Source organism: Danio aesculapii, chromosome 6, assembly GCF_903798145.1.
Source record: "Danio aesculapii chromosome 6, fDanAes4.1, whole genome shotgun sequence".
NCBI classification, from domain to species: Eukaryota; Metazoa; Chordata; class Actinopteri; order Cypriniformes; family Danionidae; genus Danio; species Danio aesculapii.
Window position 1 is genome coordinate 33,587,027 of NC_079440.1, and position 68,859 is coordinate 33,655,885.

General features: G+C 35.0%; 1 protein-coding gene across 2 annotated transcripts; it reads right to left on the bottom strand.

Moving 5' to 3' along the window:
- Positions 1-10,759: 10,759 nt before the first annotated feature.
- Positions 10,760-59,850, bottom strand: dnajc6 (DnaJ (Hsp40) homolog, subfamily C, member 6). Of its 2 annotated transcripts, none has more exons than XM_056460034.1 (18): positions 59,532-59,850; positions 48,348-48,483; positions 40,368-40,417; positions 39,321-39,469; positions 36,459-36,581; positions 34,861-34,994; positions 34,090-34,284; positions 33,028-33,136; positions 32,836-32,915; positions 29,431-29,624; positions 25,583-25,975; positions 23,715-23,864; positions 20,888-20,983; positions 19,738-19,878; positions 17,469-17,789; positions 15,879-16,027; positions 14,887-15,063; positions 10,760-12,633 (listed from the first exon to the last, which is right to left on the bottom strand). In XM_056460034.1, the coding sequence occupies exons 1-18, from the start codon at positions 59,728-59,730 to the stop codon at positions 12,532-12,534; spliced, it is 2,898 nt and encodes a 965-aa protein (XP_056316009.1). In that variant the 5' UTR covers positions 59,731-59,850; the 3' UTR covers positions 10,760-12,531. The 2 variants fall into 2 exon arrangements, with proteins under 2 accessions (XP_056316009.1, XP_056316008.1); XM_056460033.1 differs by having other exon boundaries at positions 48,348-48,498.
- Between the last annotated feature and the right edge of the window lie 9,009 nt (positions 59,851-68,859).

Sequence of the window (68,859 nt, forward strand, 5' to 3'; positions counted from 1 at the left end):
AATAATTAAAAATCAAGGCAGGATCATATTTTATTTTGATAAAATAAGCGCAATATATAGGCCTTTGCCTTTCATATAAGCCACTTCTGATACCAAATGATCAACTAGAAGTCAAGTTATTACCTGTTATTCCTAAAACTTGGATAGGTGACAATCCCTTTGTCAGGTAGTGTATATAGTACAGCATAAGGTCTTATCTCACAGTGTCTGAAACGGTTTGTTCTATCCCTTTTGGTCAGATGACACAGTCTGTTGTGAAAGGTTGTAGCTACAGTGTGTGTCAGAAAAAAACAGCCATTACTGCATCAGAACTTCAGCTCTGGAGGCTTTCTTTGTGCTGGTATTTGATACAAACAGCGTTACATTCATTCATTCATTTCCTTTTCGGCTTAGTCTCTTTATTAATCCGGGGTCGCTACAGCAGAATGAACCGCCAACTTATCCAGCATATGTTTTACACAGCGGATGCCCTTTCAGCTGCAACCCGTCACTGGGAAACACAGTGTTACAGTCTCTATTTAAATATAACTTTAAGAAAACAAAAAAATAAATAAACAATGGTCAAAGATCTCCAGTTGAATTATGTAATAACTACTCAGCAAAACAATCCAAACAACAAGGGAGCCCTACAACATATGAAATAAGTAACCAAACCAACATAAAGCAGGTTGGGACTCCCCAATCCAAACTAAAGTCCAATAAGAAAGTACAACAGAGAACACATCAACATTGCCGATGGAGACTGTAGTTGGGGTGGAGGATTGAGCGAGAGACAGAGAGACCAACTTCCTTCACTCCTTAAAGCCTGACATCATTAGCCAATAGAAAGCAGCAAAGGTAAAACAGGCCAAAACAATATCAGAATTGAAAGTAATGATTCTGGGCAGGAGCGAATGCCACACGTAACAAACTAAAACAATGGTGTTGGATTGACTGAATTCTCATCCCGGGAGTACATATAATTTGATTTGCTTTCGGTGTCCAGAAAACAGCATCTTCTCGACGTGCACAAAACAAAACAAACCGGGCCTCAGATACAAGTACAGTGTCAAAGTAGACATTGTCAGTGTGCAGCCACTGAAAAACATTGCACAATTGTGTGACAAACTTATTTAGAGAAGAAGAGAGGACTTACTGATGATCATGGTAATATCTGCATAAAAACATGAGGGTTTAAGAGCAGAATAAAAGAGATAATGCTTGAGGTAGCTCAAAGTTTTACTGGAATGTCCTTGGAAAAAAAACTATGGTATTTTATTGGGAAAAGTATCAACAGTATCATCATCAACAACAACAAAAATACTGAGAAGACCAAAGAAAAGTAGCACTCCATAAAGCTTAACAAAGTTAACAGAGTAGAATTTCACCTCATTATGGTGACTTACATGAGGATGAGTCAGAGTTCCCTTGTTTTAAGGACCGGCGCTCACACATGAGCCTCTTTGTTATGGACCCTCAGAGGAGGAATGACTGAACTTCTAAACATAATGATGCGCTCCATTCACCATTATGATCTGGGTCTACAGGATATCTGTAGGACACCCTTGTTTTATGACTGGAATTGAAAGATAACAATCAATGACTGAGATAACTGACATAGTGGGGACTGTATTAATGCTATTCATAGGTTTATCCACAACACCCAGGAGAGGCTTAAATAAAGGGATTTTTTACATCACACAAACAAATCGAATACCCACCAGTAACAGTATTTGATCCGTTTAACCACTGAGGCGAAACATGAAATCACAACTGGAAAAATACTTTTTTATTTTTAGCATATTCAAGGCTAAAAATGCTTTTAAGCGATACATTATTGAAGTTACAATGATTGTTGACTGACATCTAGATTTTATAAAAATACTGGTGGATATTTACAAATAAAATCAGCTAAAATTTGAACATTTTAAGCTAAAGTTACAGGAAGTCTAAGGAAAAAGGCCAATGAAGGTCTGTCAAATAAAGAATTAAATATTTTTTTGAAGTGTTCATTTTAGAATACTCAAATTACTGTAATTGAGTAGGTTTTCTCAGCACTTTTCCTTTCACTTGAATACATTTTAGTGCTGTATCAGTACTTTTACTACACTATTTCTGTATTTCTGTATTTTTTTCTTTTCTATTGTGATTGGCTAAAGTAGAATAATCCTTCCTGTAAATCCCGTCCAATCAAAACATATATAGAAAAATCCCATCATACAGAACAAACTCAAAACACAGAAGATATCATATTACAAGCAATGACAGAGAGACTGTTTAGACTGCCTGTCACTGATGAGAAGATGATGGATGACCACTGTATCTAACTGAAATCGCCAAACGGCCTTAAACAATTACTAACTGCACTACAGAATGTTACGTTTTCACACACAAATTACATGTAAACGCATCAACCTTTCACAGTTTAATACTCATTACTCACTACTCCTGAGTACTTTTAAAAAGGGACTAATGTTTACTCATACTTTGAGTAATAATATTTACAACACATACTTTTACTCTACTTGCACTACATTTGTGGGTAAGTAATTGTATTTTTAATTGAGTTGGGTGGACACTGAACTTCACCATATCAGATAGAAACGATTGAATAACTAAAACTACACAATTAACAATACAGAGGCTTGCATACATTTTTCCCTTTATATAATATTAGCGTAGACAGTAATTTGAGGGACAAATATTCAGAACGATTACTTCTCAAATAAAATTAGACCTAATACTTCTATTGCTTTATAAAACAAATTGGTCCACCGCATTCTTCAACACATGCTGCCTGTTTACTGAAAATGGCAAGAAAAAGAAACGAACTGAGATGTAAAAACACTTCTATTCTATTTGCCTCCACTTATTTTCTAACTCACCGTTTGTCACGAAATTTTCCATGTTTCTTTGTTGCCAAAAATGTTAAGCACATGACAATTTGCACGACACATTTGATGAAAAATTACATTTCGTTGATTAAAATTCTAACAACTTTATCAGTGCGATTTTCTTTTTAGAAACTTCGTTTCGTTTATAACTTGCATTGAAAATTTAGCCTAAGTAGATGTATGTGGAAAAAACAAAAGTATTGCCGCCATCTTGTGGCCACAATCTCTAAGGGTATTTTCCAGGAGTTAAAGGTCAGTCTGGCATGGGTTCAGATGGCACGGTGTTTTCATATTAGGTTTCAACTAATGGGGTCATGCAAAGATTAATTTGAACTCACTCTCTTCTTAGAAAGGCTGTTGTCTATTGCTGTAGATCAGAATCCTGCCAAAGCCACATATTTTCCACATCTCACTTTTCTGATGACCATTTTTTTATAGTTCATACTCAAATGGGCGGGGCTAGTCAAATGAATCAGCCACTGAAGGAGTGTGATGACTCAGCAGCATTACTCATCCTTTCCTTTACATTCATGTGCTGCTAATGTATTGCATAGTAAACTTTTATGTGATCACTAACATGCATCATGCCCCCTAGGCTTTTAAAATGATGACATACAGCGATTTTTTTGTTTCCAACTTTGCTTGACAGTAACTAAATTTAAGAACTCCATTAACTGTAATTGTGTCACTGTAACCCAGTTTTACTGGGCTTATAGCTTTTATAAAACAGGTCATTCACAATACAATTTTTGAAGGCAAAACAAAATTAAATTGAATACAGATACAGTGAAAGCTACCATTTTAAAAATGGGACAAAATGGCTTTATGACATGGCTTCAAAATGGCAATAATGCTAGAAATGTTAAAAGGAAACTATACACAGAATTTATCATGGCTATTTTTATGCAATGCATAAAACATGCAAATATGATATTTATAGTACATTTACTATACACTAATACATTCATTCCTTCATTTTCTTTTCAGCTTAGTCACTTTATTCATCTGGGGTCGCCACATTGGAATGAACCGGCAACTTATACAGCATGATTTACACAGCGGATGTCCTTCCAGCTGCAACCCATCACTGGGAAACACCCATACACTCTCATTGACACACAAACACTACAGACAATTCAGCTTACGCCATTCACCAATAGCACATGTCTTTTGGACTTGTTGGGGAAACCGGAGCACCCAGAGGAAACCCACACCACAGAGGGAGAACATGCAAACTCCACACAGAAATACCAACTATTCCAGCTGAGGCTCGAACCAGCGACCTTCTTGCTGTGACAGCGCTACCCACTGCGCCACCGTGTTGCCCACACCAACCACAAGAAATAAGGGCAGATTAGTGGCTGGACGCTCTAGAAACTTCCTCTGAGTCTGGACCATGTGCTACTTACAGTCAAACATGCAGTACATTTATGAGAAGACAGAGATATGCTAAAAGAGCTGCATTGTACGTTGATCATTGTCATGTTGAAATGTTAATGGTCCACTCTGAATGATATGTTCAGTTCGTTTAAAAGACACCTGTGGCAACAAAACAACCATTTACTTCCATCACATTCCTCTGTAAAAGGCTTCGTTAGCATTAGCATTAGTGAGCATGAATGTGTTCAAACTGCATAATGGCAAAACAAAGCAAATTTAAATTATCCTGATAACAGTTTAGGGCTTCAAGAAAGTACTATGAAGTTTGACTAGTTCTTTAGGGCACTATTAACTAGGGTTGGGTAGCGAAACCCGGTGCCATTATAGCACCGGCACCTTTGTAACCGGTATGTACTGGATCAAATCAGCATATGAATTTCGGTGCCACTGGTGCTGCTGCGACAAGGACATAAGAACAGGCCCAAAGCCAGCCTGGTGAGAGGGGTGGTTCTTTTTTTTTTTTCAAAGTGGACCTTTTTGCAGTTGTACGCCTCAGTTTCTATTTAACTATGAGATTTAAATACTGTATTTTAGTGACATTTTAGGCAGTACTTTTTTTTTTGCTGGATTAACTAGACAGATGTCATCATAACCACACTTTTGATGTACTAAAAAATATTTTATCAAAATTTGCAATAAAGAAACATTAAAACAAATTTATTACATCATATCATTAGGAAAAAATAGGAATCTGTTAAAGTTTTAAAGTAAAAAAAACTGTAGCCTACTGTCATTTATTAGACAAAAAACAAACTGGCCAGCACATGCAACTGCCCTCAGTCACAATTTGGCCATTTCAATAAAAAATAATAATTAAAACATAATAATTAAAACATCATCATAATAATAATAATAATAATAATAATAATAATAATAATAATAATAATAATAATAATAATAATAATCATCATCATCATCATCATCATCATAGTTCTGTCGAATTTTTCTAGCCTCTTTGGTTTAAAAAAAAAGTAAATTTTTAAATTCCTGGATATCAACAATAGCCTAAATATATTCATATTGATTTAATATGTCCACTTCTGGTGCTTCACACCTTTTTATTGCTCATTTTTATTTCAGAAATAAGGTCCAAGATTTAGAATAAAGTTACCTGTAAAATGTTTTCTGTTTAAAAACAAAACAGTAGTGAAAGAAGACTTCTCTTACATCAGATTATAGTCCCACCGAAGCAACAGCCGGCAAATGATTCCGTTTTGGTCTTATAGCCTTTTTCGATGGATTATTTTCATTATGTATGATAGCACAGCAGTCAAAATAGGACAAATGAGCTCATTGTATGGGACAAATTCTGGTCCTTTGTCAGTGAGGGGTGGGTCTTCCGAACCCCCCTGGCTACAGGCCTGATAAGTTAGAACATGTTTTATGCTTATAGTAAACATGTTTTCATAGAATTTTGGCCGTAAAAGCGCACCTACAGGTGTTTAAGGCGCAGGTCAGATTTTCTCCAGATCATAATTTATTTTATTTATATTTATTTATGAATGATTATACATGTTCAGTTTCATCTGAAATGCATCCCACATCACCTTCTGAAGCGGTTTAAGCGGTCGGATATCTGATCAGAATAAAACGAATGAAGTGACTAAACAGCCTCATAAACACAGACGTGACGGGAATATATATTGAATACAAATATATTATACTAATTATATAATAAATATGTTATATAATATTAAATTACATAAAAATAATTAAAAGGACAAATGCTGGACCTTTTGGCCGTGGGGGGTGGTTAGTAGCAAGTAACATGCTATTAGGTTATGTGACCGCTAGATGGCGTTCTTGGATAATAAGAAGCTTACCACCACTAGGAGTTTGTCAGAGTCCTAGCCGGGTTCACTTTCTGTTTTAATGTCCCGCATCTGTCTTTAATTATATTCACCTGTCTCCATATTCTACAGCATCCCAGAATATTAAACAGCACCAAAAATGTAAAATAATATATTTAATATGTTTTTGTCCACAGCCGACCGCAACTCGCCGTGACGAAGATTCCCGAGCCTGTGTGCTCCAATGAGATGTGCTCTCTTCAGCGCTCACCATGACAACGAGACTCACAGCAGTGACGTCGCATTGTAAACATTTGCATCTGCATTCCTATAAAGCTTGTCGGTTCTCTCTCAGTGTTGTCAGTTCGCTCGGTGTTGCTGTTTGTACTTGACCAAGGTGAGTTCAATACCTGACGGTACGAGTGGAGCCACGCCAATCTCACGAAGTCCGCTTCGTGAAGCTTCACTCGGGCCCGTCTGTGCTGTAGTTCCTTGCGGTTTGCGTACATAAACGCAATATCGCGAAGAATATTACGTGTTTGTTGCTCGAAATGTGCCGCCGAGCAACATTCCAGTGAATGCTGGCACGGACTGGCGCCCGGTCAGCTCGTGCACTCCCTGGGGCGAGGCGGCTTGTGAACCCTAGGCAGGGAGCAATACAAGCCCTGAGGACCCTCAGGGAAACACGGGAGGCCGGTAGTGGGACCCCGCTGCGAGGGTTATGGTGGGTGGGAGCAGCGAGGCTCACTCATCGTCTATTTTAAACTATAGTTTCAAACTTTAGTTTACTATAGTTTAAAATAGAAACCATGGTAACTGTAATGTTTTAACTGTGTCTGGCTGTTGTAATGTTTTGCTTTGTTTTTCAGCAGAGTTGTTGAGCAAAGAAGGACTACTGAAGACAACCGCGGGTTATATTCATGAGCGCGCGCATTATAATGTTTCCGTGCTGTTTTCTGAAACATTATCTTGTTTATTAGATAAGTTTGCAGGTCAAACAAAATAAACTATACTCTTTCTAAACACCTGTCTTGTGTTTTATTGGTCCTCTACAGCAATACACTGTCATATAAGTCTGTTGAATGCATTTGTATGCAACATGGTTTGACAATAAAGTAGTCTAACAAATAAATAGTTGTTATAAATGTACCTTCATTAGTCAACATTTGGTGTAGGTAATAAAAAGTTAATCAAACATTTCTTAACACATAATAGTAATGTTATGGTTGTTACATACCTGTATTTATTATTATTCTGTATGTTTTAAACCAGCAGAATATACTATATATTTAACATGTCATAAATTTACTGTTATTTAAAAATTTGCTTAATAAAAATGTCCTAAGACAAGAATGGGTATTGTTTTGGTTTTATGTCAAACTACTGTAGGTTTTAGGTTGACTACAGCAGGTATAGGCTACCTATATCATAATATTGGTAGTCAGAGTTATTTTAATGACCCAAATAAAGTAAAATGTCTCTTACTCAAGTACTTTTAGCATGGTGGGCCAAATCAAAGGTTACTCTGCTGAAAAAAAAAACAGCTTAAACAAGCCTAAGCTGGTTGGCTGGTTTTAGCTGGTTGACTAGTCGGTTTTAGGGGGATTTTGGCCATTTCCAGCCTGGTCCTAAGCAGTCAGCCTAGAAAATGACCAGCTAAAACCTACAAAAACCAGCTTGACCAGCCTGGTTTAAGCTGGACATAGCTGGTTTTGGCTGGGCTCCCAGCCTGACTAGGTTGGTCAAGCTGGTTTTAGCCGGTCATCTCCCAGCCTGACAAGCTAAGACCAGGCAAGAAATAGCTGGAAATCAGCCTGGAAATGGCCAAACCCCTCTAAAACCAGGCTGGTCAACCAGCTAAAACCAGCCAACTAGCCTAGGCTGGTTTAAGCAGTTTTTTTTTCAGCAGGGTACCATGGGCCAGCTTACGCATCTCTGCTCAAAAGGCAACACAAATCAACTATTTGTATCATTCCACTGAAAACAACATCAGACAAACAGCACTGAAAACACATAATTTGGAGAGACATTTTTGGGTAAACAATAACTTTAAGTTTTCCAAGTACTTTCAACAAAAGAAAATTTATCTTACGAATAACACACGCACACACACAAATTAATCTCATTCTGTTTCCATTTATTTGTGCAATGCACTTTATCATATGTACAGCTCCATAAGGAGAACAGGAACAGAAAAAAAGACACAGAAAACAAATTCATGTCACAATAATACTGATACAGCAAACAAACACAGAGCTGTATCCAAACCGTACCACTTCCTTACAGAGAACAGCGTTATTGAACACCACACATCCACTACTGTATACAGAGGTTAGCTTCCGAACATTATGATATCCTAAAATCGAAGATAAACGGCTCAGTCCACAAGAAGAGGGTGGAAAAGTTTCCTTTTTTTAGTCAGTTCTCACTAATTCAAGTCTTTGTGTCAAAGGGAGGAACTGGCAGCAAAACATAAGAGAGAAGACTGCTTTGATAACGGTTAAAGCTTTAGTATTTCAGCACATGATTCTGAAAAGAGGAAGGCAAAGCATGAATGAAATGTACAGCAAGTACTGCAAGTTACAAGTGTGTTCTGGATTTACCTAATGCCATTCAAGTGCAAATATACTGAAAAGAGAAAGGGCAGATTAGTGGCTGGACGCTCTAGAAACTTCCTCTGAGTCTGGACCATGTGCTACTTACAGTCAAACATGCAGTACATTTATGAGAAGACAGAGATATGCTAAAAGAGCTGCATTGTACGTTGATTAAACGTCTTCATGATTTCATGTTGAAATGTTAATGGTCCAATCTGAATGATATGTTCAGTTAGTTTAAAAGACACCTGTGGCAACAAAACAACCCTTTCCTTCCATCACATCCCTCAGTAAAAGGCTTTGTTAGCATTAGCATTAGCATTAGTGAGCATGAATGTGTTCGAACTGCATGGTAGGCAAAACAAAGCAAATTTAGGCCATCTTGATAATAGTTTACGGCTTCAAGAAAGTACTAAGACGTTTGACTAGTTCTTTAGGGCACTAATTAGTTAAGAGATCATATTAACATAAACTGTATTTAAAGACAACCAGGGGCGCTGCTGGCCGGTACAGGCCCTATGACAACATTTCGTGGGTGTCGCAAAAAGTTAAGTACATGGTGGTTCTAGTACGCCTTTATTAGTATCTCTGAGAGCCCCAAAACGGCATTATGGGCCTTTAGAATCATTCTATATTTCCCCCACCCAACAGCACCCCTGAAGACAACTTTTAAGGGATTCACCCAAAAATAAAGATTTGCTCACCATTTACTCACTTAAGCAAGTTTCTTTTTTTCTGATGATCAAAAAAGGACATTTTGAATGTTGTAAACTGGCAGCCATTGACATCCATAGTATGAAACAAATGGAGGATGAGTAAATGATGACTGAATTTAGATTTATTTTGGTGAACTATCCATTTACCTTCAACATATAGCTTGAAACAAGCCAAGATTACTTTGAGGTACCAGCAAAACCACTCAGTTATTTCTTTCCTGTGGAATAACTACATGAATAAATTGTATTTGAGTTTATATGTTGTAAACAGTATGTTATTATAGTGCAACATATACAGACAGATCAGTAGAAAACAACGTCGGAGAAAACTGCAAGTTAAATCTACTGCATTTCTCAGATCAAGTTTAAGGAAACTACACATTTCCTGAACAGTCTCTCATACTTTTTGTGCTTTTGCCCCTCAGCACCACATCACTTCACCTTTGAAAGAAGACAAGTGTTAACTGATACAGTAATTTTCAGTGGTTGAATGTTTTTTGTTCAAAGTGTTCTTTCATTTGTGCATATCTTTCTAAACCTCTAGCCTATAGACTTGGAAACCTAGTCTTGATTCGACAGAGACACACTTTTATTTTCACAAATTTCATAATTGCAAAGCCAACAAATAAATATACACCCGAGCCGTCATATGTTAATTGTGAGCTGGAGCTTTGAACACAATCAATACAACGGAAGAAGCAGAAAAAATCCAGCGCATTGCTCTAACATGCAAAAATCTTAAGGGTTAATTCACAAAAAATAAAAATGTACTGTTAGTTTAATCATTCTCAGGAATATTAAAGAAGATATTCTGAAACCATGGCTCTTAATTAAAAAAAAATAATAAATAAGGTAAAACAAAGTTAATATCCGTGGTTCCAGATGATGCATCAAGGTCTTATGAAGTGAAATGTTCAATCTGTGCAATGAATTGTTTACAACATTTGTAATCCATAGGGTTGACAAATGCGTGCATTCATAACAGTCTGAAACACAACCTTCTTGTCAAACAATGACATATATTAAACATTGGGCATCTCAGGGCACATTTCAGTCAAAAGTGAGCATCTAAATGCCACTTGTTATTGTATTAAAGCCTTTTGGAAGCCATTTCCTCATAAGAGCAATAAAGACAATGTATTTTCCTCATTATCTTCATTGTTACATTTAATAACCAGTTCATTATCATAATAAAAATAAGTTTCAAAATGAAGTTTTAAAAATATACTTTGTTCTTTCTCTTCTTTAAAACCAACAAGGTAAAGTATCTACTATTACTTTTTTAACCGATGAAGCTAAATCAAACTGCATCTGATTTGCATTATGTGTAATATATATATAAAAAAAGGTCTAAACCAGGGGTCACCAATCACGGTCCTGGAGGGCCGGTGTCCCTGCAGGGTTTAGCTCCAACTTGCCTCAACACACCTGCTTAATTGTTTCAAGAATACCTAGTTAGACCTTGATTAGCTTATTCAGGTGTGTTTGATTAGGGTTGGAGCTAAAATCTGCAGGACACCGGTCCTCCAGGAACAAGTTTGGTGACCCCTGGTCTAAACTATATAGATTAATATGTTATATATACATTAACTCAAACTCTCCTGCCATATCTAGCTTCAAAATTAACTGTGATGACTCATCAACCTGGGTCACATGACCATAAATGTTACTTCCTCAAAGTGACTATCGCATATACCATTTACTTTAATTCATTATGTGGTTCGTTTGGCTCAACAAATGGTGTTCCATTTGGCCTTCAAATTCGCGAAACTTGCGAAACTGAAATTTGTCCTTGAACTTAAATGTAGACTGAGAATGTGATCATAATTCAGGATAAGCCAAGAAAAATCAGTTTTGATGGACATTAGGTGTCTTCCCTCTCCATTGTAAACTAACAAAATCAGCTCACATATGAGTCCACAGTGACACAGGCTGTACGTCATTATGAGTCAGTAATTTTTGCTATAGACTGCTGCACTGCAAAAATGTTTCTTACTTCCAGTGTTGTCTTCTTTCTAGTCCAAATATCTAGAAATTGTTAATAAGCATTTTCTAGACAAGCAAAACAAGTCTTGTTTTCAAAAATACTGTCAAAATGAAGTGAGTTTTTTCTTAAAATAAGCTAAATAATCTGCCAATACAGTAGGCATTTTAAGGCGAAAACAGGACTATTTTACTTACCCCATTAGCAGATTATTTTGCTTGTTTTTAGAAAAAACTTTTCCATTCGATTCTAGTTGGATTAATATTTCTAAAAACAAGACAATATTTTTTTGTTGTCTAGAAAATGTTTCTTTTTAGAAATTTGGACTAGAAACTAAAACTCTAAGTAAGAGTTTTTCATTATTTGCAGTGTGTAATCTTAAAATGTAAAGGGTAAAAATGACCACTTTAGTTCGTAAGACCTTAATATATCATCAAGACCCATGTGGATTAATTTAGTTTTGTTTGTATCTGTTTTATTTTTCCTCTCAAAGTGCTAGTCTACATTGATTTGTATTTTACGGGTCACAAAGAATCGCAGTTTCAGCTAAACAGCACATTTTCATTTTTGGGGGAACTATCCCTTTAATCATTAACACCCATAACAGGTATTGACTGAAATGCTGTATGATTGAATCCAGATTATATGGGTTGTTTTGCAGAATCCTGGAGTGTCTACACACATTTTTTTTTCTTGGAAGATGTTTCCTCAGCACTAAATCAAAAACTCATCTGAAAGCTCCTACCAGACATTGTTTGACGACTTTCTTGACTGATATTGTTCAAAGAAAAAAACTCACAGATGAGTAACGACAAATTCTGAACTTTGTTATGCTGGCGAGTCCTGGGAAAACACAAATAAAGACTTTAAGACAAACCTGAATGCTACTTTCCCCAACAGCAGTCTTCTGGTACAGTAGATATGTTGGCCTAGGGCATGATCCAACCTGATACATGGATGGATGGAGAGATACACACAACTATACTGTAGATGTAAGCTCTGACGTCTCTATGAAGCAAGGGGTCCTGGAGGTGGGAGAGATAACAAAGGAGCATTTCAAGGACTGCTGGGTTGCAGGGTGTCTAAAGTGGGCAGGAACTGCTGACTGGTTGTGATCATTTACAGCAAGTCTTAGTACAGAGCTTTCAGTCCTTGGCTCTCAAATTCCGACCAGGCATCATTTAGTTCCATAAAAATCATCTTGGCATATTGTTCGTAGGGCTGTCCAGTAGCCTGTGGATGGGAAGATAGAAAACACAGACACATTGGGTTTTTAAAAGTTGCCTATTATGTTTTTTAGACTCCTTAGTGCTCCTTTGGTGTGTAATGTTGCTGTTTGAGCCTTAAAAAGATCAGTAAGCAGTGTTTCTTTCAGGAACACACATCCCAATATTCATTTTCAACTCTTTAACAATAATTTATTTAGTTTTTTTGTTTGTTTACTGCAACATCAACAGCTTATGCCTATTTCATGGCAAGATTATTACAAATTAAAATGTATTATAATAATTATATAATATAATTTTATTATTTTATTATTATTATTACTCATACGCAGTGTCTTTATGCAGTGTCTATATTAGAAATATAAATAATTCTACAAAATTAAAAGTCTGAATCCGCACCTGAAACCTGGTTTATGAGCCTAAGTTATGTGTTGCTTATGGAAGAACTGAAATATGGGTTGACAAACAGACGAAAGATATTTTATTAGTAATGCTGATTTTCATGGGTTGGATTGGTTTGCCGAGTTGTAAATCATACTCACTTCTCTATAACTTTTTTATTTTTGTTTATTTTTTTTTTCTCATGCTTTCTTGTCATGTCTGATATTCTGTATATTCTGTGTTGTTGTTAATTTTCTTCTGCTTTTCATCCGCATATAAAAGCAATACAAATCTTTTTAAAATACATATAAAATGATTTTCATTCATTTTCTTTTTGGCTTAGTCCCTTAATAATCTGGGTTCGCCACAGCAGAATGAACCGCCGACTTATCCAGCACATCTTTTACCCTTCCAGATGACCTTCCAGCTGCAACCCATCACTGAGAAAACTCATACGTTCTCATTCCCACACACACATACACTACAGACAATTTTATCATTATAATTATGATAATAACTGCATAATTCAACAACAGATACAGAAATAAATACAACTAAATATATACAAATTAAATAAATTTAAATTAAAAACATTAGATAAGATGTTTTCGGATGTTTTCAATTTATAATAAATAGCTTCAAATTCTTCCCGGGGATACATTTCTAAAAAAAAAACATCCATTACTCAGTATAAAATCTTGTCTAATAGTCTTTAAAATTTCACATTGTAATAAAAGATGTCACCAATTCTATTCTAGTATAGTATAGAAGTTCCAATTCTAGTACTAGCATCTAGTATAAACATTTTGGTCATGTCCGGTTTAAAAAATAAAATGTTCATTTGCAATTTCATGTATGCTTGGGTTGATCTCTTGCAGTTTATTATTTGTACAGCTGTCCCAGTCCATTGTCCATTTTTTGTATATATACAAATCAGATCGGCAGGAGGACATAATAATTCCAGAGAATGCTTTATTGCTGCTTGGTTTGCCAATGTGGTATATGCCGAAGCATGCTAATAGGACTTTTCATTTGCCAGTAACCTGGGTTAACCGTTTCCGGTGAATTGTATGTCAATGCAAAATCGGCACGTTTAAGGTCTGTTTTCTTTAAAAATCAGCGATCTCCACTGGCTGAGTGATATCCGATATAAAGTGGGTCTCAGATTGTACAAGAAACACTGCATTAAATAACATTTTCCCCCGCCATGTCTTTATAATATGAGCATTTATTTTACCCCAGTATATTCAATGGAGCTTCTGCGCTAGCCTGCCGATTTTGACAGGCGCATGCGAGCAAACGGCTTTTTGTCTCGTTTATGCTTCAACATCTAAATGAATGCCAAAGTTTGTTTAACTGAATGTATTTTAATTACATTACAACATCGATGCTGTAAAAGGAACCGTATAAAATGAAAAAAAAACTAACAAAAACAGGTCACCTATAGTTTATCAGTATGGGAAACACACTAGCTCGGCATATACCCTATTCACCACGAAGACCCTTATGACCTGGAATCCAGTGGAAAATAATGCTGAACAGTTTGTTCTCACTTTGTTATTTTCCTTCTTATCATCGTGGTAATTATGGGTTGTCTTTAACAATAATAATACCATTTTTGGGGGGTCATACTGATTTAATTTTAAAACCAATAATTTAGCTTTAAAGTGTTTGTTTTGCTAGCTCACATTGTTTTTCCTAAGGGGAATAATTAATCCATGAAAGTTAATCCACTGAAAAAAATAGTTTGCTTTGGTAATCTTCTGTTTAAGTTGGACGTTTATCAATATACTGAAATTAAAGTCTCATCAACTTCAGATTTACAGAGACTTTAAACACAACGGACTTCCACCTTTGTTAAAACATATCCGTCTCTCACCTTGTCAGGATGAACTACCAGCACAGCTTTGCGGTAGACCTTCTTGACCTGTTCTGGTGTGACGAGGTCAGCCATGCCTACAGGTTTCCAGCGCGTCTCCCCTTCCCAAAGCACTGTGTGCATGGTGGACAGCAGAGCTCGAATGTTCCTCTCCTTCCCTTCAATCCAGTCCAAGATCTGAAACAAATATTTAAACATAATGATGTTATTCATGGATTAACTATAGCCAGTAATACACATCACTGTTATGTTCCAGTTCTCAAAGGAGTACCTGGAGATGTTACTTGGACCGCACAAGCAACAGGCATTGGCACAGCTATACTACATGCAGCCATATTCACATATAAAGGCCTACTTTTCTTACATATATGTACATATATATTTGCATTTCTTTAAAATCAATAGATTTCTATATGCGTGATCAGTTGTGCTTTCACATTTTTACTGGAGTTCACATGAACCATGCACCAGGCCAGGCTTTTCAGATGGACCCAAGGGTTCATTGGTACAACTGCCACTTTGACCATTTGCACAGAGACCAGCTTTGTTTTACTTTCTTCCTCCAACACACAAGAATAGTACAGTTGCAGTAGCCTATATAATTTGTCCCGCACCTTCTGAACTACATCCATGAATTAAATCTGAATTACTTCCACACCCTAAAAGCACCACTAGTATTCAAAACAAATTTATACATTATTTTAGACAACTAACAACACATGCTTTAATAATTATCGTACCAATGATGCATAGGGAAATTCCTGATTTTGCAATAACTTGTGCAAGGTCTTGAAATACCAACTAGTATGTAAAAGCACTTCTCTATTGCTGTATCTGGTCCACCTTTTTTATTTTAAGTGCTCATGAGCACCTGTGTACCAGTTTATGCAATCCAGACTATAGGAAATTGTACAGGAAATCAGTCATTATCACTGACCAGTTAGACTGTGATAAATATAGGCATGTTTGAGATTCTGAGTTTTATTTGTCACCTTGAGTTTCTCTGGGTCCATTTCTTTTGCCATCTCCTCTTTTCTCATTTCTGCTATGGTTTTTGGTCCCTTCCTCTCTTTACCGCCAGCAAAGCCCTGGCCTGAGAGCAGGTCATCAAAGTTAGCATCTGAAACCTTTGGTCTGGTTCCTGAAAGAAACAAGGAAAAAATGTAAGCTGCCATTTAAAGTAGTCTTTGCTGTTGTAGTAATTAAAATGTTAAGAAAATATTAAGAAATGCATTGACCAATGTTAGACATTTTATTCATGCACCTATAGCTTTTTACACTGTAAAATATAAAAATAAGAAAAAAATTTTAGGCTGTAAAAGAAAAGATGTTTTACACAAAATATTAATTTTCCACTTCAAAATGTTTACTTTAATGTTTTAATCGCTGTGACTTTTAATTAACTGTAAAATTTACTAGCAATTTCAGATTGAAAACTGCTTCTGCACCATTTTTCCAGTTTAATTTAGATATTTAAGTGTTCATGCCCTTCAAAAACTTTTTTAATAAAGTTTTGTCTAAGGTTGCTATTCGATTTAAGCCTTCAGTGTGATGTTCTATTTTACAGAGCACTTCAATTAATTATTATTTTTAAATAGTACAGAATTTTAACATTAGCCATTTACCCAGTCATAACATCAATAGAAGTTCCAATTTATAATTAAAATGCATTTCTAAATGTAACAGAATTAATAATCAATACAATAACTATGATGTCACCATTTATATATTATCAAATACTCTTTGAACACAGATTAAGTTATTTTATATTTAGATATTTTTTCTCACTATTGAATATCCAGGTAGCAAATATTTAAAAGACCCAAAATGATCATTAAGACATTGTAAAATAAAATCATGTTTATAATCTGATATGACTTCTTTCAATGAGTGATCATCACATAAAATATATTTGATGCATCTCTAGTATTTTTCGATCTTTTACTATTACATTTTACTAGTACTATTACATTGACTTTCAATGGCAAGACAGAAACCTCTCAGGTTTCATTAAAAAAAACACATCCATCTGTATTTTGAAAGATTAACAAAGAGATACATGTTTGGAAGGACATCATGGACATCAGTGATCGAATTATTTGCCTTAATCTGAATAAGACAATAATATGATTAAGGTGTTTACATGAGTTGCTTTTTAAATGTTCCTTTCATGATCCCATTTTACATGTTATAGTGCATAGATTTATTAACGTCATTGTGTCACCACGATATCCACATTTCCTCTGGATGTAATTTCTGGTGTTTCATTTTTAATTTGTCGACTTTAACTGCAGTTTGGCGCTTTCACTTTCATTTAGGAACATTTCATGCATGCCCCCGTGACAAACGAGATATTGGATGCGAGTATGAACTGCTGGAAGAGTGTAGTTTTAATGGAATTTGACACCGCACGCCGTATGGGACAAAAACCCTTCGCATTTCGCGATGCAGCTGTCTTTGGTCCTTCCCTGACTCGGTAGGTGCAGAGACTAGTGTTAAACAGCCGTGTGTGTATTGAATATCCAGTCACAAAATGCAGTGAAAATCCTACAACACTGGTCAGCTTCCCCCCAGTTGCTCACCCATATTAGGCTGTGCTTTTGGCCCAGCGGCTCCAGGCGATGCTCCACTCATTGCAGAGAAGCTGACGTTGTAGTTGGGTCTGTTCTGCGGTGAAGTGTGCGGCATGGATGCTGCGGGTGCTTTAGTTGGAGTCCCCTGAGCCTGCGGCTGCCACTGAGCTCCCCCTCCAGCCTGCCACGAGGGGAAGCCGGTGTTGGGATGCCAGCCTCCAGACGCGGTGTGCTGGGGAGAGGGTGCGGGACGCTGGGGGGAGCCCATTGGTGGAAATGCTCCTCCAGTTCCAGTCGGTGTTGTGGGTTTGCTGGAGAATCCTGAACCACCTTTGAAAACACAAAGAATTTAGGCCCAATCCCAAATATATTTTTGTACACCTACCCCTACCCCTTGGCCCTTGGCCCTTGAAACAGAGTGTGAAGGGGAAGGGCTTCAATTTTTACTTTATATGAGATCGATGATAGCGACTGCTGTAGTTATTCCAGTTGCATTATTTTTTTTGCCATTTATCTTCAGGAAATCACCAAACAATGATATCAATCACCAGCAACGAAATCATGTTTTCATAACGATATAATGTGGCAACAAGATCATAACTGTACTGTGTATTTACAACATGGCCATATTCATCTATGTAAAAACACGAAAACAACATTGACAGTATAGCAGACACTGTAAAAAGCTCATTACCAACCACTAGATTCGAGTGTCATCGAGTGTCAGATGGTAAAGTGTGTTGTGGGACTGCTATACAGGAGTTATTATTATGGATTATAGATAGCGAAATCAAGCGTTTTTTTAAATAGTTTTTTTTAAGGATGGTAAAACTCGAATGGGTTATGAATATATTAAAACATATGCTTGTTTGTTGTAAAAATTCATAATAATTACAAAAAAATACTAATTTGTGCATCTCCTTACTCCGTGTGCAGCCATGCTGCCATTGTAGATGGTTAACTTGGGGAAATTTTCGTACCCCTTGGTTTCAAGTGTGGTCCTGGAAAATCAGTTTCAAGGGCTAGCTAACCCTTCCCCTTAGCCCTACGCCTTCAAGATAAAGAGATTTGGGACACCTCTACCCCTTCAGATGAACGTGCAAATTGAGGGGCAAGGGGAAGGGCTAAATTTGGGTAGAATTGGGATTGGGCCTTAAAGGTGATTCCATGACTAATTTATTGACAAATGATGCTATTAAATTGATTTAATTAAACTGTTTAATTTACAAAAAAAAGTTCTATTACTACATTTTTTTAGTTCATGTGAAATAAAATATATATTTCTAATATCAGTGTGTTAGTCGATCTACAGCCGTGTTTCCCAACCCTGTCCCTGGAGGCACACCAACAGTACATATTCTGGATGTCTACCTTATCTGTCCCATTCATTCAGGTTTTAAAGTCTCTTCTTATGTTCTGCTCAGTTGATTCAGGTGTGTTTGATTAGGAAGGAGTTGAAATTGTGTACTATTGGTGAGCCTTCAAGTACAAGGTTGGGAAACTCTGATGTACAGTATAAGCTAGAGTGCTCGTAAACAGTGACATAATTTGCATTTGGAAGACATAAACATTAAAAGTTAGCAGTTTGTCACTGTAAAAATGAAAGTCTGCCTAAATGAGTCAATGATTTTCACCTCATGGATCAGTTTCTAATCAAATCTTCTGACCAATCAAATGCTCTCTATTATCTGACATGTCCCACCCCTTTCTATTTGATCTTTATCACTGGCAGAGTAGTGATAAAAATGAAATGCTATTGGCTGTTTTTTAAAGGGGAGGAGCTACCATATGTCCCACCATGTCCTCGTTAGGTCAAACATCGAATAAAAAAAAACTATTTCAAAACACTTTGTGGAAACAATAAATGGTGCAGAATTTAACCCTTTATAGGGCACTCAATGAATGAATCCTGGGGGTTATTACAAGACATTTGAACTTGTCTATGACTAAAAACATGTATATATTGTAATCAAATGTCAATGAAGTTTCCATATGGAGTTTCTTTGCCCAATAAACAGTAAATATCAGACATTTATCAGGTCATAACATTGATAGAAATGCTGATTTATAATAAAGATGGATTTTTAAAAATAACAGTATTTTGCTGTGAACAATCGGTTAATTCTGTCTTAATTACTTATAGATAGCAAATATTTGAAAGATCCAGAAGGTCATACAGACCTTGTAAAATAATGTTTTAATTCTGATATCTGATATCGTCTTATTTATTGTTTCATGGTGAATTTATTAACATAAGGTACTTTAAAACATGATTTACCTCCCCCAAGGCCTGTTCCCAGGTTGCCCAGATCAGCAAAAGGGTCGAGAGTGTTAGGTTTGGTCTGGTGGGTGGGTGTTCCATGGGCTGAGCTGGTTGGACTAGTACTGGCTGATTTACTGCCCATCCCAAAACCTCCACCTAAAATGATAAACAAGATATGTATTCATAACTCATTGAATTCTGTAATATGGCTGAAAACTCTGCTTACTACAACAGCAATGTGTTTTAAACTAGGTGAAGTAAATTATAAAAACAAAAAGGTAATGTGCTTTTCTAGCGTAATAATGATGAAATAAATAGTGATTATGAATTTAAGTTTGGTGTATAATAAGGGAATTTTTTTTATCAAATATATAATAATACTAAATACATTATTATAATATAAATATGATACGAAAATTGTATTAACATTTTTTAAAATTATATATATATATATATATATATATATATATATATATATATATATATATATATATATATATATATATATATAGTGAATATATAAATAGTGAATATATATAATATATATATATATATATATATATATATATATATATATATATATATATATAATATATAACATATAAATTGTTTACATATATACACACAGTGTACAAGTAAACTTTAATATTTCAAATGATTTTCTGAAATGTATTTAAAGATGGTGAAATCAGCGTATTCTTTTATGCATTTTATGTACAGCAAAGACTAAGTGTTTGTAGCAATTCGTATCATATTTATACTTATTTAAAAAAAAATTGCAAATAAATGGACAAACCATAGTGGTTTAAAGGACAGTGGCAAAGTATAAACATTAAAAATCATGATTAAATAGCATAGTTTTTTAATGCTGTCAGAATTTTATCTAAACAGCTAAACTAGTGCCACAAACGAATATCTTTGCTACTGAGCCTTATAAAAGCTATTAAAAATAATGTTAAGCAGTATCCAGCTCTGCTGATTTAAAATAATGTCAGCTAGATAATGTTTCATGAGGCATTAACATTCATGAGCTACATGAGCTCATCACACCAGTCCAGATGGCAGGTCAGACTCAGCAGTGAGTCATTTTGTTTTTTAGCTGTAATTTCAAATGAAACCACCAGGTGTCGCTATGACTATGCTATGGTCTAACCACCACAAGTACCTGCAGGCGCTGGTTTGTTCCATTCCCAGGCTCCTGTTGAGTTCTGCTGCTGGATGTTGACAGTGGGAGTTGAGGGAGGAACAGGTGAGCTGCGACCTGTGATACAAAAACACACACATTTGCCGTAATGTATTGCTTACACATTCAGTTTAGGGCAAAATAAAATAAAAAAAGAAATTAATGGCAAGGCAATTAATGACAACCTAGTGTTAAAATCTGCTAAATAAATAAATAAATAAATATAGTAAACACTATTGATATTGATTCAAAAGTTTGGTGTTTTAGCCTTGTTTTAGCAAAGACCTCTATGTTTAGAGATGTTTAATGTTTAAAGACAAAAAGATGCTTGCCGGGCTTCATGCTCATTTGTTTGACAATCATAAAAATGCTAATAATAACATTCACTTTCACTTTAAAGACATGAAATGCAGTGAAAATCTAACTAAACACTAAAATGTAAACTTGTATGCCTGTAGAACGTTTATGTTCAGATGTTCCCTATTCGTGACATTTATAAATCGTGAAGATTTTTGTTAATACATTTAAATTGCTGTTTAATGTACAATATTGTTAATAATCTTGCACCTTCATACTGACAATTAAAGACAAACTAGAGCTTAATTGTGTAAAGAATTTTAGAGTCACTGATTTTACTCATTTTGCTTTTACTGTAAGAGTTGTTAAAAGCCGGAATAATCTACCAAATAACATTAGACCTTATGCACATAGGCACAAATCAAGCTAGTTGAAATGCTGATTAAAAATGCACCAGGTGTGTCTCCATTAAGTGCAGGTTTATAATTTAAATTTTCATGTAATTTATTTTATTGTGATATTGTGTTTATGTTTTTGTTATATGATTTATATTTCCTGCCCAGATACTGCAGAGCTATGTAGCTAAATTCTGGCACAGTTCTTTGATTGGCCATTGTTCCTGTCAAATAAAGAATCAAAATAAATAAAATAAATATACTAGCCATTAATATGCTATGTATATACTATGTATTTGGTTGTTTCCACTTTGTTCTTAGGAAATATATTTCTTAGAAAATAAATTCACATTCAGAAATCAATTATATACACTACCGGTCAAAAGTTTGGGGTTGTTTTTTTTTTTTATTAATAATTTTATTTAATAATTTAAATCAATTATCCAGTTCATCAAGGCAGCATTTATTAAATGTAAGTAAAATTGGTAAATTGTTAAATACTTATTTTTTAAATATTTATTTATTACTTATTTTACGTAGTTTCAAATGAAATTATTACTCTAGTCATTACTGCTTTCATTACTATTATTATTATTATTATATTATTATTATTATTATTATTATTATTAATAATAATAATAATAATAATAATAATAATAATAATAATAATAATAATAATAATAATAATAATAATAATAATAGGGCAATGCGGTGGCGCAGTGGGTAGCACAGCAAGCAAGCCTCACAGCAAGAAGGTCGCTGGTTCGAGCCTCGGCTGGGTCAGTTGGCGTTTCTTTTTGGAGTTTGCATGTTCTTCCCGTGTTCGCATGGTTTTCCTCCGGGTGCTCCGGTTTCCCCCACAAGTCCAAAGACATGTGGTACATGTGAATTGGGTAGGCAAAATTGTCCGTAGTGTATGTGTGCGAATGAGTGTGTCTGGATGTTTCCCAGTTGCGGCCGTAAGGGCATTCGCTGTGTAAAACATATGCTGGATAAATTGGCGATTCAATCCGCTGTGGCGACCCCAGATTAATAAAGGGACTAAGCCAAAAAGAAAATGAATAAATTATTGACAATAATAATAATGATAATGATAATAATAATAATTAATATTAGAGTAATTTCTGAAGGATCACGTGAAAATTCATCTTTAAAATCAATGGAATAAATTTAAATGAAATGATAATCTACTTTTGAACAGTTATTTTATAGTGCAATAACATTTTACAATTTTACAATTTGTATTATTTTTGATTAAATAAATGCAGCCTTGGTGAGCAGGATGAGCTTATTTTAACCCCAAACTTTTGACCGCTAGTGTATATATATAAATATTTAAGTGAGAACTATTCTTATTCCTCAACTATTAGATTTGTTACTTCATATACCACAGATTTAAATGTTACAGATTATTGATTATGTATGACGAATGAGACTCTCTGGCATAATAAAAGAGCATTTGCAGCGTTATGTATTATATTTTTCTCAGTTTCAGTAGAAGCAAGGCTCTGAATAACAGTACATTGCAATCTGCTCTGCAGTATTTGGCATCATGCAGTGCTTCTTTTCAACTGTGCAGCAAGCTTGGAGAAAACACTACAGTAATAAATAAATAAATAAATAGCAGCACTTTTCATTTTTATATAGTGGCTGCAAGGCATACAGAGAAACACAAACTTTTCAGCCAAATCATATTATAATGTTATGTAAAAAAAGAAAATAAAATCACATACGAATTACATAACATGCAAGCTACATTTAGCACTACATCCAAGACAGTCTTTCACCAACCTGCAGCATTTATGATTAAAAACAATGTAAAATGTAGCCTCAAATATCCCCACATACACATTACAGGATTTTAACTGTGCTTATCATGTTATCAACCACACACACTGTACATAAATCAAAAAATAATCTAATAATAACAATTCCACTTTCTCTAAAATATCAGCACTTCAACTATATTTACAACAGAGCTGTTGTTACAGATGAATCTGCAAGGCTGTTTTGATGATAATATTTTGTAGGATTTGAACACAAAGGAGCTTTGCTGGTTGTTATGGTGATGTTGCCCACACACTGGCAGTACAGAGAGGCAAATGCGCATGCCTTACCCATGCCCATGTTCTGCATTGTAGGAGACGGAGATCGTGCAGCATGCAGGAAGGGGTCTGGCTGCCCCATATTACCTGGACCCAGGAACGCCCCCATGAAGTCCTGTGGCTTAGGGGCAGGAGCGGGCCCAGACCCGAAAGGGTCGAAAGCTGAAGAGTTAAAGAAAGTATTCAGAATCTTTATTGAAATGCACATTTTTAAGACAGATCCAGTAGTTTAGTCAAATATCCACACATTGATGTGTTGATTTGTCATAAATTTACCCCAAACAGCATACTGTTATTTTAGTAAACCTACAATTTGTAAATAAAACATATATGCATACTTTTAACATTTTGCTTTTGTAAATTTTATCTAATTAATCGATTAGATAAAGTTTACAAAAGCAAAATGTTAAAAGTACGCATGCACTTTTAAAAAAAAAATTGTGCTTTTGACTACAGTAATATTAAAATAAAAAAGAATTATTGTGGAGCAAAAGCTATCTGGAGTTATTTTTCCAGATTGTTATTACTGTTATATGGAGAGTTATAAGAAGTTATTATTAATTATTTTAAAGCTCAAAAGAATAAATAAAAGAACAAAAAAAACTAAACAAATTGGTAAATTTAAAGTGTTTGCTAAATAATAATAATGAATTTATTAGTAATAAAAGTATTATTAGTAATTTGGAAATATTAGATTTTATTAGTCATAAAACTTTTGAATGAAAATATAAATATAGCTACAAGCACCAATAATGACAGACCCAAGCCCCAGTGCCACCACCAGCAAACTGGCTTTTAGAAATCAATCCACTTTGGGTACAAATATATATATTTATATATATATATATATTTAAATTTATATATATATATATATATATATATATATATATATATATATATATATATATATATATATATATATATATATATATATATATATATATTTTTTTTTTTTTTTATAATAATTTTTTCGCGGTTTTCACCTTTAATGTATAGGACAGTAGAGATTATTGACAGGAAAGCATGGGGCGCAGAGAGAGGGGAAGGATCGGCATAGGACCATGAGGCGGGAATCGAACTCGGGTCACCATGAGCACAGGAGTACATGTGTCAACGCACTAACCACTACACCACTGGCGCCGACGGGTACAAATATTTAACCTTTTGGTAGTCTTTGTATGCGCACAAGTATGTATGATATATGGATATTAATATTTTATTGGCAGGTCATTGTTTATGTGTGTTCTCATTTCATTTTACTTCCAGTGCTTTAGCCGCTGTGATGTTTCGATTGTTACCCATCAGTTAACCTATTAACTCTTTCTCCTCAACTAATAAGATATCTCGTCAACAGAAAGACAAGGCTTCCCTGCCATTGAAAAGCACAGGTACAGCTGAACAGGCAGGTTAATAGACTCAGTGAGAAATCAGTGAGAGAGATCCCTGTCAAATATGGGTGAAATTAACCAAAAATGATGGCAGTGGCTGACTTTTTTATTCTGGCGGAGAATCTCTTGCTTTTTATAATTTTCTCCAATATTTTTAACATCTTAGTTAAGTCTTTCAGCTCTTTGCAGCATAGTCTTTACTTTTATGAAGCTGTTTTCCCTCCTTCTGTGTGTTTTTGCCCTTTTTGTATTCCATTCGCTTTATAATAAACTGAAATTGGACTTCTGAAACGACCTCTTCTCATCCCCGCTCCATGTCAGTCCAAACATTACAGTAATACTGTTATGGAATAAATCAAATAAATCCCATTCAAATGAATAATTCCATCATTCAACTCAAGATGCTTCTTCACTCCACTGACTCCTGACAAACATCTCAGCTAAATGAGTTCAGCTGTCCGTCTCTGTTACTGAACCATAAAGCACACTCACTGTTTCCAGATCTGGGTGAAGGCCCGGGTGAGGAGGACGGTGCGGATCTCCGCGGCGTGGACTGAGCAGAGCCTGGACAGCTGGCTGGCTGTGGTGTTGGTGGAGCTCCAAACAGATCCCCCAGCAGGTCTGTTGTGGTGTTGCTGGCCGGGGGTTGAGGGGAGGATGGAGGAATTTTAGCAGCGTCTCCATCCAGACCCAGAAGATCCACTTCCTCAGCTGCTGGATGAGGCGGCGCTGCAGCCTGCGGCTCTGGCCTTTTAGCTGCTTTTGATTTCTCATTACTCGCGTTGCTCTGCTGGCTAGAAAGGGACAGCATCTCATCATCAGATGGTTCGCTCTCTTCATTCGGCCCCACTCTGCCTCCGCAACTGCTATGGCCCTGAGCGGGATCTAAGGGACAGACCGGAGAAAAGGTTTTGTTAATAAAACAATATCAAACTTGTCTATACAACTGTTTGTAGCTGTTTTCTAAATATTCTGAAATATTTTTACTAGTGAGGCCTAGTGATATCACACTGAATCTTTTATATTCACTCATACAAAGGTCTCATACTATTCAATTACTGTATTTTCCAGAAAATGTGTCACAATTTACTATAGATTTTTATCTGAACTTGCCGACTTTTGTTCATAAATAATAGATAAAACATCTGTGAATAAAGCCCTGTGTCAATCTCGTGTCGAAGAGAAAAAAAATCATCAGCTACTGAAAAATTTGTATTTAATTCACTGTGACAACAACAGTGACACTATTAAATCACTATAATTCACTCTTTATTCATTCATTCATTTTCTTTCCATCTTAGTCCCTTCATTAATCTGGGGTCGCCACAGTGGAATAAACCGCCAACGTATCCAGCAAATGTTTTACGCAGCGGATACCCTTCCAACCGCAACCCATCACTGGGAAACATTCATACACACTCATTCACACACATTCACTACAGACTATTTTAGCCAATTTACCTATACCGCATGTCTTTGGACTGTGGGGGAAACAGGAGAACCTAGAGGAAACCCAAGCAAACACGGGGAGAACATGCAGACTCCACAAAGAAAAGCCAACTGACCAAGCCGGGGCTCGAATCAGCGACCTTCTTGTTGTGAAGTGATTGCGCTACCCACTGCGCCACCGTGCTGCCCATCACTCTTTATACTTCTCCATAATAAATGACACTATACACATATATTAACAGTTTTTACTATGATTTTTAATGCAGTTTTGTTTTGTTTATGACCATCTTGTCGCTTCGATCCAGCATTCTTTTAATGGAATGTCTTAAATGTGCTTAAATTAGTTGGATGGAAAAAGCACTGAAGAATAACAACAACAACAAGTTGCTTTGTTTTATAAGTCATATTCTAATATTTTATTTAGACAATGTAAAATAGACTACCAATAGTCCTAAATAAAACATAATTTTACTTACCCCTTAGTATTCAAAACAGAAAAAAAGAAACAAACTAAAATATAAACCACCAAGAAATCATTTCGACATACACTATAAACAATACTTGCAATACACATCAAGCCTAAACAAATTGTGTGGGAAATGTACTTTACAAATACTCACTTGTCTCTATCATTCATCCAAATGTGAGTGCATTTTGTGCATATTTTACATGCTTGATGTCAATTGCATTATATTAGACACTATACATATTTCAGGTGAAAATAAATGTGACGTATGTTCTGAAAATTACAGCACTAATCAAATCGTCTACATCCATTTTAAATCTATTACTCAACTACTTACTGTTGACGCTCAGGAGCCTCCTACTCTACATCTTACCTTCCAAGTCCAAGCCCTCCATTTCATCTTCCAGGCAGAGAATAAAGTACATTAAACAGATGGTGTTTAGTTTAATGGTGCACAGATACTCTACAGACTGCCAGCGGGTGACTGATGAGTTGACTTGTTCAAAGATTCACTGGGGGACAAACTACTGAGCTACTAATGGAGAATAAAATCTAATCAAACCATCATGTCACCATTGGTCATGAGAAAACTGGGTAACACTTTAGTATGGGGATAATTAGTTGCTTACTAGCTTGCATACTTGTTGTTTATAATTATATTAGCATGACCCTATTGTACATATCTTGATCCTATCCCATACTTTAACTTATCAGATGTTAATTGATAAATGATTTCAGTGCTTTTTTTGACCTGTAAGTTGTGGTTTATGTGTAGTTTATGTTTTGAATCTCAATTCACAAATGAGAATGAGTCTAGCTGAAAAAATATATAATCTGTTTTACTATGTATCGATAAATAGTAAATTAAAAGTTTGAGGCAAAATAAAACATCACAGTTAATACTGAATGTGTTTCGCATACTAAAGTGGCATGAAAGCTGCTTACTTTATGATAATAAGGCCTGTAGACTGAACATTTAAAGCACATGAATGCATAGTTTACACACATTTGTAATTCTGGAGTTTACACTGTTGGCAGTTTAGTTTTATAAAGTGTACACTTTGAATCTCTTCTCGAGTTTGCATATTCAGGCTCAAAATTTAATGGGGTTGATGTAAACAAATGATTAAAATCTAAACTGAACGATATATAAAATATTTAAAAGTAAAGTCTGCTGAAAATGCATTACAAATTATATTCAGGTATAAATAATATGTATTATTATATATAATATGTAAAGTGTAATAATATTTTCATATTATATTCAATCAAATAAATGCATGTTTGTCTACACTAAAACACTCTAGTCTACTTAAGATATGCAATGTACAACGTAATATTTATGAATTTGATAAAACAGTTGATATTAAAAATATTTAAAAAGAACTTTAAGGCCAAATAAAAGTACCAAAATCATTATGATATCAATGTTGCTTTATATTGTAAGCAAAATCATCATGAATGTAATGTTAAGGCTGCATAATATTGGAAAAAAAACTGACACTGCAACATTTTTACTACGATATACATTATGATATGAGTACAATTTCACCAGATGACTTGAATAGCTCTATTTGTAAAGAATCCATAATTTTAGATTAAGATGATTGAGATGATTTTGTAAAAGCATTTGAGCATAAAATATAATTTGATAAACAACAAGCAAAGTTAAACACAACAGAGCAAAGATACAAATGAAATAAACAACAATTTATGATTTTCTGGGGAGTCGAAGAGTATTGAGGAACAGAAATTGCATAATCAAATGTAAAATTACACGATATTGTTTTAATTATATAAATAATTATATATTTTACATGTACAATCAATCTTTTAAGCAACAAATGTTCAATTTCTTGTGCTCAAATTGCCTTGAAATGCTTACACAGCCACAGGCCTTAAAAATAAATTCAAATAATAAACTTTACTCCAAGGTTAAAACTTGAAATTACTCCATTATTTTTTTTATTTAATATCTGGTCAAGTATAATTGAGATTTTTTTTTTTTTTATGGATTCAATCATTATTGTGATGTCGACGCTGAAACAATTTGCTGTGCAGCCCTAATGTAATGTGAACAAAATTTCACCTAGTTCTAATTCTAATGCTCTCAGCCAAAGGATTTACATAAAAATATTAAAAGCACTGTGCTACGTCTGACAAATCACACTATTATCTCTTTCTTTTCTTTTTCATTCTTTTAGAACCTGTTTTAACACGTTTTAATCTGTTTTTATCTGTTCTGAATCACTTTTATTATTTGTTTTTATTTTCTTATACTTGTCTCTTTTATTCCTGCTTATGTAAAGCACTTTGAATTACTATTGTGTATGAAATGTGCTATACAAATAAACTTGCCTTGCCTTGCCTATAGTATTATAAAGACTAGTAATATATGAGACACAAGAGTGTGTTTGTACTGTACCTGCAATAGCAAGTGCGTCCTGGTGTTCCTGATGGCAGGAGAAGAGCACATTGGGGCTCAAGTCTTTGGTGGGAAACTGTTCCCATGGTGGAGTGAGATCTTTCTGTTTCTCTGTGCTTTCAACCTCGATGTCTATCAGCACATGAAACAGCTGTGGGTATTTCTCTGGAGAATCACAGGCATCCAGCTCTGTCCTGGACAAACACATATACACAGACTTAAAACGATGTTAAAAACAAATATGTTTTTTATTTTTTGGTTGCATCATATTTTTAATGACTGGATGAAATGAAAGGAGTATTCTCTAGTATATTCTCTCAGAGAGTATATTCTCTCAGAGAGTGCTCTCTAGTATATTCTCTCAGAGAGTGCTCTCTAGTATATTCTCTCAGAGAGTGCTCTCTAGTATATTCTCTTAGAGATTATTTCCCTAGTATATTCTCTCAGAGTATATTCTCTCAGAGAGTATTCTCTAGTATATTCTCTTAAGAGATTATTTCTCTAGTATATTCTCTCAGAGAGTGCTCTCTAGTATATTCTCTATGGCACTTGTGTTATACATCCAAGTGTAACTGATTATTAAAGAAAAGATGTAGGGTGGTGAAATTTCAGTTGATTAAGATGGTCTACTGTTTGAACAGACTAAAGTTGGTTGTCTTTTTTGAGTTTGTGAGGTGGCGTTAATTTGATTTAAAAACAAAATGAAGCATAAATTTAATTGTTCAGAATACAATCTGATATAAGTTTACAATTGCCAGATTTGTCATTATTCATTCATTCATTCATTTTCTTTTTAGCTTAGTCCCTTTATTAATCTGGGGTCGCCACAGCAGAATGAACCTCCAACTTATCCAGCATATGTTTTACGCAGCGGATGTCCCTCCAGCTGCAACCCATCACTGGGAAACATCCATACACACTCATTCACACACATACACTATGAACAATTCAGCTTACCCAATTCACCTATCCCGCATGTCTTTGTACTGTGGGGGAAACCGGAGCACCCAAAGGAAACCCACGCAAACATGGGAGAACAAGCAAACTCCACACAGACACGCCAACTGACCCAGCTGGGGCTTGAATCAGCGACCTTCTTGCTGTTAAGCGATTGTGCTACCCACTGTGCCACCGCCGTGCTCAATTTGTCATTATTTTAATCATATTGAATCACCATTTTTGCAGCACAATTAAACTATCCTGCAGTGAAAAATATATATTTTTATTATATATAAAAGTTCATATATGCTATGCAGTTCTATTTTACTCTCGTTTTAGCATCATTAAGATAATGAGAAATATTTTTGGCAAATACCTGATAATTTATGTATTTTTTAAAGATATTTTTTCATTTATTTATTATTTAAAGATATTTTGTTGGACTGTGTTGATCGACTTCAGGAAGGAACGCCCCACTTACTCTCCTGTATATATTAACAACACTGTAGTAGAGCTCTGGGGGTCCACGTTACTGTGAAATTGACTTGGTCTCTCAATACTACTTGTCTTGCAAAGAAAACGCACCAGCGACTGCCCTTTCTGAAAATATTAAAAAGAGCACACCTCAGCCCATCAATCTTCACATCTCTTTACAGAGGAGCTGTTGAGAGTGTTCTCACTAATGGGATCCCCTTTAGTATGAGAATAGCAGTGTATCTGACAAGAACACCATTAAGAGGATAATAAAGTCAGCTGAAAGGTCCATTGGAGTCAAAATGACATCTATTGAGGAACTGTATCAACAACGCTGTCTATCTAGAGCTAATAGCATTTTAAGGTATCCAACCCAACATGCTCATGCCATCAGCGTTACAGAAGCTTGAGAAGCAAATCAGTGCGGTTTCGTGATAGTATTTATCCTGTCATCATAAGACTTTTGAATAATACCGTATTTTAAATACTATTAAATAACTAGTATGTAATAATAAATAAATAAATAGTCAAATTAGAACAATATGTTAATACTGTATTATAACTATTATAACAAACTGTGCAATAGTGATTTAAGTATTAATTTATTCCCTTCTGTGATTTTTTAAAAATTGGGTTATATTTTCTATAACTATATTTTTATATATTTATGAAATTATAAAGGTTTATTTATTATATTAGGTTTTTATAGTGTCTGATGTTTTTATGTTTTTGTTGGGTCTGATGCGACATAATTTTGTTCTGCATTACAATTTATTGTGATGTTAGAATGACAAAAATAAAGGAAACTAAAACTGGAAACTTCATTAATAGGTCTTTTATTTTCATGACTTTTTTTTTTGTCATTTAAAAAAACCATGTAGTCTATTAATCAATGCTGACTGCCCTGTTGAGGGTAATGAATGATCTTCTAGTTGCAGCATTCTGGGGCTTGTGGCATTTTGGTTTTGGTAGATCTTAGTGCCGCATTTGGTACCATTTGTCACACTACTACTGGACAGATGCAAAAAGTGGACTGGTTTTTCTCGTTTAGCCTTAAACTGAATTGAATTACATCTTTCGGAAAGCAATCAGTTTGCTTATTCTGGTGCAAATGGATCTGAAACAATTCCATCGCAGCAGGGTGTCCCTCTGGGGTCTGTGTTGGGTTCCACTCTTTTTCAGAATTTATATGTTGCCTCTTGGGCAGATCATTCAAAAGTACGGTCTGGGTTATCACTGTAATGCAGATGATACCCAGATTAGTAATCAACCTGATGTTACATCAGCTCTGATAACCTTATCTGCAGGTTCAGAATTGGATGAAACATAACTTCCTGCAGTTAAATGGTGCAAGTTCTCTTGGTTGGCACTGCTCCAACTGCTGTAAATAGTAAAAAAAAAATTAAACTCACAGAGAAATGATTGCCAGATTCTCTCTACTGTTCAGGTGCAGAACTTGGGTGTGATTTTGAATCATTTCAGGAGTCATTTTAAGAATGTTACTAAAGTAGCTGCTATTTGCACTAGTTTGATAACCTTATAAACTGTCTTGAGCAACAAGCCAACAATTCCAAATAATTCAGAGTTTCAGTTCTAATAGGTCTAACCAGATGTTTTAAATCTAACTTAAATTTAGATGATCTGCCGCATTCAATACCATTTATCAAACTATACTACTGGACAGATTGCAAAAGTAGATTGGTCTTGAGTCATGAGTCGTATCTTTCAAAAAGCACTCAATTTGTCAATTCTACTGCAAACCAATCTCAGACAATTCCACTGCAGCAGGGTGTCCCTCAGGGGTCTGTATTGTACTTTTTTTATTATTTGTATGTTGCCTCTAGGGCAGATCATTCAAAGGTATGGTCTGGATTATCACTATTATGCAGATGATACCCAGATTTAACTTCTGCTTAAATCTAGATGATCTGCTTCCCATATTCCACCATTTCAGTGCAATGATTATGAAAGAGGTGGAAAAGAAACACTTACTTCATGAACTTTAAGACTGTGCTGCCAGGGGCAATGAAACCAGTGTGGAACTGAATCTGGAATATCTGGGTGTTTGTTACCTGCAAAACACAGCATTGAGCTCATAGCCAAAATACTAATGTAGAAAACATTCAGTTACATTACAGCTACATCTGACATCGTTTCCTAGATTTAAAATAATCAGTCTCATACCTTGGCCTGAAGTGCATGAGAGCGCATGTGGTAGACTGAAATCACCACGTCTCCTTGTGCGCTCACTCCTACAGGAAACACTACTTTTCCCTCCTGAATCCTGTGTTCTCTGAGACCAACATGTACATACATTACATCACCATTACACCAATAAATAAAACGAAATGTTATAAATGATAAAGCTACTGTATATTCAAATATTAAAATATTGAATGTTCAGCAAACAAACAACATATGGGAAAATAATTAAATGATATTTTAATTCATCTTTGAAATACCTTGTGTATATATATATAAAATTATATAAAAAAATCTAAATAGATCCAAACAACATACTATGAGTGACCATCCTGTTCCTGGAGATCTACTTACCTGCAGATTTCAGTTGCAGCCCATATCAAACACACCTGTCTGTAATTACCAAGTGCTGTACAGGTCCTAATTAATTGGTTCAGGTGTGTTTGATCAGGGTTGGAGCTGAAATCTGCAGGAAGGTAGATCGCCAGGAACAGGGTTGGTCACCCCTACTGTAAACCTTCCAGATAAAAACCTTGAATTACTTTGAATTTCAATTCAGCAAACTGTACTTCATTCCCTTTCAAACTCCAATTCAACTTCCTGTCGGGTGAGGCCAATTCAGTTTAATTGCTTCCAGATTTGAATTAGAGTATATGAAGTATTAAATAATGGATTTTGTTCATCCCTGTTGTACTGACTTAACACCACATCTGAAATAAAAAAAGATAACTGGATAACGGACTATTGAAACACTATTATATCTATAAAAAAGGACTTAAGAATTGCTCTTTGTAAATGATTTTTGGAAAATCAAATACAGTTCATATATAAAGAATTAATGTTTATTGGTATCAGACAAAAAATCCATGTTGGTGCAATCCTAGGTATTATATATATATATATATATATATATATATATATATATATATATATATATATATATATATATATATATATATATATATATATATATATATATATATCCATTAATTTCATATAATTGCAGCTATGCATATAATATATAACATAACATAACATGCCTACCTCATTCTCTCGTACTCCTGAGCTGTAGAAAATATCTTGGTCTCGCCAATTAGTACATCACAAAATGGCCGACAGCCACTGCGCTGTTTGTTGAAGCAGGGAACAGGACTGATTGTGACAGTTTTAATAACTAGTGGTTTGGAGTGGGGTACGGTGGGCTTCTCTGAGACTAAACTGCATACATAACCTATGTACCTGAAAAAACACACACACACAAACAAGAATTTCATTACAAAAATATACTATATATACAGTTGAAGTTAAAATTATTAGCCCTCCTGTGATTTTTTTTTTCTTTCTTTTTCAAATATTTCCAAAATGAGCAAGAAATTTTCCACAGTATTTCCTATAATATTTTTTCTTCTAGAGAAAGTCCTAATTGTATTATTTCGGCTAGAATGAAAGCAGTTTTTAATAAAAAAAACATTTTAAGGTCAATTTTATTAGCCCCTTTAAGTAATTTATATATATTTTTACTTGCTTAATTACTCTAACTTGCCTAATTAACCTAGTTAAACCTTTAAATGTCACTTTAAGATTTAAAATAAATCAATTATTATAAATTATTAGTTAAAACTATTATGTTTAGAAATGTGTTGAAAAAATCTTCCTTCCATGAAACAGAAAGTGGGAAAAAAATACAGGGGGGCCAATAACTCAGGAGGACTGTATATTACAGTTACCAGTTGCTTTAATTATTTGTTTAGTTTAAAGTTCAATAGCTCCTCAACCATTTGGTAGTTTTCCGAGCTGTGATCTGATTGCTTGTACCTCCTATGGGAGGGCCACAGGCCAGATCCAGGCCTCTTGGCGCTGAGAAGCTGCATGGCTGGCACCGGGTTGGCGAAAAGATGGCAGAAACAGAACATGGCACAGACCAGCACGCCTGAAGGAGCTCTGCCATCCTGAAAGAGCAAACAAGTGTTACAAGAGATCTGAAAAGGCAGAATCTTATTATATTATATTATATTATATTATATTATATTATATTATATTATATTATATTATATTATATTATATTATATTATATTATATTATATTATATCACATTATATTACACATTATTATTATATGTACACACATTTCAATTATGTAAACATACAAATAAATAAACATAAAAACATAACATCTATCTCTGTGTCAAATTTCTTTTCAATTTAAAATACTTCATTAGCATGTTTATGCTTTCATATATTATTAAATCATTGAAAAAAAAAATCAAGTCATGACAAAAATTGAAATATACAATGCAACAATAAAAATAATATATAAACAAACACAAAGATTACCTGGCCAACAACAGTCAGAACTAGAATTTAACAATGCTAAAAGGTGATAGCATTCCATTTGGTAATTAAAGCAGAGCATTTGATTAAGCCGACAACAAGTTATTAAACTCTAACTGTTGCAATGAGCAGCTTCTTATTTTTTAAACAACCATGTCAGAAGACACATCCTGTGGTCATGGAAAAAACAAAGTTCTGTTTCAGAAGGGTCAAATTACTGGCCTGCATCAAGCAAGAGGTCACAGACGGTCATGAGTTTGGTGAATTCAAATCAAAAGAAGTCAACAGCTAAACTTCAAGTAATTTTTATTAGTAGAAGTAAGAGCTTTCCACACGTAAACATTGAAAGAACTCAAGAGATTGGGAGTAAACAGATGTGTAGATGCTTATCAGTAAGGCTAAAAGGGTTCAGTTTTATAGAAAGCATAAACATAAGACTGGAAACGGGTCATGTGGTCTGATGAGTCCAAATTTAGAGTATTTATGTCATTATTAAGCTTAAGAAACTCAAAAGATTCACACCAAAATGAAAATTTACACTGTAAAAAATGCTGGGTTCCATACAATTCCTTCATGTTGTCAACACAAATCGAATAAGTTAACTTAATTGTTTTTACAAATTAAAGTGGACTGAACTTTTAAGTTTTATTAAGTTGTCCCCGCATAAAAAACCTCAAGAATTGTGTTGATTCAGCTCATTTTAAATAAGTAGTTTGAACAAACAGCAAAACATTTTTTTTGAGTGTAGTACCCCTTCAGTTGTTCCAAACCTTAGTTTCTTTCTCCTGTAGAGCAAAAAAGAAGACATTTTGAAAAATGTTTGTAACCAATCAGTTGACTGATTCTATTATAGGAAAAAGAATAATATAGGAGTCAATCGCTATCAATACCAACTGTCTGGTTACCAAGATTCTTCAAAATAACTTCTTATGTATGAAACAACTATGAATTTCCATTTTTAAGTGAACTCTCCTTTTAAAGCCTGAACATGAAAAGAGCCTGCTTGAATTGTGAATAATGGATCTGGTTTAACAAGTGATGTTTGTTTGATGCTGCGTAAACAACATCAAAAGATTGTCTTACCGAGCAGGTGATTACACACACATTCTTGGGGTTTTGCTTGAGCCAGTTGTACATATTCTTACACACGGCAAATAGGTTGTGAAGACTTGGAGCCTGTCTGGATGGCCAATTGCATTCAGAAACCTACAGATGAATGAGAAGATGCTCACTGAGAGAGTGAAGACACTGAAAACCAAATAAGACAAATATGCAAAGCAAATAAAGATTTCAATATTCATACATTTAAAAAATAAATAAATAAATAAATAAGAAAACTTTTCTGCAGCAGTATGGCATGTGCATAAGAAAAAAACATCAAAAGTTATCAAATATCACATGCATTATTTATATTAAAGCCATCCCTTCAATATAAATAATTCATTAACGTTACTGCAATTTTGTCATTAACAAAATAAATTGAATAAAATTAACTAGATATTCTTCAGTTGTGAACAAGCCTTTATCTAGAAATAGTTGAGTCAGGTTGTTAATCTTAGGTTATTTAATTACATGAGAAAAGCACTGATTAATATTTAATGCAAAAGGCCAGAAGAGTCAGCATAGCCATCAGTATCATTTCTGGTGAGAAATATGTCTTGTACCGCGAGTAAGTCAGTAGTTTCCAAACCTTCTTCTGTACCCCAGAGCACAATTACTAAGGCTAAAGCACCTCTTCGTCCATTTAAGTCATACTTTATATCAGTTAGCACTATACAGTATTATTGCAGTAGCCATTACTATGATGATTTAGGTCTAAACAACTACAGTCTAAATAGTCAATGCTATGGGTGAAAATACATCTTGTAGCTTTTCCTCTTCTTAGTGAGACATTTGGGACCCAATAGATAAACATTTACATGACTGATTTATGACTGTTTTTTTGGGGGGATATTTCCCATGACATTTTATGTTTTAACATCAACAAAAATGTAATGATGAGAAAAACAGTTACATTCAAGCTACGTTCAAGTATTTTAAAAAGTTGATTCACACAAAAAGTACAAATTGTGTTTACTCACCCTCATGTTATTTAAAAAAAACACTGTTCATCTTTAGATTGTAAATTAAGATATTTTTATATATGTTATATCTATTATATCTATATATATATCTATATCTATCTATCTATCTATCTATCTATCTATCTATCTATCTATCTATCTATCTATCTATCTATCTATCTATATATCTATATATATATATATCTATATATATATATATATATATATATATATATATATATATGTATATATAGGATCTGTTGTTGCCCGTTTCTGTTGTTCACGTATAAACAACAATGACAATGCTGTCCTCATTACATTGGATGCAACAGTAATATCCTTCCACACAAGTAACTGTTGTTATTACATGGTCACCACTGCTTTGTTATTATAGATCTGATTTACACTCACCGGCCACTTTATTAGGTACACCTTACTAGTATCAGGTTGGACCCCCTTTTGCCTTCAGAACTGGCTTAATTCTTTGTGGCATATATTCATCAAGGTACTGAAAATATTCCTCAGAGATTTTGGTCCATACTGACATGATAGCATCACGCAATTGCTGCAAAATTTGTCGAGTGCACATCCATGATGTGAATCTCCCGTTCCACCACATCCCAAAGGTGCTCTATTGCATTGAGCTCTGGTGACTGTGGAGGCCATTTGAGTACAGTGAACTCATTGTCATGTTCAAGAAACCAGTCTGAGATGATTCATGCTTCATGACATGGTGATATTATCCTGCTGTAAGTAGCCATCAGAAGATGGGTACACTGGGGTCATAAAGGAATGGACATGGTCAGCAACAAAACTCAGGTAGGCTGTGGTGTTGACAAGATGCTCATTTGGTACTAATAGGCCCAAAAGAAAACATCCTCTACACCATTACACCCCCACCACCACCAGCCTGAACAATTGATACAAGGCAGGATGGATCCATGCTTTCATGTTCCGAATGTCGCAGCAGAAATCAAGACTTATTAGACTGGTCAACATTTTTCCAATCTTCTATTGTCCAATTTTGGTGAGCATGTGCCAATAGTATCCTCAGTTTCCTGTTGTTAGCTGACAGGAGTGGCACCCGGTGTGGTCTTCTGCTGCTGTAGCCCATCTGCCTCAAGGTTGGACGTGTTGTGCGTTCAGAGATGCTCTTCTGCATACCTCGGTTGTAACGAGTGGTTATTTGAGTTATTGTTGTCTGGTCATTCTCCTCTGAGCTCTGGCAACAACAAGACATTTGCGCCCATAGAACTGCCACTCACTGGATATTTTCTCTTTTTCGGACCATTCTCTGTAAACCCTAGAGATGGTTGTGCATGAAAACCCCAGTAGATCTGCAGTTTATGAAATACTCAGATCAGCCCATCTGGCACCAACAACCATGCCATGTTCAAAGTCACTTAAATCCCCTTCTTCACCTTTCTGATGCTTGGTTTGAACTGCAGCAGATCGTCTTGACCATGTCGTCATGTCTAAATGCATTGAGTTGCTGCCATGTGATTGGATGATTAGAAATTTGTGTTAACAAGCAGTTGGACAGGTGTACCTAATAAAGTGGCTAGTGAGTGTATACTGTACTATACACACAATAGAACAAGTTTACATTGGTTTGCAAATAGCTTTCCTTTCAAACTACTTCTGGAAAACTGAACTATGTAAAACAATAGAAAATATCTATTACTTCTAAATTATACTCCTGATGAAAACTATTGCTAACATTGCAAGTGAACATCATAAATAGTATAAAAATTAAAACCAGTTCATGACACTTTCAAACATAAGCTGTTACTATTAGGCCTACCTGCACTTTGTTTTGCAACATGAGCTGGAATGTGGCATGAAAGTAATTGTATCAGGAAATGCAGCTGATTGCACTCACTCTGTTGGAGAACTTGGCCCCTCGATAGTTCCTCTGTGACAGGTTGAAAACAGTGTAGTGGTCGGCATGCCGTGAGTCCAGAAAAGAGCGGATATCCTCTGTGTGGTTCCTGTAGCCCATCTCCACCGCCTCAGCAGGATATGACATCACTGACAGAATGTAAAGACCATTAGAAAAGAATTAGAACACTTAGTTTGGCCAATACAAACACTGCATTTATTGCATATAGCTAAAAACCCAAACACCTACTTTGAAATAGAATAAAAATAGCCATTAAAGGGATAGTTCACACAAAAATAACAGTTCTGTAATCCTTTAATCACCCTCCACTTGTTCCAAACATGTTTGAGCTTCTTTCTTTTGTTGAGCACAAAGGAAGGTATATTGAAGTTTGTTGAAAAAAACAAACAGCCATTGACTTCCTTAGTATTTTCTGTTCCTACAATGGATGTTTGTTGCAACATTTTTCAGAATATCTTGTTTTGAGTTCAATAGAAGAAAGAAATTTTAGAACCACTTTCTAGAAATTCTAGAATCTAGAACCACTTGAGTGTGAATAAATGGTGAGGACATTTCCATACTTGTATGAACTGTCCATTTAATTCAATGTATGCAGAATTGCAAACTCACATCACAGTTTGTTTCGACTGTTTGTTTTTTTTTACTCTAAAAGTGACAGTAGACACTGACTTATGAATCATGAAGAAAATAAAAACTTCCAAAGAAAAAAGTCATCCAGATCTTAGATGGAGTGAGTAAATTAACAGCACATTTTCATTTTAAAGTGAACTTTCTAATGCACTCAAGGTTGGGTAAATATATTTTAACATATTCTTTACATCAAAATCATGATACTGATAAAAATGCTGATAGATTACATAAGTTAAAACCAAAACAGTTCAAAGTGCAATAGAGTATGCGAGGACAGTGTGTGTACACAAATGTGTGTAAATCGATCCATATGTGAAACTGCACAAAAAAAAACCTTGGAGGAATTACAAATACAACATGTTTATCATTCACTACCACAGAATGTTCATTACTCACCGATAATACGTGAGGTGATGTAGGCAATGTCCAACTCCCCTTTTGTATACCTAGATTACACACAAGATATAAAAACTCATTATTGACAACATAACATACAGCATATTCATATGCAATTTAAAGGCATAATATTTCATTTTTCTTAATTTTATCAAATCATTATGTTCTAATTGAAGCATATTGAACTTTGTTATTATGACAAATGTACATAGTGCAAGTTTTTTCATTTTATTTACCCAGGATCCAGTAAAGTGATCATAAGTGACATTAAATGCTGCAAAAGATTTCATTTCTAATGAATGCGATTCATTTTAATGTTCTGAACATTTACTATATCAAAAACTCCTGAAAAAAATGTAGAATGGATTTCCATTAAATACAAATTATCAAATAAATTTTGAAAAACATTTGTTAACACTGATCACACTAAGAAATGTAACAATGTTATTGGATATGCTACATTTTAAATTTAAAGGGGACCTATTATGCCAAAATCAATTTATAATGGGTTTAAACATAGTTATGTGCCAATGGTCTGTGATTATAACCAGCTTCTAAAGGTAAATATTTATTAATTTTATTTCATATAATCACACTTTTTAAAAACAATCTGCAGTAACACTTTGATTGAGATCCTCCCTTTGTACATGTAATCAGAGAGAGAAATCCCTGCCCATTAATGACAATCACTCCCTCATTAACATAGGATGAAAATCTTGTTTTTGAATTTACCACTATGCTGACACACAGGCATTTGTAGCCCCGCCCTCTTTTGAAAAAGAGCATAATCTCATTACATTTAAGGCGACAGTCAGCAAAATGGCACAATTAGGACCAAAGCCTAAAAGGGGCAGTTTCAAAGAGTTTCAAAACATTATTTGTGGGGTCTTTTCAGCTACATTTTCTCATACACACTCTGGGGATGTCAGAGACTTATTTTACATCTTGTAAAAAAAAGGGGAATAATAAGTCCCATTTAAAATATATTCACATAGAAAACGGTTCTTTTTAAATCTGTTTTATATTCATTCAATGATTTTCCTTCAGCTTAGTCCCTTTATTCATGAGGGGTCGCCACAGCGGAATGAATCACCAACTTATCCAGCATATGTTTTACGCAGCGGTTGCCCTTCCAGCTGCAACCCAGTACTGGAAAACATCCATACATTTTCACTGTAACACACATACACGACCAATTTAGTTTATTCAATTCGCCTATAGCGCATGTCTTTGGACTGTGGGGAAAACTGGAGCACACAAAGAAAACCCACGCAAACACGGGGAGAACATGCAAACTCCACACAGAAATGCCAACTGACCAAGTTGGCACTCAAACCAGTGACCTTCTTGCTGTGAGGTGACAGTGCTAACCACTGAGTCGCCGTGTTTTATATTTAATTAAAATAAATGCAGCCTTTGTGAGTCCTATAACTCGAAATCTAACGGACCCCAAAATATATATTCCCATCTTAAAGCAAAAGTCACCTATCAGAAATTGTAGATGGACAACATTACAGAACACCCAAGTCACCTCAGTAATCTGCTGAAGAATAAAATCCCTCTAATGAGATCATATGTAAACAAGCTACTATTCTAAGCCTCTGAGCAAGAGGTGAATGAAAAACACTAGCAGTTCACACTAGTAGTGACTGTGTTTGTGCTGTGCTTTCTATGTTTGTGTTGGTGTCATTCACCCTTTACACAGCAGTGGAAAATAGCAGATATGTTTAATCATTATCAGCGTATTTGGGTTAGTAAGAAAAAGGCATGCAGAGTTGGATATTTCAGTATTTTAACTTAGAAAGGTGTAGTATGTTTTCATGTTCCCATCAAACATTGTAAAAAATTTATTATTTTAAAAAACAATGAATTTTTCTAGTCATCTCAACCGTTCAATCAGTCAAACTGACTAAAAATATTAAGTTTATCTTTGAGTTGATACCCGATTAACTTTAAACTAACAAAAACACTTAATGTTATGACTTTTTGTCGTCCAATTTTTTATTTATTTGAAAAATAGTAAGTTCATAATTATAAAATGTTTTAAAAAGCATATCAGCATGTTGTTAAGGACCCCTAAAGCCAAAATATGACCTTTTTAATGCAAAATATGGGCTCTTTAAGTTTATCTTTGTATAACTAAAACAAATGAGAACCCAATAAACTGATTAAATTTAAAGCAACTTAAAAAACAATTCATGTTTTAACTTTTTATTTGTTTGCAGAATATTAACATCAGAATTATAAAATGCAGAAGAAAGCATACTCATATAGCTTTTATCACAATTCAATTATTATGAAGTTTTACTAGACTACTAGAACTTCTATTTTACTAGAACTTTAGTGTTAAGCTGCTTTGACACAATCTACACTGTAAAAGCGCTATATAAATGAACATGAATTAAATAGAATTTTTATTTATTAAAAGTTTCTAAGTATTAAATGTTTTTTTTGTGTTTTTTTTTTTTTTTTACTTCTTTTTAAAACATAACCCTCTAGGGCTTGAGTGTCCACATACGTAGACAGTAAAATTTTAGCTCTTAAGTGGCTATTTAAAGTGGTTTGAATGTTTTATATTTTAGATATACAGTGTCATCCTGCAACTGTTTTGCAGCATATGAAATGTCCCAAACACTATTTTACCTGTCCAAAATAGGAAAAAAAAAAATATTTACTCTCTGATAGTCAAAGCAAGTTAAAAAAAATTCTATGTTAAATATGCATTAAAAAAATTCAGGAAAAAGTGTTTCGTAAATTCGGACCATGAGTCCACATATATGGACATAATTTTTCTCTAAAAGTACATTGTATCAAAGGATGATACTATGTTTTTATTCTAATTAGGTTCCAATAAGCTCAAATAGCAAAGCTAAATGAACAAAAATGGACGTAAAATACACCTTGGGCCTTTAGAGGATAGAGGAAAACATATTCGTTTAACTTTTATCACAATTAAATTATTATGTAATCATTTTTATTTATTAAAAGTTTGTTTGTTATATTGGCAACACTTTAAAATATTGAACTCTGATGAATAAATGCTTTACAAGAATATTCACACTTAATGTTAATACATACATTAACTAACATTAACTAATGAACCATTATTCTAAAGTGTTATATTTATATTTTTTATATATTTTTTAATTCTTAATTATTTTAAACTGTACCTTACAACATTGCTATAAAAACACTGATGACATTAAAATCCTTTCGTTAACCAGTCTTTCTTCTTTTTATTTATTTTTTTGCTTCCCCAACAATCTGTGAAATTACCTGACTTATTAGGGCCAGACGGAATCTGCGGACGTTTTTTGCTATTTCAGCGGAGAATTTTGGTCAAAATCTGCGGATTTCTGCGGAATTATTTTGGGAGTATCATAACTAAAACCTTCATATGTCAAATAAAAAATAATATCTTTTTAATTGTTATTTAACATTTAAAATGCAAATTTAATTAGATTCACTTTATTTGGTAAACAAGCAAGTCTCTCATACAATATATCTACTAAAAGACAGAAAATATTACTGTACAAACTGCATTGTATATAAATCAGATGAACATTTTCATATTAGTCAATAATATTACTATATTTCATTTAAAAACTGAATAAATATAGATTTACACACATTTACTCAAGTAAATAAACAGAATTAACGATTGGCTAAATATCTGCGGAAATCTCCGGAAAATCTGCGGAATTCTGCGCGCGCAGATTCCGTGTGGGCCTACAAGAGCACCGCAGGTTAACCAGATGGATGTGATCTGCTTCTGGGTCAGCGTGGGGGGTAAAATACTGCATTACGCAAGAGCTTCCTGCTATGTGTAACCATTAGTGTTGAATGCTTTCCTCTCAGCTGAGTGATAAATGCACATGAATAGTTCAGGAGTTTGAACGCTCCTGCATCAGCAAAGTCTCCTCTGGATAACTGAGCACCAGCTGGGTCAAAAACACACACAAGCATGACCCGAGCAAACAGGGCTTGCCTTTCTGTTGCAGGTCTGTTATGTGTTTGATGATAGTGTTTATGCTGGTAATGCATTTATTGTGTTCGTTACAGCAAATGCATTATTTTTGATGCTTGTTTTACGCCCATGTCTAGTTACAAGGACTCACCAAAATTCACCAAAAGATGAAAATAATGACATATAACTTGACACTTTTACAATTTACTTGACCCTCATTTTTGTTCTAAAACAGATAAATCTTTCAAAAGTATATTTTAATTAATAAACATAATAAATACACAATATAATAGATAATTGTCAACTTTTTTATAACTATTCATGAAATAAAACTGATATAGATATATAAAACAATATTGCACTTTAAAAATAATGTTAAGATGAATTAACGCATCACAGTGGCGCAGTGAGTAGCATGATCGCCTCACAGTAAGAAGGTTGGTGGTTCAAGCCCCGGCTGGATCAGTTGGCATTTCTGTGTGGAGTTTGATGTTTGCTCCAGTTTCCCCCACAGTCCAAAGACATGTGCTATAGGTGAATTGGGTAGGCTAAATGTCCCAGTGTTGAGCTGGAAGGGCATCCGCTGCGTAAAACATTTGCTGGATAAATTGACGCTTCATTTGCGACTCCTGATTAATAAAAAGACTAAGCCAAAGAGAAAATGAATAAATGAATTAATTCCATTCAATTCACCTTTATTTGTGCAATTAATGGATTCAGCAGGAATAATGACCAATTCCGAGGCACAACAGGCCTTTTTTAAAAGGTTATCAGTTATCATTCATTCATTCATTCATTCATTCATTCATTCATTCATTTTCCTTTAGCTTAGTCTCTATTTCAGAGGTCACCACTGCAGAATGAACCACCAACTATTCCAGCATATGTTTTATGCAGCGGACGCCTTTCCAGCTGCAACCCAGTATTGGGAAACACCCATACACTCATTCACACACACACACACACACACACACACACACACACACACACACACACACAAACACACACTCATACACTACGCTCAATTGTCTTTGACTGTGGGGAAAACCGAAGCACTTGGAGAAAACCTCACAGCAACACGGGGGAACATGCAAACTCCACACAGAAATGCCAACTGACCCTGCCAGGACTCAAACCAGTGACCTTCTAGCTGTGAGGCGACAGTGCTACCACTTGGCCATCATGCTGCCCGTTGGAAATAAATAATAATAAATTTAAGTAACATGAGGGTGAATAGATAAAAAAAAATATGATTTTCATTTTTTTACTTAAGGATTAATCTTAATGCTTGTGTACACAGTTTAGTAACCAAACATAAATCCTAAAATATATTTATTATATATTTTTCTTTAAAATATACTAATATAATTTATGAACATTCATTCATTTTCTTTTCAGTTAGTCCCTTTATTAATCTGTGGTCGCCACAGCGGAATGTTTTCAGCATATGTTTTACACAGTGGATGCCCTTCCAGCTGCAACCCATCACTGGGAAACTCCCATACACACTCATTCACACACAGACACTATGAACAATTTAGCTCACCCAATTCACCTACAGCGCATGTCTTTGACTGTGGGGGAAACCGGAGCACCCGGAGGAAACTCACGCAAACACGGGGAGAACATGCAAACACCAAACAGAAATGCCAACTGACCCAGCCGTGGCTTGAACCAGCGACCAGCGAATAAGTCTTGTGTATATGTGTCTAAACTATGGACTTGTATTGGTCATGTGTTTTAACTAAGATATTAATGTGTGTCCAACCAGCCTGATCTCACGAGAAAACGTAAGTATTTTACGTTTTGACAGTTTAGTGGCTAATTCGTACGAATTCGTACGAGTTCAGTCGTACGAAATGGTACGATTTTAAAAAGGAGGCGTGGCACCTAACCCCGCCCCTAAACCCAACCGTCATTGGAGGATGAGCAAATCGTACTAAATTGTACGAATTAGATCGTACGAATTTGTACGAATTAGCCACTAAAAAAAAACTTACGAATTGCCGTGAGATTGTGTTGGTCCAACATACATACTGTGTAGCTTCAAAACAAGTAAAAATAAAAAATAATAGCGAGAAAGAGACTTTTTTTAAATACTGTTAATCTCACCAGTATACTTCCACTGGGGAAGGGAGGGCATGTCCCTCCCACTCTTTAAAATTATGTTTGTGTCCCCCTTGTTAACTATGATTTTTTTTAACAACGTGCAGACACACACGTTGGTACTTGTGGTTTATGAGGACTCTCCTTATCACCTGCCAACATCACCTGTATCTGAAAAATCCGGGAGACAGGGGTGAGGTGTCTGAATAACACTGTTGAGAACCGGGTTAGTAACTGTACTGTGGTGTTAGTACTTGTATTATGGAGCAGGTTTCTGGCGGACGCTGCGATTGGATACTTTACCAAAGTTGGTGACTCATGGGTGTTACAGACTGTACCAAAAAGTTGAGGACCAGGGGGGGATGATGGGGTAAAATTACAGGAATTTTCCGGGAGAAATAACAAAACGGAAGGGTGGCGGGAGATGGGTCTGAAATACGGGAGACCCAGGAAAAACATGTGTTGGCAGCTATCATCCATGAGGAATTTTAAACTGTAAAAACTGCTTAATTTTTAATCGCAGCCATAAACCCATCCCTCACACAAAACTGTAGAAATTTTATATGTCAAAAAAACAGCATTGGGAATGTTTTTTAGTGTTAGCAATTTTTATTTACAAGACATTATTACTCATAAACAACCTGAATGGTGTAATACCTAGTTCTTACCTAGTCATTATACAAATGTCTTTGTAAACCACACACAATAGTGCGCACACATACTATACACACACATACACAACTAAACACTGACATTACTTTGAGTAGTCCTGATGTATTAATAACATTTGTTACAGAAAACTAGGTCAAGAGAAACTCTATTAACCTTATTCTCTGCGTATGAGCGGGCGCAGCCATTTGAATCATTTCGGCTCGAGACTTCCGGTCTCATTCACTTCCATTCATTTTTAGACGTTAAAAACAGCTCGTTTTGCTGCTTGGTGTTGCAAACTGATATTTTCTTATTATATTATTCTACTTGGTCTGTATAGTCAAGCAAACACTTGTTTGTAGAGTAAGTAGTTTGACCGTTTTCTGCCGTTTATTATTCCTAGTCATTTCTCCCATAGGCAGCTGAATCGGAAGTTCTAAAACAATCGCAAAAATGAGCGCACTTCCGCATTGGAGAATAAGGTCAATTAAAAGAGCTTGATTTTTTTTCTCTGAAGTTTTACACATGAACAAATTCAAACATGCAGAAAACAAACACACATTATCTTCAACTACATTATTCGGTTTGCTTAACTACACTAAAAAAATACCTGTTAATATACAAGTTCCGTATTTTGTGATCACATGTGTTTTCTGTTTATTTACGGTTGTGAATTTCATTATGGGATCTTGATCTCTGCTCTGTCCACTTCTGATGTTGGGAATTCAACTCTACAGTTTAACATAGTGAGGTTTTATTATATATATTATAATAAAATAATTAGGTAATCACATATACAGAAAATGCTCTGGCAGTTTATTACAAGGTTTTTGTAGCGTAACATTCAACATCAACCCAGACAACATATCACTTTAAACCAGGGGTCACCAAACTTGTTCCTGGAGATCCGGTGTCCTGCAGATTTTAGCTCCAACCCTAATCAAACACACCTGAACAAGCTAATCAAGGTCTTACAAGGTATATTTGAAACACCCAGGCAGCTGTGTTGAGGCAAGTTGGAGCTAAACCCTGCAGGGACACCGGCCCTCCTGGACCGAGATTGGTGACCCCTGCTTTAAACCATTAAAAATACTAATAAACATTACTTTTTTCGAACTTTTCAAGGTTAAAAATTGTTTGAAGAAAGTCCCATAATGCAATTCATAAACATAAATAAACAGAGAAAAATAAAAAATAAAAACATGAGTTACAATGCAATTGCAATGTAGGCGATTGCTTGTCAAATAAATACTTACGTGGCCACTTGGTTCATAACCTTGGTGGAGGTGTCTTTGATGGTGTCTTTGAGGTTGTCCTTGATGTTACTGAAGAACTTTCCAGCACCTCCTTTCACCATATCCAGAAGCCCCCCTCCATAGTTCCCGTCCATATCTGGAGACGGAGGGCCTTTAAATGATCAGAATTTTATATCTTACAACACACACATGCACACGGGACACCACATACATGCTTTTTACATGTGTCTTCTTGACTAGTGATAGACAGAGGGATGAGATTAGTTTGTGGTTGGTAAAAGTTTATGCTCGCCAAAACCACAAAAGGAATAATATTGTGAAATACCCTGTAAAAAACGCTGGGCTCCACACATTCGATTTGTTTTGGGACAACATAAAGGAATTAAGTTAGCTTATTATTTGTTACCGATTTAAGTATAATAAAAATAATACAATGAAGTTCTAAACTCAAGAATCGTGCTATTTCAGGCTATGCCAGGCTTTTAACAGGCACAAAAAAACAAGAACACATTACACCTGTACTGGTTTCTCTACACTGGCTGCCAATCCAGTTTAGAATTTAGTACAAAGTATGTTTTTAAATCCCTCCATGGCCTGGCCCCTGAGTATATTTCTGAGCTAATTAATATACAGCAACCTGTGAGATCTCTTCGCTCTAAGGATCGTCTCTATTTGACAGTTCCACGATCACGCTTAAACTGTCGAGGTGATAGAGCTTTTTCAATAGCAGCTCCAAGACTCTGGAACGATCTTCCACTTTCCTTAAGAACAGCTCCACCTTTTGAGTTTTTTCAGAGGTCACTGAAAACACACTTATTTTCTTTAGCTTTTAATCATGTGATGTGAGTTTATGTATTTTGGTTTTGTGTATATTTGCATGCGTTTTATGTGTTTTATATACATCACTTTGGTACCCATTGTGGATTGTTGAAAGTGCTCTAGAAATAAATTAAAGAGAGATGAGATTTAAGTATTTCAGCTCATTTTAAATAAGTATTAACAACAAATGTCTTTTTTTTTTGAGTGTATGATACTGATAATGAATAATGTTATAATTATAATGTTCTCTGTTATGTTATATACTTTAAAGTGTCATTTGTTCCTGTGACTATAAAATTAATTTGAAGCGTCACATGATTCTAATAGGCTGATTTACACTTGGTGTCAACAAATCTTTGTAACCACTTACAACACACACTCAAAACAAATGTGCTCTTTGTTCTAACTACTTGTTTGAAATGCATTCAAAGAACACCAATCTTGAGTTTTGTGGGGGACAGTGTAATTGTTTTATGTTCAGTCAACTTAATTTAGCAAAAACCATTAAGTTAACTTAATCGATTTGTGTTAGAACAACATGAAGGGATTGTGTGAAATCCAGCATCATTTACAGTGCAAATTAAGATAATTTAATCAAATCTGAGAGATTTCTGCCTGAATGAAAGTGTGTTCAACCAAAACTCTAAAGCTTCAAAATGTTCATAAAGAGATTAAAAATAAAATCATATCAAGTCATTTTAAGTCTTACGAAGAGACATGATCACTTTATAAAGGAGCTAAATAAATGAATATGTCATTTCGGCTTTTATTCACATTTGAACTTTGCTGAGTGATCAGTTGTACCTGTTTGACATGCAAGCGCCAGTGTTTATTATTAATATTAGCATTTGGGTGGTGACCTAACCCTTTAATATTATTATATACTAATAGACAATATTTATTCTACTTTTAAAATTAATATAAAGGTCAAAACAAGAGCATTTGTTTGAAATTAAAACTCTTTCATTACATTATAAATGTCTTTACTGTTACTTTGCTGAATGAAAGTATTCATTTTGATAAAATCCCCTTTTGAACAGCTTTATACACTCGGTTTATCACTTGTCAAGATCACAGATAAAACAAATGCTCATATTCCAATTCAAAACTTAACCAGCATGCATACTAAAACACAGCACAACTAAATAAAATAGCATGCATATCTCAAACATGCATCATTAAGACAGATGTCTACCGCTGCAGTGACAACAAGGAAACTCAAGGTCAAAGCATGTGCTGATCGTCTTTATCTGAGGTTTTGTTTCCTTTTTAAATCCAGTTACTATATACGTTCAAAGCCAGACCACCACATGCTCTTCTAAACTAGGAACTTTCAGAATCCTAACCCCGTTGTATGAAATACATATTGGTTAACTTCAAATTCAAGCACATTTCAAAGAATTTCCAGCTCCAATAACCTAAAATCAAAGTCATTATGTTGGGACACAAAGTCACAAGCATAAACGTGCATAGCTAATGTAGTATGCATATGCTACAAAATGTTAGCGAAATAACACATTCGAGGACCAGAGGAAATAACATGATTTCCCCCCCAGAAAATGTCTTGCACAAAATAAATTTAAGCGCATTCAAAGACCTGAATCTAAACTTTCACATATTTCAAAGACTTGCAAGAACCCTGCTGTTAAGCCAAATGTGCATTAGATAATGCACAAAGCTCTACGTTAGTGAGCAGAAATGAGCCAGTGAATCAGACAGGAGGAAATGGAGGAAACATGGAGCATCTGGCATGATCGTGAGCATCAGTGTTAACTAGACCACACCCTAATCAAAAATCTGACTCAGCCACCTCACACACACACAAAATCATGTAATCTTGAGTTTTTTCACCTTCAATGGATAGGAAAGTGTAGAGCACTGACAGGAAAGGATGGGAAGCAGAGAGAGGGGAAGGATCGGCACAGGACCACAAGGCAGGAATCAAACTCGGGTCGCCACGAGCAGCGGAGTGCATATGCTGATGCACCAACCCCCACACCACGGGCAGTGACCAAATTGTATTACCTAACCCTAAATCCAAAACTTCACCCTCACAGGTAACAATCTGCATTTTTACATTTTCAATATACACTGAAAAAAGTGTTGCATGCAAAACTGTTGCAAACAATTTATTTGTGTTGAATTTAAACAAACAAATTAAATTGAGCAATGTTCAACTTAATTTGTTTGTTTAAATTCAACCCAAATAAACTGTAAAATGTTTACAACCACTTAACATAAAAAAATTAAGTAAATCCAAGGAATTCTCTTCGAATAATTTTTTTCAGTGTACGGAATTCTATGTGATTTTTGAGCCGTTTCCCTCATGAGGACCTTGGTCAAACACTTACTGACATTTTTATACTGTACTTGTACATAAATCATACAATTTCGTGAATTATGGGGACATTCCATAGTGTTACATGGTTTATATGCTGAAAACATTCTATATGGTTTATAAGCCATATGGGATATGGGATGCACACACACACACACACATGTATCTTTTAGTGACAATGATTTTAGATCTCTGAGCATTCTGAGTATACTTGCTGAAGCAATCTGTGCACTTTCATTCATTCATTCATTTTCATTCAGCTTAGTCCCTTTATTCATCAGGGGTCACCAAAGCGGAATGAACGGCTGAATTATCCAGCATGTTTTACACAGTGGATGCCCATCCAACTGTAACCCAGTACTGGGAAACATCCATACACACTCATTCACAAACACTCATAAACTACCGAAAATTTAGTTTACTCAATTCACCTATTGCGCATGTCTTTGGACTGTGGGGGAAACCGGAGCACCTGGAGGAAACCCACATGAACACAAGGAGAACATGCAAACTCCACACAGAAATGCCAACTGACCCAGCCAGAACCAGCAACCTTCTGGCTGTGGGGCAACAGTGCTAACCACTGACCCAACGTGTCGCCCTCTTTTATTTTGTTTCTTTATTTAATAGAAAGTAAAGGTATTTAGTTCAGTTGTGCAACACATGCCACCTCTCTACCTCTGAAAGTGTCTGCTTTGCTCTGTCCACCTTTTTCCAAATGTGCCTCCTGTTCAATAAATATTGATTTCACTTTTAGTTTGGGGACTTTTTGTTTAAAAAAACTGAATCCAATCATTTACAATTTCCCATAAGTTTCCACTATGAATAATCCACATCCAAACTGAATGAGAGGCAAGTCTTATGTGCATTTTTTAATCCATTTGGAAAACAATGTTCATTTTTCTGTGTTATCTGTAAAGTACAGTAACATTAAACATGCCTGCAGTATTAAAAGATGTGTTGTTCATGGTCTGAAGATAGCAATTTGTTCACTTTAATAGGTTTCTTTTTAAAATATAATGCTTGAACTATGAAGAGGACAATGCCACCTCATTGTGCAGAGATTGTAAAACACTTCACTGATTATAAATCCACTAGAATTCACACAAAATGTCATAGGGTGTAGAGAAAAGGTGGATACAGTCTGCTTTCAATGATCACATGAAGGAGAGATGAATGAAAGGACCATGAGCATCATTGACAAGTATCAACTCTTGTTGGACCAGGCTGATGCTAACTCCAGATTTGACAGAAATGCCAAACACAATCACAACAAAACACTGATGTCTATGGTGTTACTAAATAGATATTTTTTCAGTGTAGCATGTAAAATATTTGATATTAAGTATGGGCAGCACGGTGACGCAGTGGTGCAGTGGGTAGCACATTCGTCTCACAGCAAGAAGGTCGCTGGTTCGAGCCTGGGTCAGTGGGCATTTCTGTGTGGAGTTTGCATGTTCTCCCTGTGTTTGCATGGGTTTCCTCTGGGTGCTAAGGTTTGGGGGAATAAAATGAATTATTGACTTCTACAATCTTCATTAGTTTCAAAAAACAGATTTTTTTACAATTTAAAACAGCTTCTTTGGAGAGATTTTCTGCTGGAGATACTCTTGTTCAAAAAAACAAAATAAAAAGTAAATAAAAAAATCTTACACCTACCTTAGGAATGGTATTACAGAAAATTTTGACGGTTTTAAAACTTTTCCAAAGCATGTTACCTAAAAAACGGTTCAATGCCTAGACGTAGCACATACCTAAATCTATAAAACCTGTCTATAACTTATATACCAATTTACAGACATTTTTATGTTCAAGTTCACTTCCTTGCAAATGACCACTTGAGCACTTATTTTCAGATTTATGTTACATTTTCACTGCAGCCATTAGTGCATGCTGTTAGTGAGTAGTGTTTAGAGTACACTTTTTACATGCGGTGAGGTAAAACATCCTGCTTTCATAGTGATGCGAAACATACGATAAGAACCTGCATATATGTCTGTTTTCTACACATTCATAATACTACACACATCAAATATAAATGTAACTTTGAATTCTCTAACGGCTGTCAATGTTAAAATCTGCTAACATATGAACAGAGGGTAAAATAAGTATTGAACACCTCATGTTTTTTTTTTTTCTGGTAACTATATTTCTAAAGAAGTTGTTGACAAGAAATTGCAGCAGATTTAGGTATTAACCCAAACAATCCAAGCATACAAATAAAACCACACAAAAACTGTTTGTGTTATGTAGAAATAACAATGAAATGACACAATGTGAAGGTAGTGAACTACTGAAATCTAATTAATACTTTGCATAAAAGGCGTTTCTGGTCATGACAGCTTCAAGACACCTCTTGTATGTAGAATTGAGTCGAATGCTTTGCTTGAGTGTGATTTTTTCACCCAGACTTTAACAGAGTCTAAAAATCTTGATGGATCTGTGGATTTCATCTATCAACTCTAATATTAAGTTGTTCTCTTCATGTTGGATTCTGGTCAGGTGTTTGGCTGGGCCATTCATTGCCACAGCCATATCACCCTGCAACCCAAGACCGGTTACTCACTGAAGCTAAGCAGGGCTGAGCCTGGTCAGTACCTAGATAGGGGACCACATAGGAAAACTAATTTGGAGTAGGAAGTGGTGTTAGTGAGCCCAGCAGGGGGTGAGTCCTAATGCCCCAGTAAAGTGAAGAGGACACTATTGTCAGTGGTTGCCGTCTTTCAGATGAGATGTTAAACTGAAGTCCTTACTCTGTGGTCATTAAAAATCCCATGGAACTTCTCGTAAAGATCAGGGGTGTAACCCAGGTGTCCTGGCCAAAGTCCCTCCATTGGTCCTTAATCCTCATCCCCATCCACTGAACTGGCTCTATCACTGTCTCTACACTCCACCTATAGCTGGTGTGTGGTGAGCGCACTGATGCCGTTTTCCTGTAGCTGCCGTCACATCATCCAAGTGAATGTTGCACACTGTTGGTGGTGGTGGTGTGGAGAGATTGTGAGGTGTATTGCCATACACGATACATACGCTATATAAATACATATTAAATTACATTCTAGCAGCTTTATTTATTTTTTTGAGAAACCAGTTGAGAGTTTCCTTGGCTGTGTTTGGGATCATTGTGTCATTGTGAAATGCCCACCCTGGTTTCGTCTTCATCATCCTGGCAATGTGGGTGTTGGACCGAAGCAGCCAATATTCATTTACACTGACAAGTTTTCTGGGCTTTTCATGCCTTTTTACACCTCCCTTTCTTCATGTGTTAATACCTTTTTCTCGTGTCATTTTATTTAATTACACATAACTTAACATTTTTAAAGAACACAAAATTAATTTGTTTAGAAATTAAGTCAACAGCTCCTTTAAAAATATATATTTTCTGTAAAAAAGGTGACTTGTTCAATATTTATTTTACTCGCTACATAATGAATAAACATTATGTAGAAATTTCATATTACATATTTCATAGAATAATTCAAACATAAAATCTATTTGTTTGCAGGAACACTGATTTATTCAGAAATTAAACAAGCTAATTCCAATTCATGAGTAAATCCCTGAATCCTTCATTTAACCTATTTTCCTATATCACTTATATACATTCTTTAAGGAACAGGAATCCTATATTGTAGTTAAATTAAATGTTTTATTCACATTCATTCAGTAATGTATATGTAACAAGGGAATGCATATGAGTGACTGAATCATACTTGCAACCAGTTTGTTCAAACTATTCATTTTATTAATACTTATAAATTTTAAATAAATAAAATATAGGCAACGCAGTGGTGCAGTAGGTAGCTTCACAGCAAGAAGGTTGCTGGTTCGAGCCTCGGCTGGGTCAGCTGGCGTTTCTGTCTGGAGTTTGTATGTTCTCCTTGCGTTGGCGTGGGTTTCCTCCGGGTGCTCCGGTTTCCCCCACAGTCCAACGACATGTGGTACAGGTGAATTGGGAAGGCTAAATCGTCCGTAGTGTATGAGTGTGAGTGAGTGTCTGTGGATGTTTCCCAGAGATGGGTTGCAGCTGGAAGGGCATCCGCTGCGTAGAACATGTGATGGATAAGTTGGCGGTTCATTCCACTGTGGTGACCCCGGATTAATAAAGGGACTAAGCCGAAAAGAAAATGAATGAATGAATAAATAAAATATACACATATACAATCGAGCCTGAAATTATTCATCCCCTGGCAAATTCTGACCTAAAGTTACTTTTATTCAACAAGCAAGTTTTATTTGACCGAAATTGACACAGGCTTCTTTTAAAATATAATAAGATAATTTATTCATTGATTCATTTTTCTTCAGCCTAGCCTCTATTTCAAACGTCGCCACAGCGGAATGAATCGCCAACTATTCCAGCATATGTTTTACGCAGCGATAAAATTTCAAAAATATTTCTCAGCTTTTATTTACCTTTGAACAAAAAACTGCAGTTAGATTTTGCCAGGGGTATGAATAATGTCGGGCTTAACTGTTATTATGTTTTTAAAAAATGTCATTATTAATGGACAAACCTACTTTTAGAACTATAACTTTGTTCACATATTTTGACCTGTAAATAACTTCCAGATTATGACTGTCAGCACTTTTCTCCCTCCAACTTTCTATTAAATCTAGCAGATGAGGGTGGCCTGGCACTGCTTTAACAGTGGTCCTCCAGGCCAGAGAGTGGGCTTCCTGTCAGACTTGCCGTTAAGATACAGAGGAGCTCTTTCTAAATGAGCAAACTTCAAAGTCCAACACAGAGTCTCTGAACTCCTACCAATGTCCCTTTAATCACACAAAGAGCCCGAAAGCACTTGTATCTGTGTGTATGTGTGTGTGTCGTCTTGACCGCAAAGATCCCATCAGTGCATGTGTAATAGAAAAGCTCCCTAACACATTTCTCCTTTTATTCTAAATCTCTATTACAATCCTCCTTTCCTTTGTAGCTTGAATTTAGCTGTATTGAGTCACAGAAAGCAGTTCAGTGACGTTCAACCCCCTGTGTGTATTTGTGTGTGTGTAATTGTGTGCTTGTGTGTCTGGTTACAAGACCTGAGTGGCTTTTCAATTATACATTACCTACAGCCTCATACAAAGCTACTGTATTTTCAAGCAGCTAATTTAAAACGTTCACACATGAAATTCAAAGTGAATGATTATGAAACTAGATGGACAGACTTGATCAAGGACAGTGTTTTGTTTTTTGTTGTTGTTTTTTAATCACTTAATCAACAACCCAGCTGGTTTTGTCTCAAAACTACGTTGCTGTAGTTCAATGTAAGTGACCTTTTCAGAACGGGCATCTCTCATCATGCTGATTTTTATTTTCCTAATTATTAAGATGTACACTAATCACTTTACACATTTACTTCTGCTTTCTGTAAGAAGTTGGACAGGAAAAGGGATTTTTATTTGTTTGTTTTATTAGATTTTACATTTAAAAAGCTGTTTCTTATAGTTTTGCTTTCAGCTATACTGTGACAAGCTTTGCTGTAAAATTATGAAAGAGTTAACAATTTATAAAGGTAAATAATTGCCTGCAACAATATAAAAAGTGCTTGCAAATGGTCATATTTGTTTACATTTGATCTTTTTTTCTGCTATGTTTTCAGTAGAACTGTGAGGAGTTCTGCTGTAAAATAATGCTGTATTTGTCAAAGGAGTGAACAATATACAGTAAAACATTCAAATAATAAGATAAAAGTCTTAAACAATAGAAAAAAAGGCATTTTCTTGCACAAACCATCATATTTGTTTTGATTTTATTCACAAAGTTGTTTCTTTAAACATTTTTAAACGGTTAAAAAGTAAAAAAAAAACATAAAAAATCACCCTCAGCAGCATTACAGTTTTACTCTAATTTTACTGTTCACTTATATTCTGAAGAGTGTTTTATGACACACGTTATGATTCATTGTCTAGCATTATTTATTTGGCTTATAACTTTAAGTATACAATTTTAATAAAGTATTAATGATCTTCTAATGTTATTTTTGTGATTATGACACTGCAAGCAAACATTTGATGAACTTAAATTGTCTAAAATTGTTGTGACACGATTTTTATTTGAAATAAAATGAAACTGGATGACTTCACCATAAATCTTTACAATAAGATTAAACATTTTGTGCAGATCCACTCTTTATGAGATTATGTGTAAATAATGTCACAACAAATGTGATATGCTGAGACATATTGTCATATCAGTATGGTCACACTTAACTCGAACAGTCACACCATATGACAAAAATGTAAGTAGAGGTCTGTAAACATCATCTAAAGCTGTGGGACGCTGTAATACTATATTGTCAGAGGAACAACATAAATGTATATCTTTTTAACAAATACCCATAGTAGATGACATCATGAACAGCTAAAAATGCATGTCACATCATTCACCCCTATATTAATATATAAATATGTAATTATATATGAATATGACAGGATGAATGTGTCATGAACAGTAAGGACTTTTTAAAATTTATTTTATTATTCATTTTATTTATTTATTTTATTCACGTTAGAACAGCTCGGCTAGAGTGCTGACAAAATTCGTTTTTTTAATTCTATATTTTAAAAAAATGGTTCTACTCTGTTTCAGATGACAGCGACACTGTGCGTTTATTAATAATTACAATTTTGAAAGAAAAAAAATGATGGTGTAGTATCGATTTAGTATTGGTATCGTGATATTTAATTTAGGTATCGTATCGAAGTCAAAGTTTTGGTATCGTGCGACACTACATTAAGTTATGTTCATGTTAGCTCAAATTTATTAAATATTGAACATTAACATTAATAAAACCATTAATCAATGTTTCAAATGTTTCATAAACTAATATATTAGGCAGTAATCGTTCTTCAAGATGCAGTGTATATACTGTAATATTCGTGTTATGTAATTTAATGATATATAGAGAGGTTTAGGAAAATATATTAAACTACAATCCTTTAACTTGAATATAATTTTGCTGTTCAGTTATATTGTGAAGAGTATGTTTTATGACTTACATAATGATACTATGTCCAGCATTATTTATTTGCCTTATAACTTTATCTATGCAGTTTTAATAAAGTATTTATGATTTTCTAATGTTAATTTAGTGTTTATGACACTTTGTAGGCAAACTTTCGATGAACTTCAGAATGACGTAATGACATTTTTATTATTCGTTAGACTGGTAACACTTTGCATGACGTCCATTAGTTAGCATTAGTAAATGCATTATATTATGTTCATGTTAGCTCATGTTTAATATATAATAAACATTAACATTAATAAAACCATTAATCACTCATAAAAAATCTTTTATATGTTCCATAAACTAATATATTAGGCAGTAATCGTTCTTCTAGATATTTGCATTATCTAATTTAATGATATATTGAGATGTTTAGGAAAATATATCAAACTACAATCCTGTAACTTCTCTGATTATGCCATATTAACTTTCTCTCACACGTGCAAAAAAAAAAAAAAAACACCAGGTCGAAGCAGACACCACTGGGACAAAAAAAAAACCCTGACACCAGCTCTTCCGCATGTCTCACACCTGAAGGCCACTGTTCATGCAAGATCACTGCAGTAAAACAGGATCAATCCCAATATTGTACAGACAAACCAAACTTTCCTTTAGCTGTTCCTATTCTAATCCATATGAATCTGCACCCAACAAAACGTGCATGCTAAAACAATCCCTTGATGATGGTACTGCATAGCACATCAATGCACGAGCTAACAGCATACATGGCCTACATCCCACACACACATATATCTACTTCACAATCCTCTCATTTCAATAATTCATCTGTCAGTTTAGCCTCCTGCACGCCAGCTCTATGACTTTGATCAATTGTCATGACACAGCAGCAGCAGTAGCACAAGAACAGACGACACAAACACATGCTTCCGGCGGATATCGACGACTAAAATTAATCCACTCCACCAAGGAATCCTTCAGGAAATCAGCACGACTTCACAGCAAATAAAACACCGGCGGTTTTGATGCGTATCGGCGGCCTGGAGCGGGTTTTCCTACCTGAGCTGTCCATGGTGCTGTAGTCGTCCTGTCGCGCGGGGCCTGTCTTGACGCTGCCGAGGGTCACCGCCGTCAAACCGCCTCCACCTCCGCCGCCGCTTCGTCCCCCGGTACTGAAGTCTCCGCTGCTATCGACCAGCTGCAAAGATTCGTAGCCATCGTAACTGCTCTTTTTCTTGTAGCCACCTAGCAGGCTCATGAGCACAACTGAGAATCACATAGACTTGCTACAACGACGATTTCAAGAGACTATGGGAATGCACATGATCCGCCGGACGGCTCGCAGGGGGGAATAATGTGTTTCCAAGCAGGCAGGGCCGCTTCATACGGCCGCGAGCTGCAGAAGAGAAGAGGGCGGTGTGTCATCAAGAGCCGCATTTACTACGCTGCACACACACACCGAGCCAGCAGCCAATCAATGCGGCCAGTCAACATCACACTCTGCGCCCACTGCCTGCTTTACAGCTCATTATTACAATGAGATGCATTTGTTGAAAAAGAAAATCTCTACACATATATATATATATATATATATATATATATATTATTTTGATAGATATATCTTGATAGATATGTATAGTAAACAATTTGTTAAGGGATTTTGGCTATGTTGAATAGTTTTTTAACAATATTTTTATTAATCTGTTATTATATTTAATTTTAATTAATTTTAAATTCGGAAGAAGATACCTTATTACAAAAATAAAATCTAAAATTACAAGGCATATTCTCACAAATTAAAAAAATGAGAATAAAAAATATATACGGCAAAGGACATTGACCATATTTTTCCTATTTTACCATGTGCAGTCCCAGAAATCTCCAGAATTGCTCATAAAATGAGAAGAAAACACTTTGCAGTAAGTAGGGTGATTAATCGAAATAGAATTGCAATCGCGAAAGTTGCAATTAGCTAATCGCAAGAGGCTGCCATATGAAATACATATATTATTTAATTTCCCCCACCCAGAGCAAATGTGTGTGTGCGATAGTCTTACTAGCCAATTGAGTGAGCACACTTTCGTTCTGCCCAATTAGAATTGCACAAACGAGTTATGCGGAATGTCCACAATAAAAACAAACAACAAACAAACGCGGACAAAAAGCACAGACAATTGGGATGTTAGCATTTGCTGCTTTAGAAGCATTAATAGACAAATATTAAAGAAAAACAGGACATCTGTAATATGGAAATGTTTAGATTTTAAAGTCACAGACACTGAACGAAAACAGGTCATTTGTAGGAGCTGTCGTAGACTTGTTGCCACAGCACGAAGTCATACAACAACCAGCACCTAAAAAAGCACACTAAAAAATGGCCGTGATTTCAACAGTAAAAAACTGTAAAAATACTACAGTAAAAATCTGTAACCTGGTAACAGTGTGTTTCCTTAATACATATGGCGAATAACCGTAAATTGACTTTCCCAGTATTCCCTCTATGGCACATCACTTTTTATGCTTTTTGTTGACATGACTATGGATCCTTTTAGTTGTTTCCCCATCAGTTATGTACATTAGAGATTTATCTTGGATCTAATGTTGATAAACAATGTTTATTTCATGACTTTAATTTTATGTGTGTTACCATACTGGTGTTTAGTAGCTGTGTGAACGACACTGAGCACCTTCTGTACACTGAGACACATTTCTACTTGTGGGAAAAGTTGTTTGTGATGAGCATTGGTTCATTATGTAACTTTCTCATCACCACCTGCATATGGCTGTGTTAACATGTCTAACTGTGTAACAAAAGATGTTTAGATGTTGATAATTTAAAATACAACCACAGCTGCCGCTTTTTTACTGTAAATTTTATGGATTTATTTTTTACAGTGCACCATAGGCTTTGAGGTGATATGAGGAGTGTCTTGCTAAAGTCAACTGAAAGTATTGCCAGTGACACTCGATCTAGTAGCAAGCAACAGCAAAGTACAATTTCAGAGTTGTTTCAGCCATGTTAGTTTGCTAAGTGTTCTGTAATTTTATAATTATTATTGTTTTGTTTTTTTAATAAGCTGCACTATCTCCCTAATTTGAGTTCAACTTGTTTACAGAGAGGTAAGGTCATTTTTTGTGCTTACTGTTTGATCTAGAGAAAAAACGAGTGTTTCCTTTCTGAATGGTTAAAAACTAATTTGAATAAGTTAATATCTTATTAGTTCCCTTTTTTAACTAACACTCACTGCATTTTAGCAGTTAGAAGTTACGATACAGATTACTGAGCTGAAGCTTAACTACAAACTAAATCACAAATCGAAATCATAATATCTGTCAAAAATAATAATAATAAGATCGCAATTAGATATGTTCCCCAAATCGCACAGCCCTAGCAGTAAGTATGGTCGATTAAAAGCTCTTTTTTTAATAACTATTAAAATGACTGTTTTACAATAATCTCGTCATTGAGAAAAAAACACAAATTTCCAGATTAATAAATAAAGGTCAAATTATAAAAAGGCTCTTCTTACAGATTAATGAAAATACTGCATTATAATATTCTCATTATTGAGAAAAACACAAATTTCCAAATTAATAAGTTAATGTCACATTATGAATAAAAGGGGAAATAAATGAATAATTAAATCTCACAACATTGTTAACTATAAGTAAACAAACAAAACACAATTTAAGAGGGCAAGTGTAGACTCAAAAAAATAACTCATTGGATGAGCTCAATTTAATTGAGTGCAGCATTTCCATCTAAATAAATTGGTTTAGCATCAAATAAAAATAACTATTTACACAATTATATGCAAGTGAGTTGCTCCAACCTAATTTGATCAAATAAATGTTTAAATACATTTGAATTTTTATTTAGCTTAAACTCAAAAGTCCGATAATATCGTGTGTTTATTATGTGTCGTACATTTTGAAGTCTTTTAGTTTTATTTAAGGTTATTGTAAATAAACTAAAGGCGCCATTTGTGCGCATATATCATGAGATACATATACAGTTGATTGAGACTGATCTCAGAACTAATTTTAGGACAGTTATTACTCACTGAGGTAATCTCAAATCTTCTGCAAGGTGGTAATCTCAAAACTCAAAGCATTACATGAAAATCTTCTAAATCTTCAAACTACAGTGAAGATTAAACTCTAACAAGTCTTTTTATTAACTTTAAACACCTAAGATTTTAACTTTAAACACCTTACTTTTATTGTCAACATTTCCCTCTCTCAATTCAATCCCACGCAAAGCATGCTGGGAACAACCAATCGCCTATACTGATACCAGGTAGTTGGACCAACACATATCCTTCATGTTGTCCCAACACAAAATTCTTAAGTTAACTTAATGGTTTACAAATTTAAGTGGACTGAACATAAAACAAATTGTGTTGTTTCAGCTCATTTTAAACCGGTAGTTTGAACAAGCAGAAGCAATCGATCTTTTTTTTGAGTGTTCGTGCTCAACAATATAAAAAAGAACAATGTCATACAAACATTTAGGCAACCTTTACCTTTTTGTTTACCATTATTACAACAAAATTCCGCTCATAATTAAAATATAATGAAACATTACAGCACAGACATGAAGGATTAGACTGTAAAAGTTACATCTCTCTTTTCCAGTAAAGAAAACAAAAACAGCTTAGTTCTGTTTAGTACAAAGATTTGTCTCGCCTGTATCTGTGGACTGAAGGGCTGTAATATTGTGTGGCTTTGCATTGTTTTTGTTGCCTACAAAATACACTTTAATGGCTTTATAGTCTAAGGGTAACCCTGATATAGTGTTCAGGCCTTTGCCAGTGGAAGTCAGGCCATCCAAAACTTCCTCTTTGGAGGGATGATTTATCTCTAATTGAGCTACTTGATGCTTCCCATCATGCAGCCCCTTTTGCTTGGCAGCCATTCGGGCTGCATGCTTTCTCTTAAGAGAGCTGGAGTCTGGGTAACCCTTTGAGAAGACAGAGACTGAGAACACAGCATGTAGGAAGTGTCACTGAGAAAACCGCTCTGGTTGCAATCTGCCACCAATTAACAATTTAGCGCAAACTTCAATTCGTTCGCTTACTATTTGCGCTAGAAAAGAATCAATGAAAATGACCACGGGTCAGCTAGAGGACATCTCTGCCTCAAAAATCTTTTAGGCGGCATCTACAATAATCAAAATGGATTTGAAAATACATCTTATATGATACGATACAATATTCATATTAAATTTATATTCAATTTATGTAAAAAAGGTTCTCAATATTTGCACTTGATCCTTCAATTTCTATACCTGAATTAAGACTCATCAGAAAACCGTCAAATAGTGCTATTTAAATGTTCTTGTGAAACCGCATTCATGTCGCAATATTTATCGCAGAAAAATCAAACAATGCAATATCAGTTTTTTGGTTCAAAACATTATCACTATTAGTACTTTATATAAATATTGAATTAGATTTAGCTCACACAACATAAGACAGATATCTCTTACTTTCAATTAAAAATATATGTATATATTATTGCACATGTGAAAGCTGTAGAAACTAGACAGTTGTTGATATAAACTATTTTTAAATGTCAAAAAACGTCAACCAGAAGAACATTTAACAAACAGGAGGCATACTATTAATAACAGGATTAATAATAATAATAGTATTTATAATAACTGTTACATCCTGAGACGTATCTTTTTGTGTGCACAATGTGCTTTTGTGTTTTCTCTCTCTCTGTGTCTCTCTCTCTCCCTGCAGGTAACTGTGTCCACCTGGTAGCGATCATTGGATCTTTCCAGTGATTGGCTGTTAGGAGAGGAGAGAGAGTATTTAACCTGATCTACACTTCAAACCGCTGTTGGTGGTGGCTAGATCGTGCAGTGGCAGAACTTTTCTCCACATACAGACCTTGTGGTTGTTAGAGCTTTCAAAATTTGATTTGACTTCAATATTTACAGTGTGGTAAAGCTATTTAAGTCAGACTTCTACTTTCAGTGATCTTGTTGTTAACATCTAATAATTCACCCAAAGAGAAGTGAGTCAGGTTGATTTTGTTTTGAATCAGTTTTCTCCTGTTTATGTTAGTAGAGGGAGTTAGTTTGTTTATGTATTTTTGTTTCTTTTTATTTCAGATTAGCCAGAGTTCATATTAGGAGTTAGCTTGTTTTTGTTTGTTGTTTTGGCCTTGCCCCCTTCTGAATTAATACCCTGTTTTGTTTGTTATATTTTGATATGTAAATAAACTTCTATTTTCTTGATTTGACCTTGTGTTTAAGGCTCTAGAAATTCTGTTTGAGGAGATGAGTAATCAATCTCTCTCTTTCCAGCCATTGCACATCACCCACCACCAATCATTCATTTTCTGTTGCGGTCACATCCCTAGACCTGAAAAGATCGTAACAATAACCTTTATAAAATTTGAAACAAATTTTTGCAACCTAACTTTGTCCATGTCCATGTGAACCGGAAGTTGCTAAGACTTTAATTTCAATATGTTGATGTATTTCCAACTGAAACTGAATATTGAGTAGGAGGCAGGGCTTTCTTTTTGCAAACCATTTCTGCATGGCGATTTAATGGTAAGAGGGGTGTAGTTAAGAATATTGTGGATGAAACTCAAACTGATGTCAACAGAAGGACCGTCATGTTGAAGAACTGAGATTTTGATTGAGGATTACTAAAACAAACTTTTTTTGCAGTGGATTAACTTGCACTGCTTATTCATTTGCCTAAAAATAACATGCGCTAGCAAAATAAACACTGTAATTTTTTTGATTTCACAGGACTTCATAAGGACACAATGCAGCTGTAATTTTTATTTTTTACATTTTGCTGATTTTAATCATTTATTCATTAATTTTCCTTTGGCTTAGTCCAAAATATATTATATACAGTTGAAGTCAGATTTATTAGCCCCCCTGAATTAGTAGCCCCCCTGTTTAGTTTCTCCCCCAATTTCTGATTAACAGAGAGAAGATTTTTTTCAACACATTTCTAATAGTTTTAATAACTCATTTCTAATAACAATAATAAATTTATTAATAAATAAATTAATTAATAAATAAATTCTAATTAGATTTATTTTATCTTTGCCATGATGACAGTCAATAAAATTTGACTAGATATTTTTCAAGACACTTCTATACAGCTTAAAGTGACATTTAAAGGCTTAACTAGGTTAGTTAGGGTTACTAGGCAGGTTAGCGTAATTAGGCAAGTTATTGTATAACGATGGTTTGTTCTGTAGAAAAACAATTTGCTTAAAGGGGCTAATAATTTTGACCTTAAAATGGTTCATAAAAAAATAAAAACTGCTTTTATTCTTGCTGAAATAAAACAAAAAAGATTTTTTTCCATAAGAAAAAATATAATCAGACATACTGTGAAAATTTCCTCGCTCTGTTAAACATCATTTGGAAAATATTTAAAAAATATTTAAAGGGGGACTAATAATTCTTACTTCAACTGTATATCTGAATTATTCTAAACCTAACCTACCATTAAAGCTATCATGAAGTTGAAAATCCTATTTTCATTACATTTCAGTATTTCCAACATCAGCAGCTGAGAAAATGGTATGCATAATATTATATATTATGTAAGACAGCACCACTACAACAGCGATCAATGCAGAAAACTCCTCAGGAAATGTACATACACAAGTAAAACTGTTGTTGTGTTCAAAAGCTTGTGCTAAAGAGTGGCTTGTATAAGGCTTGTCTATGAGTTAATGTTACACTCACACAGGGTTGCTTTTTAACACACCTTGTGATCGTTTGCAACTTGTAAATGTGTCATAATCTGTCACTGACAATGTTACAAGAGTAAAAAAACATTCACGCTCATCTCTGGGCTGATGTAGTAGTTTATAATTGTGTAGAAATTATTATTCAACAGTTACAGGAAGCTTCTCATTTATGGTTTTCTGTTTATTATTTCAAATATCAAATACATTAGGACCATAAATCTCTGCTCTGAAAACTTCCGATATTAAACATTTAACTCTGCCATTCAACAAAGTGACAAACTGATATTTTAGTTATAGTTTGAAACAAAACACTGTATAAGAAATCATTTATTTAGTACTAATCTATTTATATAAGCCATTGGCAGCTCATAAACTGATTCTGCACTTTAATTTACACTATGTAGTCATGTGTGTTTATATAGAGCATTTAGGGCACATTTTATGAGGATGATTTGGAGGCCATGGTTGTTAAGAGCCGAGAGGGAATTTGGCCAGGACACCGAGGTTATACCCCTACTCCAGTGTTTCCCAACCCTGTTCCTGAAGGCACACCAACAGTCCACATTTTCAACCTCTCCCTAATCAAACACACCTGAATCAAATGATCAGAACATCAGAAGAGACTCCAAAACCTGAAATTAATGGGTCAGATAATGGAGACATCCAAAATATGTACTGTTGGTGTGCCTCTAGGAACAGGGTTGGGAAACACTGCCCTACTCTATACACTATACTAACCCAGAAATATATATTAAAGCTACTGAAAAGGTTCATAGGGCGTCACGGTGGCGCAGTGGGTGGCGCTCTCACCTCACAGCAAGAAAGTCACTGGTTCGAGCCTCGGCTGGGTCAGTTGGCATTTCTGTGTAGAGTTTGCATGTTCTCCCCGTGTTGGCGTGGGTTTCCTCCGGGTGCTCCGGTTTCCCTCACAAGTTCAAAGATGTACAGGTGAACTGGGTAAGCTAAAATTGTCCGTAGTGTATGTGTGCGAATGAAAGTGTATGGGTGTTTCCCAGTGATGGGTTGCAGCTGGAAGAGCATCCGCTGTGTAAAACATATGCTGGAGAAGTTGGTGGTTCATTCCGCTGTGGCGACCCCAGATTAATAAAGGGACTAAGCCGAAAAGAAAATGAATGAATGAATGAAAATCCATAAAAGTGAATTTGTTGAACACTTCAACATCTCAACAACATCAACAAATGTTGTCGGAGATCAAGGCCTCATAACACAAATGATGGAAAATTGTTAATGAACTGATTTTTGACAGTATAACAATGCTTACATACTGTAAATATGTTGGCTGAACACAGTGTACTTGACTTGGATTCATAGCTTAGATTGATTTTTAAAAATAAAAGGTAAATGGCAGTAGGCCTGTTATGATATCTGTTTTTTGCGTTACGATATATAGAACCTAAACTTATTGCGATAAACGACCTTATTGTGATTTTAAGACCATTTAGGACACTATAATAGCATCATAATGCATGTACACTCCTCCAAAGAACACATAATATTTTATTCTTGAGAATATTTCATTTAATTATAGTCATTTTAACAATTTAATAATTAAATATTGGGATCAGAATGTGAAAGCACATATCCTAAACAAATAAATAATAATAAATGTTAACAAAAACGTCCAAGATGAAAAGAACTAGAAAAAAACAACAGTTCTATTTTCAATCATCAGGCAACCACATTAAAATATATACTATCATAATTTATACTGTAGTGTTTTTAACCATGGCAACACGGTGGCACAGTGGGTAGCACATTCGCCTCACAGCAAGAATGCCGCTGGTTCGAGCCCGGCTGGGTCAGTTGGCATTTCTGTGTGGAGTTTGCATGTTCTCCCTGTATTGGTGTGGGTTTCCTCCGGGTGCTCCGGTTTCCCCACAAGTCCAAAAACATGTGGCATAGGTGAATTAGTAAGCTAAATTGTCAGTAGTGTATGTGTGTGTTAATGAGTGTGTGTATGGATGTTTCCCAAAGATGGGTTGCAGCTGGAAGGGTATCTGCTGCCTAAAACATATACTGGATAAGTTGGCAGTTCATTCCGCTGTGGCGACCCCCGATTAAAAAAGGTTTTTAACCATACTGACACTGACACCTTCAATAGAGAAATAGATAATGCACAATCAGCTGAAATGTGGCTAGAATTGTTTGTATGGGCGATATATATTGGATCAGCAAAAATGATTGAGGTCATGTTCAGGTATTGTGCGATAAGTCAATATATTGATTATTATAACAGGCCTAAATGGCAATGGCCTTTTTAAAAAAAGATATTAAGGTTGCATGAACTTATTTAAACTGACATCTCAGTTGGCAATACATAAAACAAGCTCATAACTGATACATTTAGCTCAATGATATGTGACATCATCAGTCACAAGTACCATTCTCATGTAGAACTGAGCTCATGCAACATTGCTTCCATGGCAACAGAGGCAGGCAGTGCACCCTTCCAAACAGCTCAATGAAAATGCAAGGGATTTCCCTTAACCTTTCATAGAGTCATAAACTACTCTTGTGCTTTTCAGAGATGACACATTAAGAGCAATAACAGCACAGCATTTTTTCAGTTTGTCACAGGGATTTTTTAGTTTCATCAACAGCTGTAGAGAAAAACATGGATCAGAAT

Excerpts from the sequence above, each read along its gene's own strand:
- dnajc6 (XM_056460033.1), bottom strand. The coding sequence starts at position 59,730 with ATGAGCCTGCTAGGTGGCTACAAGAAAAAGAGCAGTTACGATGGCTAC. Across the intron at positions 29,625-32,835 it reads ACAGTCTTAAAGTTCATGAA|GACAGAGCTGGATGCCTGTG; the intron begins GTAAGTGTTTCT and ends GTGTTTGTCCAG. Across the intron at positions 12,634-14,886 it reads TGGTAGTTCATCCTGACAAG|GCTACTGGACAGCCCTACGA; the intron begins GTGAGAGACGGA and ends TCCCATCCACAG.